The sequence below is a fragment of the Asparagus officinalis genome, chromosome 1 (genome assembly GCF_001876935.1).
Source record: "Asparagus officinalis chromosome 1, Aspof.V1, whole genome shotgun sequence".
In the NCBI taxonomy this organism is placed as follows: Eukaryota; Viridiplantae; Streptophyta; class Magnoliopsida; order Asparagales; family Asparagaceae; genus Asparagus; species Asparagus officinalis.
The window spans coordinates 54,321,372-54,393,460 of NC_033794.1; the positions used below are offsets into that span (position 1 = coordinate 54,321,372).

At 36.9% G+C, this 72,089-nt stretch overlaps 3 protein-coding genes across 4 annotated transcripts in view; 1 reads left to right on the forward strand and 2 right to left on the reverse strand.

Moving 5' to 3' along the window:
- LOC109834365 (probable protein phosphatase 2C 25) lies at nt 12,008–29,889 on the reverse strand. Its single transcript, XM_020402373.1, is given in 6 exon segments — nt 12,008–12,388; nt 13,562–13,807; nt 28,491–28,667; nt 28,750–28,944; nt 29,543–29,832; nt 29,835–29,889. Coding segments are annotated over 6 exon segments (1,344 nt in total).
- LOC109824356 (chaperone protein dnaJ 49-like) lies at nt 42,207–52,390 on the reverse strand. Of its 2 annotated transcripts, none has more exons than XM_020390938.1 (3): nt 52,287–52,390; nt 51,053–52,208; nt 42,207–42,656 (listed from the first exon to the last, which is right to left on the reverse strand). In XM_020390938.1, exon 2 carries the CDS (start codon nt 52,156–52,158, stop codon nt 51,067–51,069), a length of 1,092 nt encoding a protein of 363 aa, XP_020246527.1. In that variant the 5' UTR covers nt 52,159–52,208; nt 52,287–52,390; the 3' UTR covers nt 42,207–42,656; nt 51,053–51,066. The 2 variants fall into 2 exon arrangements, with proteins under 2 accessions (XP_020246527.1, XP_020246536.1); XM_020390947.1 differs by lacking the exon at nt 42,207–42,656 and adding an exon at nt 42,718–43,124.
- Nucleotides 67,666–72,089, forward strand: part of LOC109824371 (ribosome biogenesis regulatory protein homolog) — a 6,872-nt gene continuing 2,448 nt past the window's right edge. Inside the window, exons 1-3 of the mRNA XM_020390956.1 lie at nt 67,666–67,847; nt 67,953–68,103; nt 72,007–72,058. Coding sequence (XP_020246545.1) covers nt 67,762–67,847; nt 67,953–68,103; nt 72,007–72,058 — 289 coding nt within the window. The 5' untranslated portion in view covers nt 67,666–67,761. The remainder of the gene's footprint in view (nt 67,848–67,952; nt 68,104–72,006; nt 72,059–72,089) is intronic.

Consider the following 72,089-nt stretch of genomic DNA (forward strand, 5'->3'; position numbering starts at 1 on the left):
AATCGGTAAAGGCACATCAAACCCGTTGATGGCTGGGGGTTTGCCAAAAATCCCAAAGCCTATGTCTAACACGCATTGCCGGTTAGTCCTTGACCGTAAAAAGGACAAAAGACCACATATTCAACATTGTGGCAGGTTGTTATTAATAACACCATAATCCGTGCCTCACACGCACGGGGAATTTTATCCTGAATCCTAAGTAAGGATAAGTCAGCGCCTAACACGCGTTGCCGGGTAGTCTATTCCCGTGAGAAAGACGAAGTCTACGTATTCAATATCGTAGCACTAAAAGGGTTAACTCTTTTAGCTTAAACGTCACATAGGAGCGGACTTAAACAATCCGCATGCTAGCCCGACTCAAACGGTAGTCGGTAAAGGCTAATCAAATCCGTTGAAGGCTGGGGATTAGCCAAAAATCCTAAAGTCAACGCCTAACACGCGTCGCCGGGTAGTCTATTCCCGTGAGAAAGACGAAGTCTACGTATTCAATATCGTAGCACTAAGAGCGTTAACTCTCTTAGCACAGCGTCACATGCGGAACGGACTTAAACAATCCGCATGCTAGCCCGACTCAAACGGTAGTCGGTAAAGGCTCATCAAATCCGTTGATGGCTGAGGATTTGCCAAAAATTCTATAACTGCGAGTCATTGACGCATCAACTCCACTAGTTGGTCTCGTGACTTGAGCACCCAACAAATTCAGGATAAAATCCACACATGCAGATGAATCAACTTTAACAGTTGGTCCTGCAACCCCAACATTCGGGACCGCGATGCTCCAATACCTTAAGAGCTTAAACTGTGTATACTCCAGCAAACGTACGAGTATAAACTGTGTTAATGGCGATTCGAAACCCTAGGGTCAACGCCGGTCAACGCGTAACCCTAGGTCAATGCCAGTCAACGCGTTGCAATCAGAGTCAACGTTCAACGATCCGTAAACCCTAGGGTCAATGCCGGTCAACGCGTAACCCTAGGTCAATGCCAGTCAATGCGTTGCAATCAGAGTCAACGTTCAATGATCCAAAACCCTAAGGGTCAACGCCGGTCACCGCGTAACCCTAGGTCAACGCCAGTCAACGCGTTGCAATCAAAGTCAACGTTCGACGATTCGAAACCCTAGGGTGGACGCCTGTCAACGCGTAACCTTAGGTCAACGCCAGTCAACGCGTTGCAAGCAAAAATCAACGTTCGACGATTCAAAACCCTAGGGTCAACGCCGGTCAACGCGTAACCCTAGGCCAACGTCGGTCAACGCGTTGCGACAAAAAGCCAACACACGGGGATCCGAAACCCTAAGCCAGCACAATGTGGCAGAGGTAATTCAAAGTCAACTCAATGACACGAGCCAAACTCAATTCATCAGCTGCAGACTCGAGACTCCGACGACGGCCAGACGATAAACGCAGCGCCGGAAGAACCTCGGCTATTCGTCAAAGCATCGGATAGATCGAAAATCGAAAGAGTCAAGAGTTGAAGCTAACTACGCCGACTGAAGGCCAGATCAATCACATCCAAAGTATTCCAGCCTCTTCTATAAAAGAAACGAGTCAGGAACACTTTGGAGGGGGTATCTGTAGGCATCGAAAATTGCCTATAGTTCTCCACAACCGGTTCAGTGTTAACGAGCGACGATGAACGTCACCATCCAATCCACATGAGCCTAATCGACGTCGACGAACGAATGAAGTGAGTCGGCGAGCTACGTGAGCTTATAGGATTTCGGAACAACCAAGACCCGGACCAATCGGGAACCCGGCACTGTTCACAAAAAGGACAATGCCCCTCGTGCCTCGACCACTCTACAGATAATCCAATCACTAGAACGGATCGAATTCTTCGTCAAGCATCCAACGCACCCGGAATCACTCAAATCCGAATCCGGACGAAGAATATACAGGGAAACCAACAAAACACCTCAAATGGAGTCTCGGCAAGCTCGAAACACCCGAGGGGTGTCTTGGCAAAACCAAGACACCCCAGGGGTGTCTCGGCCAAGCCGAGACACCCATAAATAGACCCCTTGGGTCCTCATTCAAAGGGCTGGAATTCTTTTGTCTTGGAGCAAGGCTAGAGAGAGAGGGGGAGGATTTTTGGAGAGCTTGGCGAAGCCCTGCTGCAGTGAAGAGTGCCCGTGTGCTTCAACAAGAGGAGGAGAGGTCTTGATCAGAGCCTTCATCACCCGTCCGAGCCTTAGTATTAGCCTTTAGCGTTAATACTAAGAAGAGCTATTACCTCGCTTTAGCCGAGGTATACGCTTATAGCTTCTAGATCTCACGCGGATCGACGAAGTTCTGCTTCTATATCCCTCCGCGGATAGACGAAGCTCTGCCCGATTTTCTCGGAACAGATCTGATTGCCCCGGTGGTCCACGGATATCAACGTCCCCGTCATAGGCCAAAGACCCACGCAAGCAAGAGATGCCAAACAGCTCTTGCGTTTGTTTGAAAGGAGTTGCATTTCTTTTGTTTTCATTGTGTACCGGTCTTATAAAAAGACTATCTTTTTATTTCATTGTAACGATCAAAGTTGTAATGAATGCAGCAATGAATACAGCGACTTTTTCCGCAAACAGATCTCGGCAGCGAGATCGGTGGCTCCCACTGTGGTCGCCAGATTGTTCGCGGGAAAAATTGTTTTTTTCGTTGAATTCATTGTACTCTCAAGTAATCGTTTATCGGTTACAAAAAGGTCCGGTCTTTTTATAAGATCCGGTTACAATGTAATAAAAAAGAAATGAAAATTATAACTTTCTCCTTTTATGTCGAACGAATCGCGAGCTCCTGTTTTGCGGTCACTCGCTTTTGTGGGTTCTTTGCCTGCGCCGGGGTTAATTCATGGACCACCGCGCGATCTAGATCCGGTCGGATCTACACGGTATGTCGGGTGTTATTTCACGAAGGAAATAGCAGCCGGAGGTATTACTTCACCAAGGAAATAATAGCTCGAAGTTATCGAAATCGACCAAGCGAAATCGAGACTCTTCTCGGGATCAAAGGCCAAGCTTTGATCCGGAGGGAAACCGTGTAGATCTCAGATCTGATCTCTCTCGAACTCCTGCCTTATTTGGTGTGAACGATCACTAAGAACCAGATCTGGAAGTCGAGTCTTCAAAGCTTCGAAAATTCAAGTCCAATTCTCAATCCGGCAGAGTTTCGGCTCCAAAAGTTCCAACCTCTCAAAAATGAGCCCCCCTAGCCTATTTATAGGCACTCAGACCTCTTATTTCCCCTTAGTCTAACACATCGTAGGCTTACTCGCGTCCCGATTCCCTGGTATTTTGAGCCACCAATTGGTGGCTCGGCCACCGAGCCACCTTTTGGTGGCTCGGTTTTGGCCAAGTCCTCCAAATGTTGGTTTTCGACGTTTTTTGGTTTCGCTGTTGATTTGGACTCTGATTTGTTGATCTGAATCCTGATTTGGCAGTAAACCCGCTTTGGTGTTTGAGTTCATATCCGTTCTATGGTTGGATGACTCGTTGACTCACCGAACCGTTAGCTTGACTCCGTACGCGAGTGGATGTATTCCATTGTTTGCGTGCGGTTCGTTAGCCTCGTCGCCTTGTTAATCCGCTTCGTCGTGTGTCATTTGGCTTCGGTATTGTGGACTAACGATCGTGTTTGGATACGTCGCCCGATGGTTCGTTGGTTTGTCGAATCACCATGCCGAGCTGTGTTTATTTCAGCCTCGTTCTTTTATAGAAGAGTCTGGAATACTTTGGATCTGTTGTCCCAACCTTCAGTCGGTGTAACGGGACCTTGGAATGGCTTCTGTTCTTGATTCCTTCAATCCTTCAGGCTATTCGGTGCTTCGTCGAATGTCTGTAGGGTTTTCGATGCTGCATTCATTGTCTGACCGTTGTCGGAATTTCGAACTTGAAGTCGATTCCTGATTTTCTGATCTTTAGCTCGTGTTTGTTGGTTCAACATAGAACTGACCATCGATTGTTGGCGTTGAGTTCTCATTTGCGACGCGTTGTCCGGCGAAGTGTTGTTGAGTTATCCTTAAGAATATTTTTAGAAAAATATTCTCCAGAAACTTCTCAACCAAAAATAGGGAATAGTTTATACTCGTATACCTTATTGGAGTAATTTTCGTGCCCGAATGAGCTGAACCGGCCTGATAATGACCCAAAAATGGCAGTAATTAGGCTCAAAAAATCTTCAGACCCTTCCGAATGTGTGGGAGAGGAAAGAATAGACAAGGGGCTGAACCCTCGGTCGATTTGAAGTCGTTTCGATACTCGATTCAGCTTCAATTTGAATTCGGGTTCAAATCCGGTTCAAACTGGTTCAATCTGGTTCAAGACTGGTTCAACCTGGTTCAAGGCTGGTTTAGGACTGGTTCAAGACTGGTTCAGACTGGTTCATCCTGGTCTGGTCTGGTTCAGTCTGGTTTGGCCTGGTTCAGTCTGGTTTGGCCTGGTTCAGCCTCCTTTGACCTGGTTTAGCCTGGTTTGGTCGGGTTCAACCTGGTTCAGTCTGGTTCAAGGCTGGTTCAACTATAAAAAGACCTCTTTTTCTCTTCTCTAGGGCCGGCCCCCCCTTGTCCCTATTTTTTGGATTTCTCTTCCCTCGTGCATCCTTTCTCCCTTAAATCTTCATATTTGTCTTAGATCCATCCTTCCTTTTGATCTTAGACTGAAAAATCCCTCAAAAATCCCCATATAAAAATTTCTCTCAGACCCCTCTAGCACGTGGTTCGAGCCTCTTTCAAGATCTATTTTTTTGTCGGATCCTCGAGCTTTTCCTCAGGTAAATCCTCCATAATTTTGGGATATTTCATGTTTAATTTAGTACATGAATTTGTGGGATTGCATATGAGGGTTAGGGTTTATGATTTGGCGCCTCGAGCTTATCTTTCAGGGGGGTAGAATTGTAATAAAGAGGGGAAATTTTTTCTGGATCTGATCCCATGATTTATTTTGCAGATCACCATGTCGTATACCCCGAGAGGTCAATCCCCTGCTGCGTCGGCTGATGGCGTGCCTCCCTCGTACGCTGGTGAGCTATTTTTGGCATATTTGAAAATTTGTAAATTATTTTATCCCCATTTTGTTCTCCTTGGTGAGACAATCGGGAAGAGCCTTGATTCTCCTTGGTGAGGATCGACGCTTTAAAGATGGGTTTTGCTTGGTCAAAACCATATCTCAAAATAAATAAAGGGGGCGTTTTGACGCTGCATTGTGCCTTATAAGGCAGGGATATGTTTTTGATATATCCTACCTTATAAGTACATAATGTGGCCGAATCGTCTCACCCTTTATAAGGCAGTGACTCTATCTTATCCGTTCGTAGGATGAGTTCAACTTCCTTTTATAACTGAGACTAACAAACACTTAATTGCTTGTTTTCAGTGGAATATCCCTCTAGAGCCTTCTCATCTCATGCAGTGGACGGACGTCGTGACGAGTATTATTCAACCTCCGATGATTTTTCACCTATTCCGCTTACTCTTCAGTTTGTTCCGGGCACGTCGACAGAGGTTGCCCAAGTGGTGAAGGAAGGTGGACATCGAGCTCTTCGACAGTTGATTACAGATGCGCCTTTCGTGAAGGATGCCAGCTCTATTCAGTCTCTCAGGAAGACTGACTTTTTATTTGGCGACTCTGTCAGAAATCCTGATGCAGTGTTTATTGACGCCGAGCAGTGGCTTCATAAAAATAGCGGTGGTTTCCTATATTTGCCGAAGATTCCTCGACACCGCTCGTTGACTGAGCTCAGGCGTCAGGCTGTGACACGGGAAATGTCGTGGCGCTTGACGGAGGAGCATGAGAGCGTTCACTGTGGCTATTATAGGCGTATAAAAATGCCTATAGGTCCCTTAGCATAGCTCAGCATGGTGATTCAACAAACCAACGAACCATCGGGCAACGTATCTAAACACGAGCGTTAGTCCGCAACACCGAAGCCAAGTGACACGCAACGAAGCGGATTAACGAGGCGACGATTTTAACGAATCACACGCAAGCAACGGAATGCATCCATTTGCGTGCGGAATCAAACCAACGGCTCGGGGAGTCAACGAGTCATCCAACCATAGAACGGATTCGAACTCAAACACCAAGGCGGATTTACTGCCAAATCAGGATCCGGACACCAAATCAGAGTCCAGATCAACAATAAAACTTGGATAAACCGCAGAACCGGACAACGGACACAACGGCGCCACACCCGGGTGACTCGGACAAAGCCGAACCACCCAGGTGGCTCGGCTAAAGCCGAGCCACCAAGGGGTGGCTCGGCCAAAGCCGAGCCACCCCATGGGGTGGCCGAGCCACCCCAGGGGTTCTTGGCGAGCATCCACATCACAAAAGGTAGGAGTTCGAGAGAGAAAATCAGATCTGAGATCTACACGAGGTAATACTCCGGATCAAAGCTTGGCCTTTGATCCCGAGAACTAAAGGCTACTATTTCCTTGGTGAAATAGTACCCCCCGGCTGTTATTTCCTTCGTGAAATAGCACCCGTCAAATCATGTAGATCTGACCGGATTTAGATCTCACGGTGGTCCACGGATTAACCCCGGCGCAGGCGAAGAACCCACACAGCGAGCGACCGCAAAACAGGAGCTCGCGATTTGTTGGACAAAAGAGAAAAGTTGTAATTTTTATTTCTTTTTGTGATCTCGTTGTAACCGGATCTTATAAAAAGACCGGATCTTTGTAATCGATAAACTATTACAAGAGTGTGCAATGGAATCAATGAAGAAAGCTACGATTTTTCCCGCGAATAATCTGGCGACCACAGTGGGAGCCACCGATCTCGCTGCCGAGATCGTTACGACGCAGCCGCGGATCTCGATCCCGGTCGAGGAGGAGGTCGAGTATGAATTCGACCAGCAAAAGTTCGAGGAGTATCTGTCATCCTCGTCCGGATCGACCTCCCCCCGCAAGTCCAAGAAATCCCAGAAGTTCTCCTCCAGGAGAAAGGTACGTTGGTACGAAGAAGTCGAGAATACCAACGAGGATCTTACCCCGATTGACGCCAAAGTTGCGTCGGGTGAAGTCCCACCAGTTTCCAACCAGGTCAGATCTGTTCTGGCCAAGTCCTCCGTCGCAGAAGGCGTAGTGACTCTCTCGAAGAGAGCCCGCCAGAGGCGACGTCAACGCCTTGCGCGGCAATTCGCAAAGGCGATGGAGTGGATCTGAAGAACAAGAGAGGCAAGCAGCCTCAACAATTGATGAATGGCAGTTCTTCCAAGCCGCCAACGAACGAATGGATCCGTGTCAAACGGAATCGATTAACGCTTGAAGAGCGTATTCGCAAGCGCCATGCACTTTTAGCGCAGGCTCGGGCTCAAGTCCAAGAAGCCCATAGAAGACTGCAGAAGGAAGTGGCGAAGAAGCCGCCACCAACCCGCCAAGTATGGAAGCCGAAGTCTGAAGCGGCGATTCAGGCTAAGGCATAACCTTTGCAGCCTTCGAAGCGAGTTCAACCTCCGGCGAACCGACCGAAGTCGCCGATAATTCCAGTAGCTACTCCGGGAGATCCCGCGGAATCATCCCGAAGAAAGAAGCCAGTTTTGGAGCGCCTCGGTCCACTTCCCGACGGACGAGGCAAAACTCCAGTTCAAGAGCGTTTGGGCCCGATGAAGAAGCCCCGAACGACTCAACATGCTGGGGGTCGCCGCCACCTTCAGCATGACAAGGAGTTCAAGGCAGTTGCGCACGCTAATTTGCGCATTGAAGTCTAAGAGCCCGCTGAGAACTCACGCCCACAAAGGCATGTTTTGAGGCGCGTAACTTTTGAAAGGCCAAAGAAGGTAGTTCACCCTCAGAAGGAAACATTGTTGTCTGATAACGACGTTATACCTGAGAAGTCGTGCCAACACACGATAGGTTACTCCGACCGTCAAGCCGATGAGTTGTACTATCGTGATGGGAGCACGAGGAAAACCAGGAAGAGGAGTCCTCAAAGACTAGAGACTCAATGCCCCTGCTCCAAACTCATTCGGGCGGTATTGTCTGAGTGTAACTGCATCAAGGCGGCCCCCGAAAGAGTTTCGGTTTTTGAGAGGCTCAGCATCCAAACGCCAAAACCGAGGCCTAGGCGTTTCCGACGAAAAAGAACGGTGGTTGAAGACGGAGAATTTCCGAGGGTCACCACTAACATGACCAGCAAAGGGACATCGACATGAAGACGGAGAATTTCCGAGGGTCACCACTAACATGACCAGCAAAGGGACATCGACACAGGATAATCCTAGGTCGATTCCTGAGGCATCCCGGCCTATGACCCGTCTACAGTCTGGGGCCATCAAACGAGGAACCTACGGTAGGGTTCGGACAAGGGTACCTTCAGAAGATGAAGAATCGGATGCCGGCTCTGCGGTTGCATCAGATAATACGGTATCCAGCGAGGGACAACCCCGCGAAGCACTTATGATAAGTGCGGAACAAGTGGCTAAAATGCTCGAAGAAGCCATGAGTAAACAACAGGAGAGCTTCAGGTTCGAAATGCAGATGGCCATGTAAAATATGAGAGAAATGCATGACCAACAAATTCAAGCATTGACGAACCTGCAAGGCGAACCAAGTCGTCGTAATCAGGTTCATCAGGAAGATGAAGACACAAATGCAAATGAAGCTCATAATCCTCCCGTCAATGCAGGGGGTGTTCGCGGGGAAAATCGTTGCTTTCTTCATTAATGATTCCATTGTCATCTTGAGTTACAACTTTTTGAGTTACAAAAGATCCGGTCTTTTTATAAGATCCGGTTACAACGAAAATCAAATAAAGATAAACAAAGATTACAACTTTTTTTCCTTTTGTGTCGAACGAATTGCGAGCTCCTGTTTTGCGGTCGCTCGCTTTGTGGGTTCTTTGCCTGCGCCGGGGTTGTTTGCCGTGGACCACCGCGCGATCTAGATCCGGTCAGATCTACGCAGTACAACGGGTATTATTTCACCAAGGAAATAATAGCCGGGGAGGATTGTTTCACCAAGGAAACAATCGTCCAAGTCTCGGGATCTAAGACCAAGCTTAGATCCGGAGTGTAGCGACGTAGATCTGAGATCCGGTCCTCTCGAACTCCTGCCTTATTTGGCGTTGATGATCGTCGAGCACCAGATCTGGATGTGCAAGTCCTCGAAGTCCTAAAGCTTGAATCTTGTTAAGTTCTGAGTCTTGAGTTCGGCAGGGCTTCGCCTCTCCAAAATTTCCCAACCCTTCAAAATGAACAACCCCCTCTCCTATTTATAGCCAAGCGTCACTGTGCCCGTGTGCACGTGTGGCCGACACTCAAGGTGGCCGGGCCCCTCAAGGTGGCTCGGCTCATGCCGAGCCACCCTGAGGTGGCTCGGCCACCCCAAGGGGTGGCTCGGCCTTGGCCGAGCCACCTCAGGGTGGCTCGGCTTGGGCCGAGCCACCTTGAGGTGGCTCGGTTTCGGCCGAGCCCCTCCGGGTGTTGTTCGTTCCGTCATTTTCCGTTGTCCGGTTCTGTGCTTCGTTGTTGATCTGGACTTGATTCGGTTGTGTTTCTGTTGTGTGGTTGATTGACCTGGAAACGACTCGTTGACTTGATTCCAGATTTGGCAGTAAGTCGGGTTCCGGAATTGATCTTGATTCGATCGTGATCCATCCGAGTTCGCTCTTGTTTGGATGACTCGGTGATTCCCCGAAACCGTTGGTTGGATTCCGCATGCGAGTGGATGCATTCCGATACTTGAGTGCGATTTGTTGACTTCGTCGCCTCGTTAACCTGCTCCATCGCGTATAGCTTGGCTTCGGCGTTTGCGGGCTAAAGGTCTTGCTTGGATACGTCGCCCGATGGTCCTTTTGTTGAATCGGCGTCGTCGAGCTACTCAAGGGACCTATAGGCAATTTTATACGCCTACAGATACCCCCTCCAAAGTATTTCAGTCTCGTTCTTTTATAGAAGAGTCTGGAATACTTTGGATGTGATTGTCCCAACCTTCAGTCGGTGTAACGGGACTTTGGAATGGCTTCTGTTCTGGATTCCTTCAATTCCTTCATGCTATTCGGTGCTTTGTCGAACGTCTGTAAGGAATTCGGTGCTGCATTTATTGTCTGACCGTTGTCGGAATTTTGAACTCGAAGTCGATTCTTGATTTCCTGACTTTTTAGCTCGAGTTTGCTGCTTCAACACAGAACTAATCATCAGTCATAGGCGTTGAATCTTTGTTTATAACGCGTTGTCCGGCGTTTGAGCTTCCTGGTGACGCGTTGTCCGGCGTCCAGGCTTCATTACAACGCGTTGTCCGGCGTTTGACATAGTTTATACTCGTACGTCTGCTGGAGTATACACAGTTTAAGCTCTTAAGGGATTGGAGCGTGGCAGACACTTGAGTCACGAGACCAATCTATAAAATTGATGCGTCGATGACTCGTATCTATAGAATTTTGCTTGTTTCTCCCATATTATCGATCTAATTCTTCAAATAGGAATTCTTCAGCGAATCCTTCGAACAAGATCCCAAGTCCAACCCGGATCTCTGATACCACTTGTTGTGCGCAGCGGAAATTTCGGCAGCACTTCGGTAGCACAACAAGAGAGATTAGATCGATAAGAATTCCCGTCTCACCAAGGAAACAAGAATCTGAAGCGGATATCTCAACCAAGTGAGATATCGGCTCTTCCTCTCATCAGTTCTAGGACTGACCTGTCGAGGGATGCTACAAGCTATTACAAATCACGACAAGAACACAACTTTTTACGTGGTTCGGCAAATAGCCTACGTCCACGGGGCAAGGAGGGGGAGATCTACTATTAGAGGGAGAGATACAACTGAGGTTTACAATCTCACAATCTAAACACTCTCAAACAAACTCTCAAATCCCTCTTACAAATATTCTCTCAAAGGGTACAAAAGTCTGCACAAAAACTCCTCTGCTGGAAAAATATTCACTTGCTTGCACTACCGCTCCTTTACTCCCTTGAGCAGCCGCCAATCAAGAGAAAAACAAAACTCCAGCCTTGCACTTGCTCCTGTTTTTCGTACGCCCTTTGCACAAGTCCAGCCGCAAACCTCCTTACCACCTCTTCGCTCGCACACCTAGGGCACAAGAAAGAGTTATATATAGAGTTGTTCGGGTCGTGGGCCTCAGGATCCGATTTTCACAAGGCTGATTCGGCTCAAGTCCTTACATCAATTGAGAACATCATTCACGTGGGTAGGTCCCACATTCTCCACCTCATTCACGTGGGCTATCTTCTCACGCGCAAAAAACGGAAAGGTAAACACCGTGGCCCCCACTCACAAAATCTTAGCGAAATTTTCTCTGCTACTACCACTCAAACATAGGGTCTCAACTCTCTAGATATGATTGCAAAAACTCAAAATTATAGTAGAATATGTAAGGACTCTTATGTTAGGAATCGAATCTACCTACAATAATTGGAAAAGACACATATTTCTATGCGGTTAATTTGGGAAGATGTTTACATCCATGGTTACACTAGGATTTTTTTTTCTACATACCTGATGAGGGTGCTCTTTTATACACACACGCACATATGTGTGTGTATGTATGTGTTATATAGATCAAGGGTACAAGCTACATGTAGAATTACTAATTTATTTTTTGACGCAGACGTAGAAACGGGGAGGCCGATCGGATATCATTTCGATGTCGACGAACCCTGACAATAACAGGTAGATAACAAGCTTGAATCCACAAGCCCTAATTTTCCCAAGTTTAGGGAAGAAAACAATGGAGAAATTTCTCTTGATTCAATAATTGAAAAGTTAATTCTCGATTTACAAAAGGAACTAATATTTATAGCCAACTAACTCTATCCTAACCCTAATCAAAAAGAAAATCCGAATTTAAAAGGAAATAACCAAAAATATAAAACTTTTCTAATTTGTTTCCTAGTCGACATGAGGCGTGTCGAGTAGTAACGCCTCTCGTGTCGACTGGCATGTGTCGACTAACACGGCCCTTCGTGTCGACTGGGGTATGTCGTCTCGTCTTGTCGCCTCGGCTCAAGTTGAGACGTCGAGTCGTCGTCAGCTAATGTGTCTCGGCTGCTTTCTTCTTGTCTCATCCAAAACTTGATCGGCTGTTTTTTCTCCTCGTCTCGTCCAATATTTGATCTCCTATATCAGTCCCTCCTTCGGAAAAACTCGAATACAACTTGATTGAAGGATGATAATCAGAAATATTCGTCATGTTAAATGTTGCCGACATAGCCATTCCTTCTGGAAGATCCACTACATATGCATTATCATTGATCTTCTTGAGAATCTTGAACGGGCCATATCGTTTCGGCTTAAGCTTGCTATAAGTTCCAACCGGTATCCGTTCTTTCCGCAAGTAAACCATCACCATGTCTCTTTCATTAAACACCTTGAGTCGCCTCTTCTTGTCTGCTCGCGCCTTGAACTTTGCATTAGCCTTCTCGAGCTTTGTACGTACTTCATCCTGAACGTTGAAAGCATTCTATGCCAATGAACTTGTTGCCTCGCTGAACTTGCTACTTGTCGGCAACTTCAACAAATCTTGGAGATGTCGAGGTATTTTCTTGTAAACAATGGAAAAAGGAAACATATCTGTGGAACTATGAACAATCAAGTTATAGGCAAATTCAGCTTGAGGTATAACTTGATCCCACATCTTTGGCTTCTCTCCACATATGCATCGAATCAAGTTCCCCAAAGTCCAATTGACCAATTTTGTTTGTCCATCCGTCTGAGGATTGGCTGTACTAGAATACTTTAATGAAGTGTCAAATCATCACCATAAAGTAGTCCAAAAAGTCGCCAAGAACCTAGTATCCCTATCTGAAACAATCAACTAGGAACACCATCTAGCCGAACCACTTCTTGAAAGAACAGCAGTGCAACATGTGGTGCATCCGAAGTCTTGTGGCACGGGATGAAGTGAGACATCTTAGAAAAATGATCCACTACCGCAAAGACCGAATCCACGCCTCTTTGTGTTTAGTGAAGTCCCAACACAAAGTCCATAGTCAAATCTTCTCATATATCCTTAGGCACAGGTAGAGGAGTATACAAACCAGTATTCTGTACTTGTCCCTTTACAACTTAGCACACTTGACAGCTCCTCACAAGTGTTGTCACATCCTTCCTCAAACTTGGCTAATAGTATCGCTCTCCAAGACTCAAAACAGTCTTGTCTCGTCCAAACTGTCCGCCAAGCCCGCCACCATGTAAGTCTCGAACTATCTTTTCCCTCAATGACGTCTTTAGAATACAAAGCTGATTTCCTTTAAACAGAAAGTCGTTCATAATAATAAAGTCTGTTGTGGGTTGTCTTGTCAAACAATTTGCCAAAACCTCCTGAAAGTCTTCATCGTCAACATAAAGCTCTTTCAAACTATCAAAAGCAATAACTTCACCTTGCAATATGCTTAACAAAGATACTCGCCGACTCAAAGCATCGGGCACCTTATTGTCGACTCATGACTTATGTCGCAAAGTGAAATTGACCTGTTCAAAGTATGAAACCCAACGTTCATGCATTTTGTTAATATGTTTCTGATTTTTTGAAGTGTTGAAGAGACTAATGATCTGAGTAAATCACGAAGTCGTTAGCAATGAGGTAGCTCTCCTAAGTCTTCAAAGAACAAAAAACAACATACAACTCCTGCTCGTAAGTACTCCACTTCTGTCGAGCTTCATTCAACTTCTTACTCAAGAAAGCAATGAGCCACTTCTCTTGAGAAAATACTGCTCCAATACCTACACCACACGTGTCACACTCAAGCTTAAAGAGCTTGTCGAAATCCGGAAACGCCAAGATAGGTGCAGTGGTAATCTTCTCCTTAATAAGGGCAAAAGTTGCATTTGCTTCATCCGTCCACTCGAAAACACCATTCTTCTTCAAACAATCAGTCATAGGAGCAACTATAGAACTAAAATTACGAATGAAACGCCGATAAAAAGATGCTAACCCATGAAAACTCCTTACTTCAGTAACACTTTTCAGAGTCGGCCAATCCTTGATTGCCTTGACCTTATCTTCGTCGACTTGGATTCCCTACGAGCTCACCACAAATCTCAAGAACACAAGTTGAGTCGTTAAGAACACACACTTCTTAAGGTTGATGTAAAGTTCATTCTCCTTTAGCACTTGAAGGACTTCTCGGAGATGCAACATATGCTCCTGTTCATCTCGGTTATATATGAGAATGTCATCAAAGTAGACGACTACAAATCTTCCCAAGAAAGGCTTCAAATTTTGGTTCATCAAACGCATAAATATGCTTGGAGCGTTCGACAACCCAAAAAGCATCACCAACCATTCGTAGAGGCCCTCACTACTCTTGAATGCAGTCTTCCACTCGTCGTGGGGTTGGATTCGGAACTGATGATAGTCACTACTCAAGTAGATCTTCGAAAAGATGCTCGCGCCTTCCAACTGATCCAACATGTCGTCCAGACGTGGGATTGGGAATCTGTAGCAAATTGTAATCTTATTAATGGCTCTACTATCTACACACATCCGCCAACTCCCATCCTTCTTTGGTGTCAACAGGGTTAAAACTACGCATGGACTCATACTCTCTCAGATATGGCCTTTCTTAATAAGGTCCTTAATGGTGTCTTGTAAAATATTCTTCTCTTGCGGGTTCATATGATAGTAAGGAAGATTAGGAAGCACTGAACCCAAGATGAAATCAATGTGGTGCTAAATATTCCTTATGGGAGGAAGGCCCGTTGGCAACTCTTCAGGAATCAACACTTTGAACTCCTTAAATAGCAATTTCTTCTTCTCTGGGACCTTGATGGGTGTCTTTACTTCTTCCTTCACAACTAAAGCAAACCTCTATTTCAACTCCTTTGACTCGGTCAGAAACTCTCCCTTGTTGCAAAGAGAAATACATTTGGATTTTTGATCCTTTGTGTTCTTTGGGGAGGGTGGAATTGGTGGTAAAATAATCTTCTTGTTCATCCATACGAAAGAGTATTCCTTCTTCTTGTCGTCATGCTTAGCATCGACATCATACAGCCACGGTCATCCTAACAATATATGGCACGCGTCCATATCCACAACATCACAAGCAACAGAATCACTATAAGTCTTGTCTAGTGATAGTGACACGCGGCATACTTCGGTCACCTTCATGAAGGGACCCTTCTTGATCCATCCGATGGTATAAGGAACGGACTTTGCTTCAGTCGGTAGTTTCAAGTGGTCCACCAAGGCCTTTGACACTATATTTTCACAACTTCCATTATCAATGATGAGGATGCATACCTTGTTGTTGATTGAGCATCTAGAAAAGAAAATTTGGTATCATTGTGATGAATATGGTGTCTTCTAAGTGCATAGGAGTCTTTGAACAATACACGACACATTGTCGCCCTCAATCTCGGCAACCTCTTCCTTGTACTCTTCTTCAGATATTGTGCGTCCATCCTCAACTTCCTCATAATTCGTAAGATTAACCTTCCGCCGTTGTGGTCACTCGTTGGACTTATGCCCTGGTTGGAGACATCGGAAACACTTCCCTACAGTCGGTTTGGCATACGGACTTGCTTGAGTCATCGGGGGTTGTGGTTGAGTTGTCGACCGCTCGGCCAACCATAGAAGAACAGGCTGATCAATCATCCTTTACCCGGTCGACTCTCCTCTCGCCTTCTTGACCAAACCTCCATGTTCGGTTCTTCTGAAAGGTAATGCTTTGGAGGACAATCTTTCTGCCTTGAGAGCCATATTATGGGTTTCGTCCACAAAGTACACGTTATGGATGGTCACCTTCTCTTGAATTGAATACTTCAAACCTCCGATATATTTGGCAGCGAGTTGCTCTTTGCTCATAGACAAATCACAATGAGAAGTAAGATGGAAGAACTCTTCGGTATATGCACTTACTGATCTGATTCCTTGACGGTATTGCTCGAACTAGTTGTAGAGAATTTGTTGGTAGTCGGGTGGTAGGAACCTAGCTTGTAGTAACTGATTCATGCGTCACCAAACCCGAACTGGTTGCTTGCCTTGCCATCGCCTAGTGTTTTGAGTCTAGTCCCACCATGCCGCGGATCCTCCTTTGAGACGATATGTCACAAACTTCACCTAGTTTGCTTCTGGAATATTAGCCATCTCAAAAATCTTCTCCACTTCGTAGAGCCAATCTAGGAAAGCCTCTATGTCCAGATTTCCTCCAAATGAAGGAAGCTCTACTTTGGTCTGATATTCTTGTTCTTGATGATGTCGGCCTTGTCGGTGGTAGTTGTTACGACGGTTGAAGCCTCTACCCCGACCTCTGCCATGAGGTCGATCTCCCTCTTCTTCGCTCGACACGTTATCATACCATGGTCCTTCAAATTGGTTACCATAGTCCACTCCGTCGTTATTGTAATCATCATGGGGAAGGGTTTGATTGGGAAGTCATCAATGATGTAGAGGGGTTGATATTGAGGAGGTTGATATGGAAGGGGTTGATATGGAGGTGGTTGGTTTGGACGTGGTTGATTTAGAGGGGGATGAACTGGAGGGGTTTGAGGATTGTACAGGGGTGGATGTCAGGGTAGCCTAACTCTGGGTCCGTTTAGGTGAAGACCATCGGCGAAGTTATTCTCATTGTTGAGGTGAAGGGTAAGTCCATCAATGGTTTGTTGAAGGTTCTGAAGAGACGCCTCCAACATGCCAAATCTTCCATCCAAGAATCCATCTTTGTAGAAAGATCCTATAGAGAAAGCTCCTTCTCACCGTCACCTGCCATTGTCTAGGATGTTGAACCCGAAGCTCTGATACCACTTGACGCAGATGTAGAAATGGGGAGGCCGATCGGATAACGTTCTGATGCCGACGAACCCTGACAATAACAGGTAGATAACAAGCTTGAATTCACAAGCCCTAATCAAAAAGAAAGTTCGAATTTAAAAGGAAATAACCAAAAATATGAAACTTTCCTGATCTATTTCCGAGTCGACACGAGGCGTGTCGAGTAGTAACACTTTTCGTGTCGACTGGCATGTGTTGACTAACACCGCCCTTCGTGTCGACTGGCATATATCGACTAACATCGCCCTTCGTGTCGACTGGGGTGTGTCGTCTCCTTCTGTTGTCTCGACTGTCGACTAGGGTATGTCGTCTCGTCTTGTCGCCTCGACTCAAGTTGAGATGCCGAGTCGTCGTCCGCTAATGTCATCTCGGTTGCTTTCTTCTCGTCTCGTCCAACACTTGATCGGCTGTTTTTTCTCCTCGTCCCGTCCAATACTTGATCTCCTGTATCAATTTTTTCTACATAACTTATAATTTTTGGAGGTTAACCCGAATAGTCCAATTAGACATTACAACTCTAATTAACATCCGGCCTATTGATAATTATAAGGGGTTTTTGCTTTTAGTAAATTTCTACTTAGTTAACCAGCCTCATTGTTGCATTTGATCATAAATATTTGTCCTCTCTTTAGAAACATTAGTGAGATCGGTTTAAACAGCAATACAATCAAACCTTGAAATTACATATTAATTAACAAATCTTTTAAGTTTACCAAATCTTCTTTAGCTAGATCATAGAAAACACACAAAAAACAACTTTCATCCGTTACTTCAACCATAATTGACACAGGACAAAGTATCCGTAATCTTCATTTATTTATTGTACTATTGCAACGTATAAATGTTTATTGTTGCGTTAATGGAGTTTGCGATTACTATAATGATTCTAGTATAGATATTTTAATGTTTGCATCATTAATACAACGAATGGGAAATTTCATTTCTGAAAGAACAATAAACTGGCTTTCGACCAAGACAGTTACGTAACATTAGAGAATTTGGGAGTATCGATAAACATTTTCTAAACAATAGAAAGTGTAATTAATGTTGGGGAATTTTAGTTCCCCCACATACTACGATCTTCACAACTCGAAAGCCAACCTACAATCAACAAGATATAAAATAATCAGAATTAAGAAGAAAGAACACCAAGATTTATGTGGTTCAGTCGATCAATTTTGACCTACATCCACGGGACAACAATACGAGAAATTCACTATGTATCAGAAAGAGCTGCAAGAGGAACCACTCAACTCTTATATCACAATCTCTCAACCTCACATCATAATCAACTATCATTTTCTCTCAAAAACTCACTCGTTACAATCTTTTGAATGGAGAGTGTGAAACCCTCTTCTAGTGTTGTAATCTTTTGTACGGACAAAGACTACGATATCATCGTCTCTCGTATAATATTCTTGAATCAGCCTATGTCTTCTGCTTACCCTAAATCATAAGAATATTTGCTCTCTATCATCTCATTGAATTTTCCTCCAACAATAGAAGAATATATATAGGGAAATCAAAACATTATCTTTAGTCTAACTTCCTGATTAGAATAGGACTCAAACTCTGTATCATGATGAGACTCTATCTTTTAATCATGATAGATCTCTAACACTATTTAATTCTTATGAAGTTATATAAAGAATCAAGTACACAATCCCAATAATTAACTCTAAAAAATTATATTATTGTTAAATGGGCATGTAGCAAGTGTGTTGCATATGCTCTTTTGATTATTGAAATATTGAAGGGAGTACCTCTTACACTCGGACAAGTTATTACAAATTAAACAAATCATGTGATCACCAAAAGCAATCATTGATTTGGACTCGAACAATTGTCCATGAATCCGATATTCCTAGAGAGGGATGTGTACTGTGATTTTATGGTTAGAGCATCGGGCTCTTAGATTGAATTTTAATTTTTGTGAGTAGAATTCTTAAACTTTTGGTTTGGACTCTTAGACACTTACTTTGGATTCGTAGATTGAGGGTCAGATTCTCAAACTAAATTTTAGATTCGTACATAATATGCATTAAGAGTTTCAAATTAAATTATTACGCTAAATAATAATCATGAACAAAAATAAATGTTACTTTGAAAAATCATCCTCATTTCGATTAATGGATGACAACAATAAAACTGAATAAATCTTCTAATGCATTTAAACAGTTCAAAAGAAATGTATGTAATATAATATTAAATGTTTAACATATTATATATTTAAGAAATGTAAAATCATAAACATGTCTAATTTAATATTAAATATTAAATATATTAACTGATTAATTTCATTTTAAATAAATTAATAAAATTATAGAAGTTGATTAAAAACATTTTAAAATTATATACATTCAATGTTAATATATAAATATATGTAAAGAATATTATTAATGTATTTAAAATTTAATTGTACAATATGAAATATGTTAAATAACTAAAAATAATCAAGTCATTTAATATTTATTATTTTCTTAGTTAATTTTAAATATTACTTACATTTAACATCTATGTATTCACTATATTTCTTATCTAATTTTTAAATAAAAAATTATTTACATTTAATATTAATTATTAAATCTATTTTATCTTATGTATGAAATATATTTAAATATTTAATTAAAAATAGTTAAAACAAAATATTTATTTAATATTTTATTAACTAACAAGGTAAAGTTAAATATTAATATTTAATACTAACTAGTAAATATTATTATTTAATACTAACTATAAATGTTTTGTAAATATTAAGTAGTGTATTTTTCTGTTAATATGGACTTGTTAAAGGAAGGGGGAAAGAAAATATAAGGAGGAAGGTCACAATCCGCTAATTTTATTTGGACATGTTTTTAAACTTTTCTTACTAGAAAGTATGGAATAGGATAGGGATTTGGAATTTGAAATCCTAGTCCTAATCATAATCTTAAATAACCAATAACAACATACAATTAGACCCAAATCTCTAGCCTTAAATCAATAACACTTTAAAGTTAAAATCCAAATTCTAGTCAAAAACCAATAATAAAGTTAAATCCTAAAAAAAGTCCTAGTCCAAGTAAAAAATCCTCAACCAATACCCCCCCACCCCCAAAAAAAAAGGAAAAAAAGACCAGCATCTTGTCTTAAACTATTAAAATTAAAGTTGCTAATTAATTCCTAAACCAACAACAATGTACATCAATAAGTAGCATAGACACTTTGTTTTGCATGAGCTAACCAAATGTCAAGACTCAAGCCAAACATGTTTCCTAAAGCTCACGCTAGCTTGGGGTGAGGGGGGGCTTATTGGTTGAGGATTGTTGATTCGGGCTTAGATTTTTTTATTGAATTTTAATTTATGGTGTTATTCGTTTCGGGCTAGAATTTAATTTTACTTTAAGGTGTTATTGGTTTAGAACTGAGACTTGGATTTGAATTTAATGAGTTAATGGTTTAAGACTTGATTTTGGATTAGAATTTAATGTGTTATTGGTTTAGGATTAGAATTAGAATTTAAATTTGAGTGTTATTGACTGTCTAGAATTGTTATCAGGACTAGGATTTTAAAAATCACACTTCACTCCAACTCTATAGTTTTTAATGGAAAATTTTAAGAGAAAGTCTTAGTTAAAGTTGATGGATTGTGGTTTTACTATGTGGATTTTCTCTTTCCTCTTCTTTTTATTTATTTAAACATTTAATATATTTTATTAATATATTTAAACTTAAAATATTTCATATTTAAAATTTATTTATTAAATTTTTAAAATTATAAATTTTTAATATTTTATATTATTTTATCGTTTGTAGCTTTAATATTTACTACTATACATTTAAAGACTATCTAATATATATTTGATATTAAACATGTTAATTATTTATCACATTAAAAATAATTTATTAAATATTAAATATCAAATATCTACTTAATATTCATCTCAATTTTTATATTTAATATTTTATTTACATATTAGATAAGAAATACAGTAAATAAGGACTACTACATTTATTAATATTCCCGAAATTAAATAATAAAAATATTGAATAATTTTATATTTATAGTGAACATTAGATAAAATTTATTATTATATTTAAATGTTTATATATTTAAATTTACCAATTAATAGTAAAAATCTGATTTTAAATTGTAATAATATTAAATTAAAATAAAGTTTATTAATAATTCTAGAAAAATATTATTTGAATAATAGTTATATTCTTTTGACAAAAGAACAAGTATGCTTGTTAATGGCTATTTAACATTTATTGTGTGTTTGGATAGGAGGGTAGGAGAGGGTAGAGAAAGAAAATTTGGGAGTTTTCATTCCCTTCACTAAACTCCTAAATAAGATATTACATTTTCTCTTCCCTTCTCTATCTTCCCCTTTCCTATTTTATCTTCTCTTCCCTCTCTCTAGTAAATTCCTAAACACACTCCTAGTCCAAGAATCCATTCAAAACCCTTCCAAAAAGTTCAGAATTCTGACTAAAATATCCTACCACTAATCCAAGTCCTATAATAAAAGATTTTGCGACAACAATCCAAGTCATACCAAACAATCCCAAATGAATAACATCCCCCTAATATTGGTTCTCTGATCAAGTTTCTTAAAGTCAATTTGGCCATGTTAAGATCTGTTTAGCTGTAGAATTAGAGGTGAAGGCTACGAAGCTCAGGAAAATTAAAGCAAAAAAACGTTTTGGATGTTGCACGGTCGACCGCGAGTGGAGATGCGGTCGACCGCGGACGTGCACGAACATAGGAAAATTTCTGGACTTTTTAAGATCAACTTCGAGTGGTGTGGTGATCGACCGTGAGACCTTGTAATGGTTTTTTATTCTCTGTTGTTTGCCACGGTCGACCGAGACTGGCGCGGCGGTCGACCGCGATGCGGTTTTGGGCCTGGGCTTGGTTTCCTGCACTGATTGGGTTTGCTGTTTGATATAAATAGTAACAACGTTTTTTAGGATTTTCTATCGATTGATTAGGTAGCTTGAAGGTGATTTTGAGCACAGAAAAGAGATATCTTTCTGAGCAATTTGTTTGAGGGTTTAGTTTGAGAGATTTGAGAGATTTGTTTGAGAGGTTAGTTGAGTGATCTTGTAATCTCTACTTTATACCCTCTTTCTCTATAGTGGAAACTCATCCCTTCTTGCCCCGTGGACGTAGGCAATTTTCCGAACCACGTTAAACTTTTGTGTTTGAGTTGGTGCCGTTATTTTTGAATTGTTTGTGGCCTTCTCTCTCGGCGATTGGTTTGGTTTCTCGAAGCACATCGGTTGTTTGGCTTCCGCCGCACACAACAAGTTGTATCAAAGCTCAACAAGTGGTATCAGAGCTCGGGCTGCGCTAGGGCTATTTGGAGAAGTAGATCACTTTGGAAGTTCGGCTAGGGCTTCGTTTGGAGTTAAATGTAGGATCTTTTTGGTAAGGACTCTATCTTTTTCAGTTTTTGGATCTATTCTTCGTTTGTTCCGCTTTGGCTATTGGTGCTTAGAGGAATTATGGCCGGGAAAGAAGGAGTTGTGGAAGGTACTTTAGGTGTGAAGACCGTCCAAAGTTTGAATATCCACTCTATGAAGATAGACATGGAGAAGTTTAATGGTATTAACAATTTTAAACTTTAGCGATGTAAAGTCTTGAATGCGCTCAACGCGCAAAATTTGGAAGATACGTTGAAGTTGGACGGGAAACCGGACGACATTGAGGAGAAGGTTTAGAAAAAGATGAATAGAATGGCATGTGATGTGATTAGATCTTATTTAACTCAAGATTTAAAATATAATATGATCAATGAGACTTCAGCTAAGAAGATTTGAGAGATCCTAGAGGGCAAGTATTTGACCAAGAGTATGGAAAATCGCTTGCATTTGAAGAGAAGGCTTTATCGCTTCCAATTGAAGAAGAGTGCCTCCATTGGTGCTCACATGAACCACTACACGAAGCTTCTTACGGATTTGGCGAATGTAGATGTAATGATTGAATATGAGGATAAGACATTGTTATTATTGAGTTCCTTGCCCGACGAGGAATATGAGACATTCGTTCTTACTCTTATTAATGGGAATGCATCTCTTTCGTATAGTGAGGTCATCGCTGCACTTGTAAATTATCAGCTTCGAAAGAAGGATAAGGAGACTTCAATTAAGACAGTAGCGGAGGCATTAGTCACAAGAGGGAAGAATCCAAACCGGAAGAATTAGAAGTCATAGTCTAGAGTAGGACATCCTACAATTAGAAAAGATCAGTGTGCTTGGTGCAAGGAGACTGGTAGTAGGACATCCTACAATTAGAAAAGATCAGTGTGCTTGGTGCAAGGAGACTGGTCATTGGAAGAAAGATTGTCCAAAGCAGTGTGCTTGGTGCAAGGAGACTGGTCATTGGAAGAAAGATTGTCCAAAGCTCGACGAATGGATGAAGGAAGAATAAGCAGAAGGGAAAAGGGAAGTAACCATCATCAGTAGCAAACATCGTTATATCGGATGGTAATATTTCTGATACTTCTATTTATTTGCTTTCTATTAGTCCTACAGGTAGCTATTCGGAGGAATCCGAGTGGATGTTGGATAGAGGTGCGACCTATCATGTATAGCCTGAAAGGGAATGGTTCTCCAGTTTTGAGAAGCTGGATAGTGGTGTGGTGTACATGGGAGACAAGCCTGTATGCTAGATCCTTGGGATAAGAAGAATTCGCATCAAGATGTTTGACGGGACAGTTAGAGAGTTATATGGTATGAGATATGTTTCTTCCTTGAGGAAGAACTTGATCTCAATTGAAGCTTTGGTTAGAGAGGGTCTGAAGGTTCGTGTTGAGGACATGGTTCTCAAGATCTTGAAAGACTCTTTGATTGTGATGAAGGACGTCAGGAGGAATAACCTGTACTATTTGATTGGAAGTTTGGTGATAGGTGGAGAGATGGCAACTTCTGTTGATTCGACTAGACTACGGTATTTGGAGTTTTATCATTCCAATATTAATTTGGAGATGGGTGCATAGACCTGCAATTTGAAATCCAGTGGACACTTTGATGTGAGCAAGAAAACCGAGGTGAAGTTTGGCACCTCTATTCACCACACTAAGGGTCTTTTAGGTGGAGTTCACACGGATGTTTGGACCTTCTAAGGAGGCATCATTGGGAGGTAATAGATGTTTGGTTTTCTTTGTTGGTGACTGTTCTAGGCATGCTTGGGTTGCAACCAAATCCTGATTGGATAAATTCCTAGTAGTCTCCAACAGATTGAAGAAGTGTGAGATTGGCAGAAAGGTGAAGGTACTTCATTCTGATTTTTATGGGAGGTACAAGAGAAACCTGTTTCTGCATTTGAGCCGAGCTCATTAAATTTTGAGACGCTTTGGTGGAAAGGAAATCTTGGGACAACGAGATGAGATGGAAGATTTGGTGAGCTGTTCCTTACTGGAGGAGCACTGCGTTTGATGTCGAGCATTGATTCTGGTGTTGAGGCTTCGACATATTTAGGTCATCTTGGTCATAGGTTGTTGACTGCTGTGATTGGAGGTAAAACTCTATTGGATATTTGGTCTGGTAGTGTCACTTCGGTTGAGGCTTCGATGAGGGAGCTAATTGACTCTCATCAGGTGAAGAGTTTTGGACAGACCTTAGATGTATCACAGCAGGTGGAGAGTGATGCTACTCCATATTAGGTAGAGATTACTCCACTTACTCCAGATCATACTGCATCATTTGGGATTCCAGCTGAGGTGACACAGTTAGGGGATCATTTAGATTTGGGTGCAGATGATGAGTTGGTTGATTCGAATGCAGCTGGTGGATATGATTTGGATACAGCCATTGGTTCACCTCGGGTGGATGTGTTTAATTTGTTTCACTTTAGGACTATTTGGAGAGCTATCAGCCGCATATTTATTGGTGAAGAGTTGAGAACTTTTCTATTTGATTGAGAGCCTTTGGAGGTCATTTTGGGGAACTACGTGAAGGATTGATTCCTTTGGCAAGAGGATACGTAGACAGTCATTTATGATGCAATCGATTTGATGGGTTGATACCGACGTTTTGGAGTTTGTTCGCATTCTCATTTGGGTTCCCGACTTGTTACGGATTGAGTCTGTTGTCGTGAATTATTTCACTTCGTACTGGATGCAACAAGTGGGGCATTTGATTTGGTTGGTGTCGGCTCAGTTTTGAAAAAAACTTCACCGATGTGAAGAATTGTAGAATTGGAGGTGAAAGCGACGAAGCTCAGGAAAATTAAAGGAAAAAACATTTTGGATGTTGCACGGTCAACCGCGAGTGGAGATGCGGTCGACCGCAGACGTGCACGAACACAGAAAAGTTTTTGGACTTTTTACGGTCGACTGCGAGTGGTGCGATGGTCAACCGCGAGACCCTGTAGTGGTTTTTTGTTCTCTGTTGTTTGCCACGGTCAACCGCAACTGGCGCGGCGGTTGACCGCGATGGGGAGTGGTTTTTTGTTCTCTGTTGTTTGCCACGGTCAACCGCAACTGGCGCGGCGGTTGACCGCGATGGGGTTTTGGGCCTGAGCTTGGTTTCCTGCACTGATTGGGTTTGTTGTTTGATATAAATAGCAACCGCGTTTTTTAGGGTTTTCTATCGATTGATTGGATAGCTTGAAGGTGATTTTGAGCACAAAAAAGAAAGATCTTTCTGAGCAATTCATTTGAGGGTTTAGTTTGAGAGATGTAAGAGATTTGTTTGAGAAATTAGTTGAGTAATCTTGTAATCACTACTTTGTACTCTCTTTCTCTATAGTGGAAATTCATCCTTCTTACCCCGTAGACGTAGGCAATCTCCTGAACCACATTAAACTTTTGTGTTTGAGTTGGTGTCGTTATTTTCGAATTGTTTGTGGTCTTCTCTCTAGACGATTGGTTTGGTTTATCGAAGCACATCGGTTGTTTGGCTTCTGCCACGCGCAACAAGTGGTATCAGAGCTCAACATTAGCAACATCATAGAAATTAGGATGGATCCTGGTCCAATTTTGGAAAGAACTTTGTTTAGAAAAAAAAACTAGACCAATGTTCGTTGTTTTTTCTTGGTGAAGAAAGCCCCTAAAGCTACTTCCGTTTTGATTCACCCCTTCACTAATCAAAACAAGACCATAAGATCGGTCTTGATCCAATTCTGAGGAGTTTCGCAGATTCTTAATCGTACGGTTACATGTAGGCCACGTTACTAACAATTTGGCATGAATACTTTTTTTTGGATGAAGTAATGGCGTTTATAAACTATAGTTCACGTAGACCGGACCGGTCCTGAGCATTAGGGGGCCCTAGGCAAAAACTTGAACAAAAATACTAAAGGGGCCCTCCTATATTCAAGATTTTTTTTTAAATAAAGTGTTGCACCCAAGTAACTTTAGGGCTGCCTACATACTAAGGGATGATATAACTAACCCTTTAAATAAAGTGTTGCACCCAAGTAACTTTAGGGCTGCCTACATACTAAGGGATGATATAACTAACCCCAAGGATTAAACACAATGTAGTTCTCCTAAGCTACCCACCCTGGCCAATTTTTGTTTCTTTTTCCTTTTTTCATATCTAGAACTATACTTTCTAGGAAGCATGATGAACGCTGAAAAAATATGATCAATCAACAACGCAAATTTCAGATCAACAAAAACTTATATACAAATACTAAAATACATAAGATCAACAAAAATTATAATTTATAAAGTTATAAAATTACCTTGAAATTTGAATAGTTTCACTTCAAACAAATTTCAGATCAACACGACAACACGCTTGCACACATCCGGATGGTACTGCAAATAAATCAGATAATAGTTCAGTAAAAAGAAGAGATTTTAGAGTAATAAATGCTTTTAAACTAACTATAACCCAGCAACTAAAAATGATAGCAGCATGAGCAAAATCATTCCTTTTCGGCATTAACTCAAACACGTTGTGGGCATAATCTAGGCATCCACATTTCAAGTAAAACTTATTTATCTTGCAACAAGATTGAAAGCATGATTATTTATGATATGGATGTTGAATATGTCTGTTTTGGTAATAGACAGCGATCATAAATATTAGTTTCGCCTGGAAGACCATTTTTTCCTTTATATTTTTCTTAATGAGACATAGTTTCTTTGTCCAAAGGCAACGAAATTGAGTATCAGGAACTATGAATACAAATTCCAGGAACCATGAAAATAAACTACACCACTCTTCCAAAGCTACACAAGCCTTAATAACAATGTAAAAACCCATAAAGATGCCACCTTTCTCCAAAAAAAACCCATCAAGGAAACGAAAACCACAAATAAAAAGAACAAAACAAAATTACCAAAATCCCATTAATCTCTCCTCACTTCTAACAAAATCCCTCTTTTCCATAACCAAAAACAATTAAGAATTGATTAAATCGCATCAAAATCCACCATTTGAGAATTGAAGTCAGAGAGAGAGAGACTTACCGTTTTTTCTTATGTGAGAGGGTCTGAGGGAGAGCGGCAGGTAGGAAGTGAGGAAGAGGATGGGACCCCTGTTTTTGGGGGCCCTAGGCAACCGCCTGTCCCGCCTACCCCTTGGGCCGGGTCTGGATCAGAGGGTATGTAGGCAGAGTAGATTGTGTTATGTTGTTCCATGGAAAAATCCGGGAGAACAATCTGAGTCTTGATGAAAAAGAGCATTGCTATTTGGCTCGCGGTTGGTCCGCGAGCCAAATAGTTTTTTTTTTAAATAATCTGAACGAAAACGAGGTAGTACAGAGGGTTTCATGGGCCCGGCCCGGCCCGGCCTCGGCCCGGAAACCCGGGCCAAGTCCGGGCTCCGGGCCGGGCCCGGGCCGGCTCTTTTGTGCCCGGCCCGGGCCCGGCCCGGCCCGGAATAGTAGTTTTTTTATTTTTTTATTTTTTATGTATTATATTATATATGTATATATAAATATATATAATATGTATAATATATGAATATATGTATATATATAATATATGTATATATAACATATTTCTATATATGTATAATATGTCATATGTGTGTATATATATACTCTCTCTTAGTATATAAGTATATATAAGTATACTCTCTTATATAAGTATATATATGTATAAGTATATATAAGTATATTTTCTCTTATATAAGTATATATAAGAATACTCTCTCTTATATATGTACTAGTTGGATTGCACGTGAAATGCACGTGGTAAATTTTTATTATTTGTTTAAAATTTATAATTTTATTTAGTTAAAGATTTGTTATTAAATTATGGAATGTAAACAATGGGTCAAACATATAGACATAATCTAAACATTCAACATTTAAACAATGAAATTACATTTATTGATTGATTGGGAGATAGTACACTGGTTGCATCTATTACGTGATTGATCAATCAAATACAGTCACAATGATATACCTAATAGTAATGTTTGATGCTGTGGATGTAACTCCAAGCTCATGGCATTCAAAGCTTGACTAAGCCTTTGCAATATTTAATGTGTGGGTATATATATTCACGCATGAAAATTTCACAATCTCATATACATTGCAAAACACTTATTAAACTTTGTATGATCAAACATTATTAATAAGGTCGATGAGTAACTTTCTAAGGGCATGGGATATGAAATATAAACAATAGATGAATATTCCCGAGGATTATGGGAGAACAATCATCAAATAATCAAAGAATGTCAACACATCCAAACACAAATAGGTGAACACCCTTGGCTGCAAATCTCGAAATACTATTGGATACTCAAAACATATGCAAACACAGAAAGCAAATGAAATCAACACATTCAAACTGGAGTATGTACACAATAAGTGAAAACTAACCCCTTCAAACGACCTTAAAACGAAACGCTTCAACTGAATTATCATCATACTAATATCATCAACAGTGCCTCGATTAGCAAAGGGATCAGCAAGCTTTTTACAAGCAGAGAGTGGTGATGAACAATGAGTGCCTGTGTAGAAGGGTCGAGCTATATCTAAAGCCTCCTTATTGCTAACCTATAAAGTTAAAGAATAAACAATGTCATATCTCTGATCGCTGCCTATATAGAGGATAACACAACAATAAGACAAGTTAAACCTGAAACTCACCTTCCTTATCCCACAACCCATCACAGGCGAGAATCAAAAACTCGAATTCGGGTTTAATTGGAAGCATTCTTGTTTCTGGGTCCTGTATGACAAATTGTTTCAAATGAGAGTCTTCAATTCCCCTTGAAACGGCTAGTGTGCCTTGCAATCTCCATAATCCTTGGCAAAAATCAATATAGCCACTCTGCATAGAGGACATATAGCTTTAATAACCATCAAGTTTACATCAGAAAATGATACATAACCCATATTGTAATTATATTTACTCTTTCCTCTTTTTGAACTTTTACAGAGTTAAACCAACCGAACGCAAATGTCCTATTCAAACAAATTTTCTATTTCAATAAAGCATGCACATTAACAGATAAACTCATCAAATTTAATAAAAAGTGATACTAAACCTACGGTGAAAATTATTGGTGATGTTTTCAATTTCTAAACTTCTAAAAAACCAAAACCAAAGGCACACAAACATGTAACAAATAGTTTTGTTGCCACAAGCATTCACATTAGCAAATAGACTCGTCAAATTAAACAAAAAAACTTATACGTAATTCAAATTACATACTAAGTTTTTATTCCTTCTCAACTATCAAAAAATTCAAAACTAAGAAAAACACACGTTTAACAAGAAGCTTTTCTATTTCAACAAGGAATGAAATATGTAGACTTAAAGAACTGACCTACTTATTTCTCATTTACCAAAAACAATTATGTTCAATGAAAAAACATACGCATTACAGAAAAAATTATTTTCAATGTGCAATGAGTAAGTTACTTACGAGGTTCTCAATTCTCTCCCTTTCATCCTCCCTCGATGGCCGATGATCCGAAGTAAGTGCCTCAGCGGCACCCGAAATGCTCAAGACAGCCCGACAATCACCAGCATTTGACATAATAAGATCACCCTTATTAATGAGAGCAGTGACACAGCAAGATCCACTTACAGCTTCTTCTTTAAGGAACTCTGCATCAGCCTCCATATACCCATTAGCAACCGTCTTTTCTATGTCTTCATCTTTTCTCTTCATTTCAGTTATAATGTTTTTCCCTAAATTGTTAGCAACAATATAGCAGCTTTGGTACCACTATGACCATCGAAAAGATGACACATCAACTGAGATGTCATTACAACCCTTCTAATCACAAATTTGATTCTTTTTGAAGATGAAGGTCATCTACGTAATACATAACATGTGATATAAAACAGGAAGACTCTCCGCTAACACATCAAATGTGATATATAACATGTGTTGCCTACACCTCTACACATGAGATCATGCATGCCATTGAAAAATCATGTACAAAAAAGATCAATAAGATACAAAAAAGGAATGGTAATGGTTATGAAATTATTAAAAATTTGGTTACAGTAGCCGATTTGGGGCATCATGTATATACGACAGTTTGTCATGATATGATATTGTGATTAGGACTTTAGGAAAGACTCGTCTGAGTAATTTTATTCTATGGACTGATTTCTCTTTTAGGCACTTGGTGTGGGCTATCCTGAAGTACCAGAAGGTCAACCCTTATTTAAAAGAGCCAAGAAACAAAAAAAAAGTGGAAATGAGGTATTAGTTCCATTTTTTTGGATACTTAGTAATTTTTGTGTGTCCCATGCAGGTGATTTTAGCCTACATGGGAGTTGTATCTTATTTTTTGGAATGTACCTGATGTCATGTGATAATTATCAATATACAAGTGATGAGACATGCATCTACCAACTGTAAACTTACAATTGTGAACAATACTTTCCAAAACGATACAACCCCAAAGAGGTGGAATGGAGCCATAATAGGTTTTTAGTTAATGATAACACTTCATTTCACACGGAGAATTTAACAAAGAACAAGTCGTACGTAAAATATCAATCCCTTGAATATCATTGAAGAATTTTAATTTTCACTAACATGAAACAAGCAAAAGCAACCAATATGATGATTCTAATTCATACAAAAATATACAAATCTGTGAAGACTATATTTAGAAACCTATTATTTCAACCTTGAATATTTCTTAGGTAATGCAAATTGAACGTTATTTTACAGCAGAGGAAAGAAATTGATGTATCTCAAATAGACCATGTGAATTAAAGATTCTTGATTTTACAAACCTTGGAGGAAAACAATGAACGACATAGTCATAAATATCTCCAAGCTCATTAGTGATCTAGAACAAGATTCAATAATATTACAATGGATAGAAATATCCTGCATTCTGCCTGACATTTCAAAGCTTAAAAAGTACAATTAAAACTTGAAAATAATTTAGATCACCAATAATATAACCACAAACAAAAGAAATCCTTTAGACGTATGCAACCGGTCCTCAACAGGAATCCAAAATCCCATAAAGTTTTACCATGTTAAGCATAAGCGCCATCAAGAATGTAATTGCAGTTCAACCAACCAAAGAAAATGTTATTGAGAAAGGAGCCCCATGTTCAGAATACAAAATTGTCTGTCACAAATTTTTATGCAACCATATTGGTTCATAAAAAGGCTCTTCAAAAGAGGTCAGACACTCAAATTATTTCAATTGAACGGTTGCCAGAAGCTGATATCAAGCTGCATAAACTTTGAAAAATACTAAGTAGTAGTATAAAGATTAAATTGATCTAGGCAAAATATACACTCTGGTTAGAATTAGACCCTCAAGGCCTCAGGTTATTATGGTTTGTGGAATGTCAAATTCCTACCTCTCTGGAATGGAATGTGGTTCGATGTATCAGATTTAGATGAATATTACAATACCATATTGGTATGATCTGAAAAGGGTGAGTGTTGGCTCAATGGTAAGGTAGCTGCCTCGTGACCGGGAGGTCACCAGTTCAAGTATTGGAAACAGCCTCTATGCAGTTGGGTCAATGAATGGGAGTCATCAAGAACAATATTTGGATAGGCACACCTCATCCATAAAGTCTATCTACCATGTCCATGTCTACCATTTGCAGTTAAGAAATACACGTTGTATCCAAAGCATGATATTTTACACTTTGTTCATTTGGAAAATTTCTTAGAGATTCAGGCAAGTAAAAATAATGGATGTGGGAATAACAAACCAGGTTAATTTTAACGGTAAAAAGAAAATAAAAAGAAAACAAGATTGCATACCTCTCTAGCTTCTTATAGAGCAGTTTTTAGATCATCAAACACAAACTGCATGAATAAATTTATAGAGAGGAAAATAATAAATGAACTGGGAAACATAAAGGAACATATATCCAGGTTAATAAGAAGTTGAATAGAATATAAAAAGCTGACTTCTCCCAAAGGAGAGGGAAAGTTAGAACCTATTCTAGAAGACAGGATAAGTACCTCCTTAATTTAGCAACTTGTCAAAATGTGCCTCAACAGTTTTCCTGATATACTCATAGCTCATATATTTAAAACATTTGCCCTGGCCCTTTAACTTTTCTTGAACAACAGTCTTGTAAGTCGCTAGATATAGCTTTATTATTATTTTTCGCTAGATGACTTTAATCCAATATTGTTTCATGTATCTGATTCATCTTCTAATTCCTATATTTCTCCAAGAAGACCATTTATTGATTACAAGAAACATATTGACAATGGTAGCACAAATCTGAAATCATTTTAAGAGAAAGCCACTTCTAATATTTATCACAAGAAGCACAAGGTTGGTGCAAATAACATTCTTGTTCCTGAGATTGTCAGCATTTAAGAGTTTAATTTGAGAAGCAGCATTCTTTGAAAAATTGTATTCTGAGGAGTATAAACTCAACATCATTCACAAATTTATAAAAAAGGAATCTTCAAAAAAAACTCCTAGAAGCTTTAGACCACCAACAAGAATTAGGGGGGGGATATGCAATCTCTAGCACATCTATAGTGTAACCGAGAAACCTCTAAAGCAGGTTGGTCCTTGGACAACTCATGGAAAAAGGGAAAGCCACGGCTAGATTATAGGTCCTCCAAAATAATACATTTCTACCTTCACCACAACAAATTTGGACGAAGCATGCACTAAAATCCCTAAGCAACTTAAAATAATACATTTCTACCTTCACCACAACAAATTTGGACGAAGCATGCACTAAAATCCCTAAGCAACTTTCCAAACAGCTGAAGCACCAACAAAATAACAAATTTGGACGAAGCATGCACTAAAATCCCTAAGCAACTTTCCAAACAGCTGAAGCACCAACAAAATAATGGTCATGAGATAATTTGAGACTTGTCCTCAGGGGCAAACTCGTATTGGTCCAAGTGTGAAAAAACACCAGCAATGAATTCTACAAGAAATTGAAAGTGTGTTCCAATCCTTTCAGGTCATATTCCTTAGCTTGCGTGGTCAAACAAAATGGTGGTAAACAAGATAATTTGATCTTAGTTCTGAGGGACAGACCTATGGTGGTTCATGCGTGCCAATATTTTAAATGCAATTGTTCAGTATTGAGAATTCCAATTTTAAAGGTATGATTGGTAATTAATTTTCCAATATTTTAAATGCAATTGTTCAGTATTGAGAATTCCAATTTTAAAGGTATGATTGGTAATTAATTTTACTTTTACCAATCAAATAGTAAACAAATCATGTGGAATCTTTCACATGAATCTGTGGAAAAAAATATTTTAAAATCTTCTAACGTGCACATCTCATGTGTCATGATGGGTATTTGAGTAGTCAAGAAAGATGAAAGGTCTTTTTAATATTGTGTGAAATGCTTGAGGAGTATGGCACACATTTAGTTGAAGCTGCTTGGACCCATCAGGTTGATTTCCATGTTGTAAACTTCAGATTCAAGCATTTCTTTATTAGATTGGCAGGAAAATACTGTATTTATGAGTTCCGCCATCAGTTCAATTTTTAATTATCCAGGCATGATGATATTTTGTTTCCTACAGTTCGGCGAGTAACAGTTATAGTTATATATGCTAAGACTTCTCTTGTTCCTCTCCATTTTCTTTGAAGAAAAATATTATATCACTCTATATTCTGGCTAGTTAAAGGCAAACCCCTTATCTAAGCTTATAACTTTGTCTTTTTTCTATTTATATGTCTTCTTTTTTGAAAGGAAAATGAACCCCTTATCTAAGCTTATAACTTTGTCTTTTTTCTATTTATATGTCTTCTTTTTTGAAAGGAAAATGAACATGAAATGTTTTTCATAAAACATAATCAATTATCAACTAGTTAATCATCTCTTTTGTAGCGATAATAAATTTCGCACTAATATGTCAAAAAAGATTAGACTACTGAAATAAATTTTAAATAAATTAGAGTTGTTCTTTCAATTTATTTTTTAGATTCATTATATATAGGATTCAACTTTTTCAAAAAATGAATAGAGTTTGCCACAAAATTTATAAATATTCATAGATTTAAGAAAATAAATACCTTAGGTGCTAAGCTTCAATCAACTGAAGTCTCTACTGCCCATAAATCTCTACTTAAAAACTTCAAATAAAAAAAAGTTACATAACAGGGAATCAGTTAGAATAATTTCTATAAATCTAAGAAGGTAAATACTTGAAAGATCAGCGCATGGATCTCCGTAAATAAATTCTTCTCTCTAACAGAAAGAAGAAAAAATCAGAAAAAATAAGGAAAAGGAAAAGATAAAGATAGGTAAGAAGCTGAGATAAATACCAGAGATAATATCACCCTCAGATGACAGTCTCTTTCCCATGGATAACTTGTAATTCTTCTCGCTTTCAAGAAAAATAACAAAAATATGATTAAAAAAGAAAAAAAATAAGCTAGATAACAAAAAATCATATCAACTGAATATTTATAATCTTCACAGACCAAAACTTATCAAAGATAGCAAGTCTCTATCGCCAAAAACTCTAGAAACCATTGAAAAGTCACAGAGGAGGAGTTCCATCTCCCGATCACTTCGAGTTATAGGTCAACGGGTTCGCCTGTATTGAAAAGTCACAGAGGAGGAGTTCCATCTCCCGATCACTTCGAGTTATAGGTCAACGGGTTCGCCTGTCGTCGATCTACTTCTCTTGAAGTTTTTATCTCCCGATCACTTCGAGTTATAGGTCAACGGGTTCGCCTGTCGTCGATCTACTTCTCTTGAAGTTTTTATTTTTATCTGATTTCTTCCGATTTTTTATGATTTTTCTTCTGCTTTTTTCTTTCTCCGCTTATGGAGAGGGGGTTAAAGATTTTTGAAGGAGATGAATGAACAAAGGCGATAGATACAGTAACAAATTGAGAAACATAAACTCAAAGATAGTCAAATTGACACAAACGTAACCAGTAACATGAAGGATTTATAATGAAAATTATCTCTAAAATAATTTCTCAAATCAGAGATTGTTTAAAAGTCTAAAGCTACTTTTGACTATCAGAACTCATGAACATTTGTTACCATATGCCAAATGTACACGGCCATGAATCTCTATCCCAAATGAAATTGAAGGGATTATTATTCTAGCCGTATAAATAAGGATTTAAGGTGCATACTCCACCCATAAGTTATATATTTGTAAAAATATGGAGAAACATTAGAAAGCTTAGTTGCTGACCAGCCGGCAAAGTGCACATGATAAACTCAATCTAACAAATCTTGCAAGATTCCTCTTTTAATAAAAAAGACAAAAGAATAAACAATTTCATGGAAGATCTATTTACAACAGAGTAAATTTTACCCAAAAGATGGGGGAAAAACTAACTGACAATATAGGATCTATAGATTAGGGTTTTATACCTTTCAAAAAGAGATCTTTGAACAAGATATAGTTCAAGAAGGAAATCTAAACAGATGAGACCATATTGAGCCAGAGAGTATAAATTAAAACCTCAATCCACAACCGTATGTAGAGATCGAGATAAAAGAAACACTAACCCATGATTTCTCTACGGTTCTTCATGAAGACCCGTGATTTTTTTTTTTGGTTGATTTGTGGTTTTTTTTTTTTTTAGAGAATCAAAGTTAGGGTTTTTCTAGAATCAGGTAAGTAATGACATTTTTAAGAGAGAAAGAGAGGGGTAGGTGAGTTATGAAGGCGGTAACAATAGCTTCCCAATAAATTCCCGCGAGAAACCCAAAAGACCCACTAATCTTTTGATTTTTGATTTTAGGATAACGTATAAAACAAAAGGTTAATTTTGTTAAATTTATGATAGATGAGGGGTATTTTGGGTAGAAAAAGTTTTTCTCATACTCCCTCTTTTAAAGGGAGAATGATAATGTGTGTGTATACTCTCGCTCTTAGTATATATGTATATATAAGTATACTCTCTCTTATATATGTATACTCTCTCTTATATAAGTATATATAAGTATAACTCTCTTATATATGTATAATATATGTGTGTGTGTATATATACTCTCTCCCTTAGTATATATGTATATATAAGTATACTTTCTCTTATATATGTATACACCCTCTTATATAAGTATACTCTCTCTTATATATGTATAATGTATGTGTGTATACTCTCTCTCTCTTAGTATATAAGTATATACTCCCTCTTATATAAGTATACTCTCTCTTATATATGTATAATATGTGCATGTGTGTGTATACTCTCTCTCTCTCTTAGTATATAAGTATATATAAGTATAGTATATTACAACGGCTACTTCTTCCCCATTGGCCCAACGGGCAATGGCTATTTATGCGATTCTCTCTCTCTCTCTCGTCGCTCTCTCGTGTGCAATCCGTCCTTCGATGCTCGTCAGTCATCGTCTCTCTTGCTCTCAATGCCTCAAGTTATAACTTATAAATATATACAATATATTTACATATAATATATGTATATATAATATAATAGTTAACATAATAATTTGTAAGTATATACTAATACATAATTATATAAAATATAATAATTTTAAACCTAATTTTTAGCATTTTTTATCAAAAAAAAGAAAAGGAAAAAATTTAAAAAAACTAGGCCGGCGCCCGGTTAGCGCCCGGTGTCCCGGGCTCGGCGCGCGGGGGTACCGCGGAGTCAGGGCGCCGGCTCACGCTGATTTTGGCCCGGCGGCTGCGGGCACGTCGGATTTCCAAGCCGGGCGCAGGGCCGGGTCGGGCCGGATTTTCGAGCCGGGCCGGGGCCGGATTTTGCGATGCCGGGCCGGGAGCCGGATTTCCGAGGGCCGGGGCCCCTGGGCCGGGCCGGCCCGGATGGGACAGAGTCTAGGAGTAGGCCACAAATGGATGAGAGGTGGATATTTTCTCCATTCTTATTGTATTTGAAATGGTAGAATTGTAATTTTATAGAACTTTTTTCATTTCTTTTCTTTTCTCTTTCTTTTTTGGGAAAAATGCATCTAGGCCCCCAAAAAATAAAGGGGATGTGACCCAGCCCCTCAATGTTTTTCCCTTACTCTTTAACCCCAAAAACCCAAAAAAAATTGTTCAGCCCCCTTTTCACACTCTCCCAGGAATTCATCTCAAAAGCTTCCGAAAATACTCATTCCCCTTTTCTTCTTCTTCTTCTCCTCCTCTTTGTCTTTCTCCTCCTCCTCTCCCCTAATTGCTCATTTCTCCTCTTCTTCTCTCCTCCTCCTCTCACCTCTCTCTTCTCTTGTAAGAGTTAAAGAGGAGACGTCCTGCCCGGACTCAGGGCTTACAACAAGATTGCGGCCATCGCAAAGAAAGTAGGGTTTGAGGTCTTGGAGGAGGAGGACCCGGCGAAACCCCCGGCTGGTACGTGGTGGACGAGGCTGAAGATGAGGAAGATTGCTTACTGGAGGAACCATGTGCTTGTTAACATCATGACCTTCCTGAGGATTGCGTTGAAAGGAGTTGTGGAGGTCTACGAGATGTATGAGACCGCGATTCATCTCGCCAATGGAGGGGATAAGGGGATTTTTACCCCCCATGCACCCCCATGCTGCTCTTATTTTTGTTTTTTTTTTACCTGGTTTTGGGGTTCCCTGGTTTCGAGTTAGTTGGTTTCTGGTTTTCTTGATGGGCATGAATGCCATGAGTTTTGGATTTCTACTAGTTTGTTTTGGCCACTAGGTAAGGTGCTAGAAATGGCAGTAGTACAAGAAATTCACTGTATAAGGGCCTATTTCATGCTGTTGATATGGGCGATTCACCTTGATAATTATTACTGTAGCAGAAGGTTTTTTCGGCTATTCTTGGTTTTTGGCTTGACTACTCAGGCTGAAATGAAAAATGTGATTATGAATGATGGCATGGTGGCCGATTATCATGTTGGACTCGGGGTTTATGCTCTCCTTTTGTGGATGTTTCACGTGCAACTGGGGGTTCATATGGTTTTGTTTTCTCATTGGTGGAACCTAGATCCAAGATGTTTTGTTGTGGTGGCGGAGAAGATTGGTCTTATAGACTATATTTTGTATGTTGTAATTTTGTTCAGGAGCTACATGTTCATAAGCTCATAAGTCTTTTGAAATAGCATTTTGGTTCTTAGTTTTTGTAAGAGTGAAGGATGTCTTACTTATGATCTGATCGCTCTCTCAATGAGAGACAAAACCATGCAATTGCTTTCAGTTAATGATATCTTTTTTTGTTAAAAATATAAAAAAAGAGAAGAATTGAGGGAGGGTTGATTTCATTGTTAGCGAGTTGGGTTGGGTTTTGGGGATTTGTTATGATCTCATTCTTATGTTTCTTAGTTGTAGCTTCATTTTATTAGTGTATGTTTACTTTCTGCTATTGACGGCGATAATGATGATGATGATGTTATGTTTGACAAATCACCGATGGGGTTAATTGTGACAGTGAATTAATGGGAATTAGAAGCTAAAGAAATATTACTAGAAAGAGTATCATTCTCTACTCGTTAGAGTATGTGGATCCCGTGAAAAGGGGAGAGGGAGGGGAGACATCCCTCCGTGGCTCTGCACTACGCTGAACTAACAAATCGTAAATATTAGCTTTCTAGGTTACATGTTAACTCTTCCTGTCGTGTGTTAAGTATCATAGCTATATGTTAACTTTTACCAAAACATGTTAACTATAATAGTTATATATTGACTTTTAACTGAACGTGTTAACTTTCCTCCTAGTATGTTAACTTTTCATACTGAATGTTAAATTTCGCTGCTTTATGTTAACTTTCATCCAAACCTGTTAACTTTCACTGTTTTATTTTCATTGAAGCGTTTAGAAAAAGCTATGATCAAGTCTTTTATCTCATCCCAGATTATGAGAAGCGAAGTATGTCAAGAGATAAAATTGAGAGATTGTCACCAATTACTACTAAAAAGAAGAGAAAAAATAGAACAATACGTGTAAACAACTAACTTTACTGTGATATATACTACGTAATAACTCTTTCACAGTTACATGTTAACTTTCATAATAATATGTTAACTTTCTTCGTAACATGTTAACTTTCAGCTGAACAAGTTAACTTTCATCATAATATGTTAACTTTTACTATTGCATGTTAACTTTCAACATAATATGTTAACTTTCTTCGTTACATGTTAACTTTCAACTGAACATATTAACGCTCACCATAATAAAATTCTTACATTCTTACAGCTGATATTACTTGAATACACGATATGATTAGATTTACAATCTCAAAACTTTTTTATTTTTTACATGTTACCATTTCAGTTAGAACTTTTTATTTTTTTTAAAAAAATAGAACTCTTTATATTAACAACAGCTTGCATATGAAGCTCCATACAACCACTATTTCGAGTGCCTCTTAGATTTATATATGAAAGATAAATCATCTTGAGGGACTTTTAGTCTTTCAAACACATCGAATTTTAGTTCAAAAAAACTTGTTATGAAGAAAGCTAACATATTATTATAAAAGTTAACATATTATGATGAAAGTTAACATGTTCAGCTGAAAGTTAACATGTTACGAGGAGAGTTAACATATAATGAGATTTAATAGTGTATCGTAACTTGGAGATTATGTACATAATCTGTATATATTATGTACACAATAACCTCAAGATTATGTACATATTATGTACCATAATATTCAGGTTTTGATACACAACATTTTGATGTAATATTTAGTTTATTATGCAGATCAAGTTCTATTTGAATAAACTTGTACATATTCACATGACAGCCACAATACATTTCACATACAATCGTAATAAATTACACCAAAATTGATCACTAAATAGACAATACATTTCATTAAATTTTGATCTAAGTACAACCAAATCACGGTTCTCTTTCCTCCCCGGTAACCTTTCATCCTATAGAACAATAAATAAAATAACATCATACGAAAGTACGAAAGAAGAGAGAACTTCCACAGCTGTGCCCCATCAGGTTAATGCTAACATCGTTTCATAAGAAGCATCAAGGAACAAAATCATTGCATAACTTTAAATTAGACCATCCTATCCAACTGCAAACACGACATCTTGAGCCTGTGTAATTTTACAATGCCATGGACATCTTAGATTTGCAAGTCATGTTGTAACCAAGTGAGTCTGTTATAACTGATCATCATCTGGGAACGACTATATTAATTGTAACGATCTAGCTTTAATTATTTGGGCATCAAACCGATCAGCATCAAAACTCCATTAAACAAACTGCAATAGTTTAACGATCTTGCCTTAGTTATTTGGGCATTCAGAACCCGGTGCCTAGATTTTCTACAGTTGAAGCATGCACCTCCAAAGCCTCTGTGAAACCAACCAATAAGCAGCATCTAGTTACTTGTGAAGGCAAAGCTTTAACGGGCTAAAAGTACGAAAATATTGAGAATTCTAGCATAGTTCAAGGATTCCCTCTAGATGTTTGTCCAACCTAACACTCAGCCTTCAATATGAAGGAGAATTGAGAAAATTAAATACTAAGGCAATACACGTTGATAACTAAGTAAAAAAAGAAATGCAGTTTATGATATGAATAAGCTTCACTTAATGCTGGTGGATGTCATCTTCTTATTGGCAGACCAACCAAACTAAAATTATACATACAAGTCATAGTAAAGATCATCCGAAAGCCACTGGAATCTCGTCGAAAAACTTGTTTCCCACGAGATTCAAGCGAACGAGATGATGCAACGAGGCTAAAGACGTCGGGATCTCACCGGTTAACTTGTTCCCCTGCAGGTAGAGGTTCCGGAGCACGGCCATGGAGGAGAGATCGGAGGGGAGAGGACCTGAAAGTGCGTTGAAGCGGAGGGATATGGTGTGGAGGGCAGTGAGGTTACCGAGAGCTAGCGATGGAATTTTTCCGATGAGACCGGATCTGGGGAGGCGGAGGACAGTAACACACTCATAAAAGAAGAAGAAGAAAAGGGAAAGGGGTATTTTCGGAAGCTTTTGGAATGAATTTCTGGGAGAGTGTGAAAAGGGGGCTGAACAAATTTTTTTGGGTTTTTGGGGTTAAAGAGTAAGGGGAAAACATTGAGGGACTGGGTCACATCCCCTTTATTTTTTGGGGCCTAGATGCATTTTTCCCTTCTTTTTTTCAGAACTTTTTAAAAGGTTGACATGAGCTTATTATTAAAGCTGCTTAATAACATACCCATTACATTGACATAAATAGGAAAATGATAAAGTTTTTTTTCCAAAAAAATGCACATAAACAAATACAATGAAAATAACAATTATAATTTCAATATGTTCCAATATATTGACATAAATAGGAAATGATAAAGTTTTTTTCCCAAAAATGCACATAAACAAACACAATGAAAATAACAATTATAATTTCAATATGTTCCTATATAAATATTATCAAAAGTGTATATCTAGATACTTGGGCTAAAAATAATTAAAATAATAACTTGAATGACATATGAAAAATAGAGTTTTCTAAAAACGTTATCTAAGAAAATTATATCTTCGCTTAAATTGAAATATTTATGATAGCTAATTCCGAATAAGATAAATAAAATATAATTTATTAAATGAACAAACACCACAAAAAGCTCTTGGAAAAAGTGATGACCCCTTAGGAGAAGTGACCCATTTTATGTAGAAGTTATAATTTTAAGTTCTGATTTCGGTTACACATGCATCTGCACATATGTGCAATAGTGCTAGTGTTATGTACACGCAAAAATGCACGTCCTCTAAAAGGGTTGGGTTAATCTTGTCCTCTACTCCCTCAATAGCGTCGAAAAAGTGACTTTAATCTGATTAGCCCACATAACATCTGCTTAGTCTGCGGTGCAAGCAGTGAAAAATCAATTGATACTAGAGTCTAATAAGCAGGGATATAGCAGTGCCGGAGTTTGAAAGCCTGAGGAAGCGAATAATTTTGCCTTCGTGGGTAATCCTCCAGAGTTAGGAGCTGGCTGAAATATCTATAGGGGACTAATTCAAAACACTTCAGATTTGAGAGGCCAAAATCAAAAGACACAAAAACTGATGATTTTGGAAATACTGTTGCGTCCATAACTATCGAGAGATCGGCTGATGACGAACAATGGAAGTGATCGCTTATGTCGGTCGGTAACCCAGTGATGTGTTACAGTGTTTGATCCAATCTCATAATATAAGGCGTAGCTGCATAATTGTTAGAATCCTGGGCATACAAGACATTTCCTGATGAATTTTATATTTACCCCCCCCACAAATATATACTGTGAATAGCATAGTACAAAAAGAAGTCATTTCTTCACCAGTCAAATAGCATCGATCCAAGAAGCAAATTAAGCTGAGGCACCATGTACGAATACTGCTATTATTATCAACAAAAAGGAGGCCATCAAACTTATCGCTACAAAAGTATAAAATGAGGAAGATAAGAAAATCAGCCCAAGCACAATCAGGTACTGACGTAATATGATTTGCAGCAATAATACTTCTAAGTCGATGTTGTGAACGAACCAGAGGAGAGGATAGACTGAAGATACAATGAGATGTCAAGAAGTAGAATCCTATCAGTAGAGAACCACTCCCGTCTCTTTTCTCCAGTCAAATTCTTTGCAAGAGCCTAAGCAAAAGGCAGGACCAGCTCTGTAGTATCTTACTGATATATTCTCCACTACCTGCAAAAGGAAAACCACCAGAAACTAGACACATCAGAAGTCAGAATAAGTGGCCAAACTTTTCTTACGAGAAAAAACAAAAGATAAATTTGCAGTCTTTTCAGTTTAGACTTATAATAGATAGAAATTTCATTATTGCATGAGTATTCATCTAGTACAATGAGGGTGCAAATCCTACACGTGAAGAATGAGATGTGGGCAACAGCACTCCCCAGAGAATATAAGCCAAGAAAAATACAGGTGGAATCAGTCTTTCACTTTTGCAACTTGCAAGGAATAATGTGCATCACATTCATGTGGTACTTTAATGCCCTTCTCCATAACATAATTTCCAAACTTGCAGTCCCCTTTCAGCTGTGAGATTGCCCAGTTGCCCCACATAAGATTCTCTTTCGGAGAAGTGTTTGCTTTCTAATAGCCTCTTCCAGGGACCTTTACTTCATCCCTGCAGTCGTCGTCCTTTGCTCACTGTAGTCAGATCAGGACAGATAATACCAATTAGATCATGTTCAAACTTTAAAGATCTGGCAATGTACAGCCTGATGCTAGAACCAAAGCCACCTGATGGATGATACTAGTAACCACATGTTTCTTTCTCTCTTTTTTCTCTTTTTTTTCCCAGTAATAATTGAAGCTAACAGGGACCATCAACCCATTGCCCACTATGTCAACTCTAAACAACATTTTTCTCCAAATCTCTAGGGGTACAAATTATCATGCAAGAAGCTGCTTCATGGATGAGATTTATCTATTTTTGCCTATCCAGTAACCAACACTTTGACAATCATTTCTTTGATAGCACTCTAGGTTCTTCTTCAGGAGGGTACTTAATTCTAAATTGTTAACGCAAGTTTTCTACTCCCGAACAGCCTGAACCCAACTAGAATTACTAACCCCTTTGAAAGACCAAGTGCATTTTTGCCCTTTGATGAGTATCAAACATTAAGGCCAATTACTTCCAAACTCCTGTTTCTACTACTTCCAGCTTCTGTTATTTTTACTTCCTTATATCCCTGAGCTCCCTTTTTTTTCTTGCTCTTTCTGCGCTCAAACCACAATTTTCCTTAGGATTCAGTCCTTGCTTGGACTCGATTGTTCGCAACAAGCCACAAGGACATAAAAGAGGTCTTAAATACGTAAAAAGTTGTACACAATTTGGTTGATTGTCTTTGCTTTCTACAAACCATATAACTCAAATCAAAAGAAAAGTAAATAAAGGAGGGATTGAACAAAAAAAATAATTTATCCTAATGCTGCGCAACAAATAAAATATTAAACAGTGCCAAGCAGACAATAAATAAAGATGAGGAAGAAGAAAAGAGAAAACATTAGTATTGTTGACACCATAAAGCTTCAGGCAGCATGTTTCCCCTCCTCTTTATGACTCACTATATTCAACCTACATGCTATCAAGTTGGATATTACATATTAAAACAACATTTGTACGCCTAAATCAAGTTATACTCTATATGTTAAAATCCTATCACAACGTGTAAAAGGGCATGGGTTTACCCATCAAATATACCTTCTTATACCAAAACTTAAACAGATTTAAGTGCTTGCTATATGATAAATTAGAACTTCTTTAGCAAAAATTAGTTCATGAAAACATATAGGTAAGAACTTATCCTATCAAGTTGGAATGTTGGATATATTTCTGAAGATCATTAACAGCAACTAACGTGGCACACTTTTTTAGGCAATAGTAATTTATGCATTGTTGCTTCAAAACTAATTTGCATTGCTATTTTCCAAACTGGCTAAAATTAAAATGTCACACAGGAAACAAAACGAAAACAGGAGAAAGCTCTCAAAAGCACTGCAATAAATAATTCCCAAGATGTCACACAGGAAAGAAGCTTGCACTGCTCCTCTCAAAACTCGCTAAATTGAAATGGCATACAGGACAAAGACAAAATAGAAGAAAGTTCTCAGGCGCAATAAATAGTTTCACAGATCCAAGGTTTGTTTTACAGTTTATTGATTTTCTGTATCTTATATATAATGTTCCATAAGCTTGAAGATAAGAAGATCAAGTCGCAGCCAAAATTTCAATGATCAAATGAACCACCTGAAAAATGCCAATTTTAGTTGCCATCATAACCACAAATTTCACTTGGCTATCCTTCTCTAGAAGCAATAACTCGAACATTTTCACTATTGATCCTTACATCTATCTGAACCATTTTGGCAAACCCCTTCAATTTTTAGGAAATTTGCTCTCAGCTTAGTTAACTAAAGAAATTTAGTTAGTAATTCTCCAATCACTAACCACTGTTCCACATCTCAAACACCATGTATGAAAGTATTGGACAACACATACATTAAAAGAAGTGTCTATTGCATTTAAGCATGACATAACCAATATTTTAACCTATAACTATAAGATACCATTTCGAGAAACATGAAAAAACACAAAATACCGGCCATTATTTCAAAAAAAATGGTTTGAAGGTGGTATATGGTGCCACATAAATCTGTTTGTGGAATCTAAGATCCAATTTGGCATAAAACACCTCAGACTTTCAAGAAATACAAATCATTTTCCCTTATTTCATAGGAATGTTGTTCCCTCCAAGTAGGTGGGCATAATAATTTCCATAATATCCCAGCTCTTCCTCCTAATAATGCACAAACGAAATAATGCACAAATGAAAACGCAGAAGATTGTCATAAAATCACTGATGTATTTTTTACAGAATAAAAAAAATGAACCTCTCAAAAAACAAAGCAAAAGGAGCCACAAAGATGGCTCCAATAGCATGGCAATAGATAATATTTTATTACAGGGCACGGCTTTTTTGTTCCTAGGGCTAGTTATACCCTATGAAAAATTACTCTATTTACCCTCTGTTTAAAGTAGAGTAAGGTAAGTATGGTCTTTTGTAACGGAGGACAGTTCACTCCATCCAATGATTTAAACGCATGAGATAATTATTCAAATCCTCATCTCTTTTCTTGGAACTCACAAGAACCAGCACGATTAATATCCTTTTTTGTGTTGTCTTCATTTCCCTCGAAAAGAAAATGCATTTTAAGCATCCATTAGTAAAATAATTGGCTCTCTAGACTTTTTTGAAGATCCCACTGGTGATTGAGAGTGTCATTTCCTTCATCTACAACCACCAGATTTGTCATTTGAAAATCCATAATGTGTCTCTCCTTAATTTGCTTCTTGGAATTAGCTTCCACCACTTCTTTCACCCTCTCCCTATCTTTTCACGCCTTATGTATAGCCTTTTACGTCCTCAAACCTTAGTACTTCTACAAGAATGGTGTGGCCAAGAACTATAAAGAGGCAAAGGACGGTTCTAGATATGGAGTTATTCCATTCCGACGTGGATCAACAAGTTAAGCTCTTTGAGAAGTACGAGGAGTATAGAGCATGAAAGGGTTTATTTAATGGGCGGCATATAGAAGGTATGGTAGAAAAGTAAACGTAACCCAGATAAAATTGATTTTATAAATTAAATCACTGATAAGTTATTTGATGTAATGGTGAATTCAACTAATGAACTGTGTTTTGTAACTGGTTAATGGGACTTGCATATGGTGGTAATTGTTGTTTTATACAAAACTGGCGATGAAACTTTTTAATCTCACAGGTATTTCGAATGCGATAGTAGCTGGAGCATATTTAAGGAATAAACTAAGATCTAAAATTGCTCACAAGACGTAGATCTAGTTCTTATTTTAGTTTACTAAATTTTTTTTCCTTTGAGATCATACAAAGAAGAGAAACAGATTAAAGTCAAAGAAATAGGAGGACTTTGTGCATGTGAAGTTCAACATCAAGCTCAAGCCAAAAAAGAGAGAAGACAAGGACGTGCTACTATCACACGTCGTACTAAGGAACAAGCATAGATCCTAGAAGGATATGCCTCCAATGATGATGAATAGATTCATCAGGGATCAGACCTTCCATGGACGATGATAAAGGCTACATATAGAGTGGATGAGACTGCAGATAACCATAAGAGTGAGAGACTAACAACAGGGCCTCCGACGAGTGCCGACAAAGAAGAGCTTATTGCCTCCCATGACGATGTGACGGATGAGGAGGGACGAGGACTGTAGTGACATTTACTCCTTCGAGGATAATCATGATGCATTGAAGGAGTACCATGATGTGGTGATTAGATTAAATGATTATGCATATTAAACTATTCGTTTTTGTTTGTTTTTTCGCCAATATCTTGAGCCTTGGACTTCTAAATTTGAGATATTAAATGTCATTGACATTGAGTTATTATTCTGGTGTTTCTAAGTATATATTACTTAGCCTATTTATGCATAGCTGATTATGAACCTAATTGTCATGTTTTTATTTTATTTTTTGTAATTTTCTATGAGTTTTGTATTTATTATCAACTATCGTAACTAAAAAAAGATCAACAAAGGAAAATCGCTTAGGTCCCGCCTAGGGGCAGAGTTTGGTGCCTAACGCTTTCTACAACCTTGATATACATCAGATATAGATATATCATATTGTCACGCTCTTTTACATCCTCTTTTGCGTCCTCATACTATTAATACATGCTTGCATGTGCGTGGTTGGTTCCATTTTTATTATTGTTACATGCTTCTTTTCCTCATTTTACCACTTGCTAGTCCGTGTTTTAACAAAACTAGGGTTGTTTCCCCATATCCAAAGCAACATACCACAGTTTAAGATCAACTTTACTATCAGGAGCAGGCGAAGAAGCTCTGAGACAGCACGTAAGGTCCTAGTACTATATAAGTTATAACCTTTTGACATCCTATTATTTGTTAGTTGTGACTATGTATCATGGCTATTGAGCCCTATACTTCATTGAACATGTGGAGATTATGTAGCTTTATGTATCCATTGCACATTTTCATTTCTCTTCATAAATGTATATGTACACTATGTACTCTAAGATCTATATTTGATGTATTTAGGTTGCATGGATTAAGGCTTCGATATATACACAAGGTTGAGTAAGGTTCTTATGTATGTATTGTCAACCAAGTTATGTGACTCATCGTATCATGGGTGTGGGGCAAGACAAATGTTTCATCATCATTATTATTGATATCACTAATATTGTCTGGAAGTCACCTCAACTTCTAACAATTCAACTAAAATCTAAGAAATGTCTTTAGGGTATTATCACATTTCTAGGAGTTTTACCAACCAATTTAACACAAGAAAACTACAATCTCCAAAATGATAAAACCATGTCAAGTATGATGCTAAAATATTCTAAGAATTTGTTTTCACGATTCACATTTCTATAAAAAGAAGTTTCTCCAAATGTGAATGTTTTATTCCCAAAATGAAATGTAACTGAACATTTCAATGCAAAACTAGTCAAAATCCTTGTAATTTAAATTATCCAAATATTACCCTTTGAAAAATCTATCTTCTTACATTACATGCCGCTTATGAGAACACCATCTCCCTCTTTTGTCAGCTCTTTCATGTCACCAAATACATCCAACATTGCTACCCACATGCTATAGAATAGCAAGATTAACAACCTAACATTGCACACATATTATTCTTCGTTTTGATGTCTCTTCTTTTAGTTTTAGTTTTAAGTTTTAGAGCATAAGTTTGGTTGTTAATTTTGACAGTCTCTTCATGAAGCATGGCTCAAGGTTGATAACATTTTAATTAGAAACGTCTTAGCTTCTTAGGAGATGATAAAGTGTTATGTTTTTTATTGCTGGGGCATTTCTAATTGTGTTCCTTTAGATTTTTGTTTGTTAAATTTCAATTCCAACAATGTGGACCTTGGCATGTCTAATTTTTCTTCTAACTTAACTAGTTTGGGCTTTGGATTTCAAGTTTTTTTCTAAGTTTTCTAAGGTAGACTAACGAGTAATCCCTTTTTTTTAATATTTTCTTCATCACATTGGTGCTCTATTCAACATGTAAAATCAATTGTCTTTCAACAAGAATTAATGAAATTAGTTTATTCTGAAACTAGTTTATTTCTAGAAGAGGATAATTAGAAGCCAGAAGGGAATAATTACATTTTTAAGGGTATAAACTGACAGTCTTCCTTCTCATCTCTCACTAGAAATATCATAATGTAGATTAACATGTTCGTAAGACTGACTGAAAAGTTACTTCCTCAACTCAAATTAGATAACAATATATTTGTTCCCATAAGGACATAGTTTAAATGTGCAATTACTATTAAGAGTGTCGATAAGGTCAGTTTTATTCGAATAAATCATCGTGAAGTAAATTTGTGGAACTCAGCCAGGCAAGACCAAAAATAATTTCCAATTAGACAATTTTTTTAGTAAAAACGTGCACAACTAAAACCATCTAATTAAAATCAAACCTGACTCATACCTGCTAGATAATTTATAAACAATCAGGCATATATAAATATACATGTATATTCTCAGTTGTATATACAAATATACACGTCTATTTTCAAGTCATTTAATAAGATGAAAGTTTGAGATATGTCCAAACTATCTTATATATCAATTTGAGAGGGGAAGGGACAACAATCGGGCACCTCAGCATCTCCTCTCCCCGTCCCTCCCTCAAATCTAGGCACACCCTTCCTGACTATGTCAATCTCTCTTCTTGCTCACTCTACAATCCCCTAGCCAGAACTAATTGTCCTGCAAGGTGTTGATTTTTGCCTCTCGTAATGTATCAATGCTCATCAACTCTATTTATTACCACCTATAACTTATTCCAATTTGTGAGTCAGTGCTTTTTCTTGGCTCATGGATCCTTCTGGATAAAGGTTTCCTAGCATAGATGTCAAACATGTAGCTTGTAATTCTATAAGAATGCAATTTGTTTTGTAATTTATCAATTTCAATGAAATTAATCAATAACAAAACCTATTTACCTTAAATTTTATATGATACAGATAAAGTTATAAACTCAACTTTCCATGAGCACACCTTCACAGAAATCTTTCTTATCATCAATTTTGGTTTCTTTTTTGAGATGAAAATGTATATCCAAATAAATCTACCCATCAACAGAACATGCCTTAAAAAGTCCAAATTTAATCCAAATTCAACCCACCTGAACATACCTGAATATACCTTAAAAAGCCCAAATTCAATCCAAAATCATGTGGCAATCGAAACCAATCAGTTTCAGGTGGGTTAGGAGTTGAGGATTTGCATATCATGTCAGTAAAATGTTCAAAAACTCACCCGGCCTAACTCAGAAAATTTGCACCCTTATTTACTAGGTAGCTTTAGGATGAATAAATCATGTTATATCAGAAGATTGTCTTATCAAAACTTAGCATGGTCTATTTTATAGACGGATTACAAAAAATCTCCGCTACTTAAACTTTTATGTATAAAGTTAGTATGCTGCCATTTTATATTTGAAGCTAGTAGCTACTTCAGTTACTGATTCATCAAGCCATTTTTTTTTTACTTTTAGACAACAAATATGATATAAGGATTAAGGAATTTAATTGTTCCCAAAAATAGCTAAAACAACATCAAATGGTAAGAATTATCAACAAATCAGGTATTGTACAAACAATAAATAAACACAGGCCTAATAACATTAGAGAGGAAACAGTATAGAGCGGAACATTCCTTCTAACCTAGTTAAAATAGGAGTTGCATGATGATAATCATCATCATCACTATAATTAGGTTTTCCTAAATATGGAATTTTAATATAGGCATTTTTCTTCTACTAATATACTGTGCAAGAAGAATAGTAGCCAACTACAAACCAATTGCTTCCTATAACAAAATGTAAATTGCTTAAACAAGCTGATAGAACCTGAATGGTTCGTAGTTTGAGGAAAAGGGTTTAAGCCAAAACAAGCCCAAAAACTTGTAAATTTTTTAGGCCAAACTGATGCTCAAAACATTATATCAACCAAATAAAACGGAAATAAATCAAGATTGAGTTAGATTGATCACGACATCTGTCCATATAACCTGACTATGATCTAATGTAAAGGTTGTTACCAACTTTGGCAACCTAGTCTACATATCATCATGATAACTTCTACTTTTGGTTCATCACAGAGTCACAATCTAACATTCATGAATTTGATACATCCAAGCATCATTTTCAGAACTCATGTACAAAACACCTTTTGTAAAAAAACAAGTGAAATAGTGAAGCTAAGAATGAAGGCATCGAATCAGAAGAATTTTAATTATCAAAGGTTGAGAAAAATTGCCGCATTCTACTTAAAATTACTAACATCTAATTGATACATTTAATGATTTCAACCCTTGATACTCACTAGTCGATAAAGTAATTATAGACTGATAAATTATCTCATAAGAAACCCTAAGTGAGTTATCACATCTTAGAAGCTACCATTACCGATTGAACTAAATAATAATGTAATAATATAGGAAATCACATATAACAAAAGGGAAAAGAAACATGCGAAGAAGGCAAATACCTGTGCAGATGAAACTACGCCGTTGCATGATACTTCTCAAGCAAGTCACAATGAGGCATCTCCTTTACTAAGCCCCAATGTCGTCGCTGCACCTCAACTCGACAATTCTGTGAAATAATATCAACATATTCCCTCTCAACATGACGCTCCAAATTCTTGCGTTCGGAACTATTGTAAGGGTAATCCTGTTCAAACTTAGACAAAGACTTAACAAAATAAGCCACACCCTTTTTTGTCTCAAGCTTATGTTCATACGGGTGACTACGAGACAGTGAGTATATCGGATCCGATGAAGGAATCAAGTTTACCAGGACCAATAGAATAATGGGCAGCATCTGAATAATCATCCGGAGATTCCCATTACCCGATCCATGCGTACCATTACCATTTGGCATGCCCATGCCACCAGTTCTAAAGTGGAACGTCCCAAAAGGAGTAGTTGCTTGAGGTCCTCCACCAAAGAAATTCCTAAAGATCTCATCTGGATCAAAGTCATCACCATAGAACCCATTGAATCCATGAGAATGTTGCCTAGTCGGGGCCCTTCCATAGTTCGGCTCCTCTGACCCAACAAGATCGTACCTTTTCTTCGTTTCCTCGTTGCTAAGGCACTGGAAAGCCTTGGAGACCGCCTTAAAGGCTTCCTCAGCACCGGGCGCCTTGTTCTTATCAGGATGAACCTTCAGCGAAAGCTTTCGATACGCCTTCCGAACATCTTCCACGGTGCAACTGCGCTCCAACCCAAGAATCTGATAATAATCCTTCTGCTTCTTGATCTGGTGAACAATAGTCAGCTGCTCCTCCGTGTAATCTTTCGAAGACCCCTTAGAAGAAACCCTAGCCCTAGCCGAACTGGACGACGGCGACGAGTAAGAAGACGACGCGCCAACAGTTGCACTCTCAGGTTCAGGCTCATTTCTAGGGTTGTGATTAGACTCAGAGGATTCTTTGGCAGTGGATAAGAGATCGTCAATGGGGAGAGAGGGATCGAGGCGACGAGCTTTGTTGAGGAATTTTAGGGCGCGAGTGCGATCTCCTGATTCTAGGGCTTCTTTCCCAATTCGGATGCATTTCAAGGCGTCGTCTTTGTTTCCACCCATCGACATGATTTCAGGCTTAGGGTTAGGGTTTGGGATCAACTAATCGAAACCAGATCCTAATCACAAGGGGTAAAATTAGGTAATTTTATGGAAAATATTTCGAAACAAAATTAAGTTATCGAAAAATGACTTACTTGATTGAATTTGGGGACGAAGTTGATGGCTCCCTCCTGAAAAGAGCCGGGGGAGATCGGAGGAGGAACGAGCGGAGACTTCGAGCATAATTTAAAGTGCCAAATATCTACCGAGAGTGGAAATTGGAAGCCACGTGGCACTGAGCGGCCCAATGAATGATTATCAGGCGATCTCGACCGTTGGTTGTTTTGAGGAATGGCTCGTCGCGGTCTAGACTGATGGCTGCCTTTGATCTTTGACCTTCTGATCATTTCTAGGCCCCCGGTCAAAATAAAACTTGCTGAATGCTGACCACCGGCAAAAAGTTTTATTTACTTATTATTTATTGCATTTATACTCCTCAAACTTTTCGTATTTGCAAACTTATTCTTGATATTTGTAACATTGCCCTCCAATTCTCTCACATTGTTTTTTCCTACCCTTCCCCTTGATAATTTTAGTTTTTAAATGAGAAATAGTTGCAAATCTATTGCAAATTATTGTGATTTTTAACATTGCCTTGTTTAAAAAAATGAGTAGTGATAACTGTATATTAGAGTGGTGTTACTTTTGTAGTGTCACACACACAAAAGAAAAGCCTTTTCTTATAAATTGCAAAGAGAAATTATGAGTTTCTACAGACCCTACTTTCTTATGTCTAGTAGTTTAAGAATAGTGCAACTCTATTAGTACACTTAATATTTTTCTTGAAAAATAGTATTCTTAAATTGAAGCGGTAGGAAAACCTAATATGCTAGTTTTGAGGGGTGATTTTCGCAAAAGCCGATATTTGAGGGCAATTTTAATTAAGCACGACAAAACTAAAAATGTATAAATAGTTAACCACTTTAGCATTTAGAAACTTTAGAAATCATTTTATGTCTATGTTGTATGAGTTGTCTTTGTTCATTAATCTGCAGTATGTGGGTGCGTACGTGCTTTTTATATTGTTTGCATGTAGGAATTTCAAAAAATACTTCTACCCCTGATTTAGGGTATAACCCGAAATAGAGGGCAGGGTTTTTTTTTTTTTTTTGACGTGGTATGCTTATTCTTTTAAAGAAAGACAATTTAAGGCTCCTTGTTGCTTAATGTGGCCAAGACTTGCAATGAATACAAATTAGTGATTTTAATAACATAGCCCGAAAATCAAACCTAAAACCGTAGGAGCCATATTAAAACTTCACAACCGCCGGGATACCTTGCAGTGGGTAATTTAGTGGTAGTCTTTTGACATACAAATTAATGGTGGTCTTTACTAAAAGAAATTACATGGTCAAATGGTTGTTATTTCAACCAAGATGCTCACATAACTATCCCGCATATGAGGAGATCAAGGAGGTCAATATATAGCATCACGTAAGAAGAGGGAAAAAGAGAATCGATGAGATTGCATGCAATGAGATAATATCAACATGAGTACGCATGTGAAGGAGAACACGATATGCACACGAGAATAGATTTGAAAGACTATGCATAATAAGAGGATACTGACATGACTGTGTGAGAAGAGGGGGATGGAGTAATAATTGTTGGACTTAATCGATCTAAATATAGATCTAATAACCATGATTAATTCAAAGAGATTTAATACAACAAGAGCGGAAGCTATACCTGAATCTACACGGATCTGAATTAGAGTTTTGATGATCTTCTAATCTTGAGGGTCTCTCCTTAAGAATCTTAGATGAGGATAAGAGAATAGAGAATGTTAACCCTAGATTAGGGACCATAACCCCTTGTTTATAGGTGTTGCACTTTTATAATTGGTCTCTCATCAAATTATAATTACAACATAGTATCTGCATATTTTAGCCCATGATTTATTTAAACACCCATTAACCCAAATTGATTTATCACTTTATGCGGGTTATCCTTAAGAATAGCAATACACACTGATTAATCATATGTGCCCACAAATTAGATTTAATTAGATTTAAATCCAACAATCTCCCACTTGGGCATCATATGATTCATTAAAGTATGTATAACCTTATGAGCTCAAATATTGCTAACACTGAAAAGGGTATTTCTAAACAATCTCGCCCATTGACTATATCAATATAGAATCAAAGTAGCCTTCGTCATATTTATCGTGACTTGACCCATTAATGATCACATGTACCAATACAATAAACAACATAGATCAATCATGGATGTGTAGCATGAAAATTACATGCAATGTGATCAGTAAATATCTATTTTTAACTAGTCATACCTTAAACTTTAGTGGGGTCATCCTCAAACATAAAGTACCAGAGTGTATGAACTAAAAACTTTATTCTGATCAGACAATACAACCTAACTTAAAGCACCATAATCACAAACTCTCACTAAATCATGATATCCTCAAATAATATCACACTCATATGAGCAATGTGCTCATAAAAGACCTTAGGTGGCAATCCTTTAGTAAGAGGATCAGCTATCATGGAGTTTGTCCCAATGTGCTCTACGAATATATGTCCACTCTGTACCATTTCTTTCACAACTAGGAATTTAATGTTAATATGTTTTGACTTAGTTAGGTTTCTGTTGTTATTGGAATACATAACTACTGATTTATTATCACAAAATAACTTTAGTGGTATTTCAACATTTTCCAGTTGTGAAGGATGCTATTATTGCGAAAGTTGGTGAATACAAACCAACTATCATTAAGAATTTCATCTTTGGACCAAAAACAAGAAAGAAGTGGAATACCACAAAGAGAAGTCGTAACAAGGTAGCCGTACTGGAAGGGGCGGCTAGATCACCTCCTTTTTAGGGAGAGCTAATGCTTATGCTTGTTGGGTATTTTGGTTTGACACTGCTTCACACCCAAAAGAAGCGTATAGAGCCATCGAACCGGCCTAACCAGAAACTAGAGCCGTATGCATTATATGGACGGAAAGCAATCAACCGGGATCATTCAATACGACAGTATGAACACGATACCAAAGCAAACCTATGGAAATACCCCTTTATAAAAAAAATAGACACTATGTAACTTTATCACATTGGAATATACTATGTTTTTTTTAGTAGATTCTGTATGAGAAAAGGTTACTAAGTGACAATATTTCGCAACCATATTTTATGATTGGATGCCTCATAGCAAGCTACAAATTCAGCTGTCATAGTGGAGGAAGCTACGAGTGTCTGTTGGACACTTTTTCATGATATAGCTCCTCATGCTAACATATAAATATAGCCTGATGTAGACTTTCTGCTATCTTAACATCTAGCAAAATCAGAATCAGAGTACTCAATGACCTCTAGCTGTTCTGATTTTTTTTATGTAAGCCTTATAACCCTTTTGACTGCTATCCAATGATCCATACCAGGGTTGCTTAAGTATCTGCCTAACATACCAACAATATACACAACATCTGGGCGTGTACATACATGAGCATACATTAGACTTCCTATAGCTGATGCATAGAGAATCTTATGTATTTCCTGAAATTTAAGATTACCTTTAGGGCACTGATTGAGACTGAACTTGTCTCCTTTAGCAACAGGAGTGTCACCTGGTCTACAATATTGCATGCCAAAACTTTTGAGTACTTTACTGATATAGCTCTTTTGTGATAATTCAAGTATATCTCGAGAACGATCTCGATGTATTTGGATTCCTAATGTAAAAGAGGCGTCCCTAAGATCTTTCATCTCAAAATTCTTTGATAGAAATCTTTTAGTTTTGTGCAACATGCCTATATTATTAGTGGCAAGCAATATGTCATCGACATACAGAACCACTCCCACTGAACTTGTGATATACACAGTCATCAACAATATTCATCTCAAAACTGAATGAGATAATTATTTGTTGAAACTTGTAATACCATTGACGAGGAGCTTGTTTGAGTCCATAGATGGATTTTATTAATTTGCAAATCATATTCTTCGGGTCTCCTGACACAAAGTTTTCTGGTTGCACCATATAAATTATCTCATCAATGTCGCCATTGAGAAATATAGTCTTAACATCCATCTGATGTAACTCAAGATCAAAATGTGCAACAAGCGTCGTGATTGTTCTAAAAGAGTCTTTCGACGAAACCGGAGAGGAAGTCTCTGTATAATCAATGCCTTCTTTTTGAGTAAAGCATTTAGCTACAAGACGTACCTTGTACCTTTCCACATTACCATTTGCATCCCGCTTGGTTTTAAATATTCATTTACAACTAATTAGTTTTGTACCTTCTAGCAATGGGACAAGTTCCCAAACCTTATTGTTTTGCATAGACTTGTACTCTTCATTCATGACATCAATCCACTTTTAAGAGTTAGAACTTTTCATGGCCTGAAGGAAGTTGATTGGATCATCTTCCAACATTCGATTATTTTCCTTATGTTTTTGGAGAAATACAATATAATCATTCGAAATAACATTTCTCCTTTCTCTCGTGGATCTCCTTAATGGCACTAGTTCTTGAGGTTGTTGAGTTTGTTCTTCTAGAACAGGGAGTTATTCAACATTGTCATATTGAGATTCTAGATTTACTTCTTGATCAATAACAGGTATAGGAACCTGAATATTATCAAAATTAACTGTATGGATTGGGTCTTAAGTCAATTCCTCCTCAAAAGCAATGTTTCTAACCTTATTTCTCCCCCCAAACTCAATATCCTCAAAGAATGTTGTTGTTCCCGTCTCAAAAATATTCCTGAATGTGGGATCATAAAACTTATAGCCCCTAGAGTGTTCAGAATACCCAATAAAGTAGCTGCTAATTGTTTTGGAGTCCAATTTTTTTCATTTGGCCTAGAAGGCATTGTCTCAACTGGACATTTCCAAATATGTAAATGATTTAAACTGGATTTTCGACCAACTTAAAGCTTATAAGGTATTTTAGCAACTACTTTACTCAGTACTCTGTTCAGAATGTAAGTTGATGTCTTTAATGCTTCTCCCCAGAGTGACTCTGGTAAAGAAGAATGAGCAATCATACTTCTTATTATATTCTTAAGAGTCCTATTTCATCTTTCAGCTACATCATTCATACTAGGTGACCCTGTTATGGTGTACTGTGGAACAATACCGTACTCCTCTAGGTATTTAGCAAATGGTCCGGAACGTTGTTCATCTGAACCATCATATCTACCGTAGTACTCACCACCACGATCAGATCAAACGATTTTAATCCTTTTATTTAGTTGATTCTCAACTTCAGCTTTAAAAGCTTTGAACATGTCCAGAGACACAAATTTTTTATGAGTGAGATATAGGTACCCATAACGTGAGTAATCGTCTATGAATGATATAAAATATTATTGACCATTCTAAGATATCGTAGGGAATGACCCACAAATATCTGTATGTATCAATTCTAAGACTTCTGAAGATCTGTTGGTACCTAATCTCTTAACTTTGGTTTGTTTTCTATTGATACATTTAACACATATGTCAAAATCTAAAAAATTAAGGGAATCTAAAATGACATCAGACACAAGACATTCAAATCTACCTTTTGAGATATGACCCAAGCGCTTATGCTATAATATCGCTGAATTTTTCTTATTTAATTTACGTTTAGTACCACGTGATTCCGCATTCAATGATTCATTATAATTAGCAATTATATCAAGCAAATATAGATTGTCATAAGTACTCAAGTAACAAGTTCCCACAATATTTGAATTAAAAGATAAACTGAATTGATTGTTTTTAAATGAACAAGAATAACCTAATTTGTCCAATACAAAAACAGAAATTAAATTCCGTCTAAAAGACGGTACAACAAAAGTATCTTTTAAATCCAAATATGAACACAGTTCCTAATAGCAACCTAAAGTGCTCAATTGCTTCCACGTCTACCGATTTTTTTTTTCCACAAAGATGTGTCTTTCAACATCACTTGACTTTTGGTAGCTCAGGCAACATACATAGAAACACTTATGTGAGTAGTAGCACTAGAGTCTAACCACCAAGTGTTTCTAGGTACTGAAGCTAAATTACCTCGGAACGGACCAAAGTAAGGAACATACACTTCTTAGCATGCCAGGCGTGATATTTGGTACAATCCTTTTTTACGTGTCCAGACTTGTTGTAGAAGAAACAACCCTGATCATCCTTATGTTGTTTCTTCTGAACAGAACCCTTAGCAACTTCATTATCTTTCTTTCTTTTCTTGCCCTTATCCTTAGAGGCATAAGGCAAATAAGCACTTTTTGTCTTATCTTGCTTCAACATGTCTTCTTCTTGTACTCAATATGAAATGAGCTTATTTAGAGTCTATTTCTTCTTTTGACGGTTGTATCTGGCCTTGAACTGATTAAACTATGTAGGAAGAGACAACATAACCAGATGCACCAATAACTCATCACAATGATCGAGTTTAAGTACCTTAAGTTTTGAAGCAATATGAAACATTTTCATAATATACTCCCTAATATTCTCTTTGCCTTTATACTTCATTGAAATCAAGCGAGCTAAAAGCGTGCTTGTTTTTACCTTATCGTTTTTTTCGCAAAACGCTTCAATTTTGGCAAGGAAATATTTAGCTTTAGTCCCTTCGGATTCTATGTCCCTGAAGGCTTTCGGAACGCCGCGCTTAATAATCATAAGGCTCATGCGATTTGAACGCTCCTATTTCTCATACTCCTTCTTTGCATCAGGAGTGCTATCCGCATTGAGAGGGTGTGGTTGTTCAGTTCTTAATGCAAGGTCTAGATCCATAAAGCCAAGAATAATTAAAATGTTCTCTTTCCAAGCCTTAAAAGTTATTCTATTTAGCATGAGAATTGAGTTGATGTTAGAAGAAATTAATGCAGCAGATGCATTAGATGAAATAAACAAAAGATTTTCACATTATTTACCATAATTAGTAATCAATAAAATTCAGATAATGACAAATCACATCTCAAGATATCTGGCACAACATTAATATCAAGTCTTTGGATAGTAATATTAATTATAAGTGATATCTTATTGCAATGATCAGACACTGACAATAACTCATGTCAAAAAATAAAGCTATCTTTGGATCGATTCATTATTCACATGTAAACATTATAATTGTCACAAGTTTATCATCGCAGATGTGTATGCAGTCTAAATAAATATTAACCTTCCTTTAGGCCGATTAAATATTTACACGAAAATATACACTCAACCATCTAACATCCCTCATGAACAGTCTACACAAGAGAGGTTACTTTGGTAACTTCTTGTTTTAATTAATCATTTGGAATGAGAGACAAAAATTGATACCTTAGTGTCATAATATTTAAATTAAATAATTGATTAACTACCGAATTTAATTCAAATTAAACAATATAATTCAAATTAAATTAATTTTCGAAATTTATTTGAGCAAATAAATTCAATTAAACTCAGGCTCAAATAAAACAGAAGTAGCTTAAGATGGGCTTCCGCCTAAATCAAATAAGTACAGGCCCAGAACCAAAATGAGTTTTGGCCTAACTTAAAATAGATTTTAACAAAATTAATTACAGGCCCATTAGATATATTAAGTGGGCTTTAGCCATGTGCCCTAGTTTTCATTCCCAAACGCAAGCAAGAAACGATTGCCTTCAATTAGAAATCAAATTGAAGCTCGTTTTCAAAGCTCGCATGAAATAGGGCTCTTCGAGCTTGCTTGTGACCCTAATCGAGCCCGCCTGCAATGAAGCTCCGAGTTCGCCAGAAGTTGAGGGTCGAGCTCACCTGTAGCGAACACGAAGTTCGCTTGACTTCGAATCGAGGTTCGCCTGAATCGAACACGAGGTTCGTCTGAAATCGAACACGAGGTTTGTCTGAAATTTCGAACACGAGGTTTGTCTGAAATTTCAAACACGAGGTTTGTCTGAAATTTCAAACACGAGGTTCGACTAAAGCAACATCGAGGTTCGCCTGATGTTCGAACCGAAGTTCATCTAGATCGAACACGAGGTTCGTCTGAAGCAAACTCAAAGTTTGTTGAATCGAACTGAAGATCGCCTGAGGTCAGGTAAGTCCTCAAGCCCTTATTTCCACCTTAGGGTTTCGAAAAATCTGAACCACCGCCGCCGCTGCTTGGGCTCCCGCACCTAGAGTTTCGAAAACCCTAGGATTCCTGATTGTCTCCGCTGTTGTCTTCATTTAACAGCGGGGCCGCCAGCAACAGATCGCCGACGAAGAGCACATCGAAGGACGACCAAAAGACCAAAAATTTGGTGTTCTTAATCCATAAATTAGGTCCAACAAACCGAAATAAAGATGATAATCTTTCATGCAATCTAGATCAAGAGTTTGATCCAGATTCAACATGAAGAAATTAAACAAAAAAAATTGGCCGAGTGAAGAAATCAAGCCAAAAAACATGAACTTTTACTGTTCATACGAGAACAGTTCTCAAAATCACTGATTTAGATCAAAAAAATCCCGATTTTAATCTTAAATCCCTAAGAACTAATCACGATAGCTCTGATACTACTTGTTGGACTTAATCGATCTAAATATAGATCTAATAACCATGATTAATTTAAGGAGATTTAATACAACAAGAGCGAAAGCTATACCTGAATCCATTACACGGATCTGAATTAGGGTTTTGATGATATTCTAATCTTGAGGGTCTCTCCTTAAGAATCTCTTTAGATGGAGGTAATAGAATAGAGAATGGTAACCCTAGATTAGAGACCATAACCCCTTATTTATAGGTGCTGTACTTTTATAATTTGGCCATCGTTAAATTATAATTACAACCTGGTATCTGCACATTTTAGCCCATGATTTATTTAAACACTCATTAACCCAAATTGATTTATCACTTTATGCCCTTAAGCATAGCAATACACATTGATTAAACATTTGTGCCCATAAATTACATTTAATTAGATTTAAATCCAACAATAACATAAGCAAGGGAGGCCAGTAAAACTGCGTGCAAGAAAATACATCCAGCGAAACCACAAACAAAGAAAGAAGCCCCATAGAGTTGTGTGTGTTTGTAAAGTTTCTAAGGGGGAGATCACAAGCTTTGCATGGGAGTCTCAAGATTAGGAGAAAGTAGAGTTCTTAATTTGTAGTAAAAGTTTACCGCGATTTAAAAGATCAAAGTGTCATGAGGTTTAACTTCTTTCCCCCCCCCAAAGCTCAGTCAAATTTTCCTGAATATCACAAGATTACAGAAGGTTCTGATTTTAATAATTTTTATTAACTCTATATAGATTTATCATATATATATATATATCATATTATAATATATATATATATATATAATATATTATATATATGATATATATATATATAATATTATAATATATATTATATATATATAATATTATATAATATATATATATATACACACACACAACACACACACTGTTATAACTATAACTTATATAACTCTACATTGATTTATCATATATTTTTTACATATAATACGTGCATTTTATGAACCTAGTATTTACCCACATATTTTTATTATTAAAAAGAATAAGTTAAATCATACTCATTTTAAAAGTACGAGTTGGGGAAAATCTTTTCACGGTCAATATTACCCTTAATTTTTTAATATTATATTGTTATCCTAATCTATTCTAATTTTCCTATCTTCTTTAAATTTATAATTAAATAATTTATCCTATCCATAATGAATTTATAATTAAATGATTTATCCTAATATATTCTAATTTTTCTATCTTTTACTTATTTTATTTTGCAGAGAAATCTAAAAAATATATGTTAGCCAGCACCTAAAAGTTTTTAGAACTCGTAAAGAATATCCTCCAAGTTTTTAAAATTATAAAAACACCTCTATAAATTCAAATTTTATTAAAACATCTTGAAAATTATAAATTTTATTTATTTCAATTCAGTGAGGAATCTAAAAATATATGCTAGCTAAAAAATAAAAGTTTTTGACATTGGAGAAAGTATCTTGTAAGTTTTGAAAAATGCAAAAATATATGCTAGCTAAAAAATAAAAGTTTTTAACATTGGAGAAAGTATCTTGTAAGTTCTAAAAAATGCAAAAACACTCCTAAAAATTCAAACTTTTTAAAAAATATTTTGAAAATTCCTAACCTATAAACACACTAAAAACCTACAAATAACACAAACAACCCCCAAAAATTTATGGAATCTGTAATAAACACTAAACTTTTTACAAATTGCAAGATAAAACCCTCAAGATTATAAAATTTATAAAAATCGTAATATATTTTAACCTAACAGTATATTGAAAACATAGGAGTTACAAATATCTCCTACATAATTTATAATTTATAGAAAACACCCTTAAAGTTTTAAAAATTATAAATAAACACTCAAAAATCAAAATTTAAAAAAAATCCCTGAGAATTTCAAACTCATTAGTAAATTGAAAATATAGGAATTATAAATAGTCTATAAACAATTTACAATATGTAGAAAATGCCTATAAGTTTAAAAAATTATAAAAAACCCTTAATATTCATAATTTACAAAAAAACACCATGAGAATTTTTAACCTATAGACACTAAAATGAATATACAAAATTACTAGCAACTCCTAGAAAATAAAAAAATTATATCAAATATCATACTCCCTTTAAAAGTATAGGTTTAGGGAAAAAATTTCATGATCGATATTACTCATAACTTTTTTTTAAAAAGAACATAACTAATTGAAAATCTATTAGATTTGAAATTTACAAAAAAACTAACTTAAAGTTTAGTACATTGCAAATTACACCTCCAAAGTTTAAAAATTTTTAATGATTTTTGTAGTTTCTTAGTCTTAATGTAATTTTTAATAGTTTTGTGTATTTGTAAATTATAAAAGTTTAGGGTGTTTGTTTTTACAATTTTAAAATTTTTTGAGGGTGTATCTTTTGTAGTTTTCTAAATTTTCATTGCGTTTTTAGTATAATACATAGATACATCAATTAATGATGATATTGAAGAGTAAGCTGTTCTTAAGATGTATTAGGCTATAGTTAAGTGCGCACATCACTATTCGTAGGTAGTATAGTTTATACATGCAAAAAATTTTAAACAATCTATACAGTGGTTAAAATGTTATTAATTTTAATGTACTATTTTTTATAAATTATATTTAATATGAACCTACCATATAATTTTGACTGTGGTCATTATAATTTTAATACATTTAATCGATTGACTATATAGGTTTATAGACCATAGATTACTTTACTTTATCGCATGAACTAATATTAAGCACTTAATAATTTACGTTATTGCTTTTAAATTTAATATAAATATGAGCTTTGATAACACTTATTTATTTACCTACAAGATAATACAATTTCAATTCCTATTTTTTACTTGAGATTTATTTTATAGTTACACGTATCAAATTAGTAACTAAAATAATAATTAAATTCCTATTTTTTACTTGAGATTTATTTTATAGTTACACGTATCAAATTAGTAACTAAAATAATAATTATTTATGCTTAAATTATGATGATTGTAATTTATAGTTACACGTATCAAATTAGTAACTAAAATAATAATTATTTATGCTTAAATTATGATGATTGTAATTAGTCACTCATAATAAAATTTTTATGAAGATATATACCTTATTTTCTATAGTTATCTACATTGCCCATGTATATTTTATAAATTAGTTATTAATTTGACATATTAAATTACTTTTTCTTTGTAGAAATTTTTTCTTTGACTTTCGAATTGTGCAATCACTATGTCACCATTCTAGCATAGAAAGGACATCATTCTAAATGGTTTCAAGCCAATGTTTAAGTTGAACTGAAGTATATACTATTGCTACTATGTGTATATATTTTTAAGAAAATAATGTCGATACTTTTTAAACAGAAAATAATACTCTAACATCTGATATTATAAAAATAAAATATAGACAATTGAGTGACTAGCAAAAAAAATTTTCATTAGAAAAGTGTGAATAATAAGATAAAGAGGAAATGTAATGATATTGCCAACAATATTACGAATAGCAAACTACAATGTATAGTTAACCTATTTTGTGGAGCCTAATTACTGGCTATAAGCATCGATGTTTCCATATATATAATTTATTAAAAATGGTATATAATCTTATATAATAAAATTGATTAAATACTAAATAGTAATATCATTATAAATGAGCAATTACAAAGATGTTAGGGACTAACATGTATGTATTTAAGATTTCAGTAGTAATATCATTATAAATGAGCAATTACAAAGATGTTAGGGACTAACATGTATGTATTTAAGATTTCAGGACGAATATCTTAAACAAAGATGTTAGGGACTAACATGTATGTATTTAAGATTTCAGGACGAATATCTTAATAACCTATTTATGTAAGCACGCCCACTTTGTCACCTATTATATTCACTTTTCTCTTTGCACATTCTCCACCAATTTTGTTGTCACGCTTGGAGAGAAATAGAATTCATGTCGGTGAGGTCTTCTCTCCCTCTATCCCTCAATCTCATATTTTTAAAAAATTAGTTTCTTTAATTTTTTTTAATAATTTCTTAGATCCATTTTATGCTTCATTCTGTGAAGTGTCTTGTTAGATTCAATTTAAATATACTTTTAATTTAATTATTATTTTCCCTATTTATGAGTTAATTAATCACTAGAATGTTTAGGTCTTTTCGCTCATTTCATATTTTGAATTAATAGTTTATTTTATAGAATTTTTAAAAAGATTACTTTTTAAAAATATTAGAAAATCGACTGTTTTACATAATAATTAACAAAATTGACCTCTTTATTCCACACCATCAAGACTACAAAAAAGAGATCGATTTTATAAAAAAATCATCTTAAAAATACACGGGATTAATAGTCCCGTGCATTTAGAGAACATTAATTACAAAAGTAATTAAAGTTAGAAAATATACGGACTACCACTCTTGCATATTTTATAGTTAGAACCAGGAAATACATGAGACTATTGTATATTTCATATATACAATATAATTGCTCCATGCAAGTGAGTTATAATAGCATTTTCCATTCACATTGCTTGGGGTAAGATTTGATAGAAACATTGCATCAAAGAAATTTTTTATATTTAAAGTACATGACAAAATATATCATAACCTCCCTGCTCTAATTCGTAAGAAAATAAATCTTCATACATTTAGTTTTACTTATATGATACGGAGAATGAGCTATAAAATTGAATGAGAATAGTAGATAATGTAAATAGGAGTGAAACCACAACTAAAAGTTAATGTGAATATGAGTAAAACCATAACTAAAAGTTTAACGAACATATTGCAAGTAAATTCATATGCAAAATTCCTTTGCAAATTGAATGATCACCCATATTTTAAAGATTTCAAGATACTAATAAACAAAGATATAATACTAGATCAATGTGTTTATAACTCACAAATAGTAGATCACGTGGAGAAAATCTGGGTTGAAGAAAACAATGATAATATTTCATTTGAAAGAGAGATTGTTTAGTTGATGATCAATCCCGCAAAAAACTTTATTTTCTCTTTTTTATTCTATTCTTATCAATCCACGTGCATTGCACGTGCAATCCAACTAGTATTACAAAATGTGCAGATATACTCTAATTTTAGATATTTCTTCCTGGCCTTTTTTCATTGAGATGAATCATTTATATATTTCTATGTATCAAATCATAAACATGACGCCCAAAGATTTTATCTTTGGAGGCAAATAATTCAAGATACATAGAACAGGGTTTTTGGTATCAGTCCGTAAATCTTTAATTTTGAAACTTGTTCGTCAAGCCATTGAAAATTTTGTTAGATTCATAAGTTCTTAAGTTATTTCAAAAGTTGTTCCTCAAATGATTGAAATGTTATTAGATCCCTCGATATTCTCATGATTAATTTGGTACTTCTCATGCGAACTTAGCAACCTAGTACCAATCTCAATGATTTGGAGGACTAATTTAAGAAAAAACTTAAGAATTTGATAATCTAATAGCAATTCCACTAAGGGCCTGTTCGTTTGTTTTCTAAAAACCAAGAAATGGAAATGGAAATGGTGAAAATCTCAAAACTCACCATTTCCTCCATTTCCATCCCTAAAACTCACCCACAACATCCAATAAAATATTATTTCCATCCAACAACTCATCCACATCATCTAATAAAATATGATTTTCATCTAACCACTCATCCATCACATCTAATAAAATATTATTTTCATCTAACAACTCATCCATCACATCTAATAAAATATTATTTTCATCCAAACATCACTCAACTCATCTCTTCTCATCATTTCAAATCACTCACATCATCCAATAAAATATTATAACAATTCACCTCATCTCATTAACATTTCATTTCTTCATTTTCATCCCAAAAAGTTATGAAAACACTTTTCTTAATCTTTCTTCACATCACCCAATAATACAATGACAACTCATCTCATCTCATTTCATTTCTTATTTTTAATTGTTTGCATGCAAGTAAAAGATGAAAGTGAGAAAGTTACTTTCATTTAACAATTAAGATGTTTGTTTTTATGTAAGTGATTATAAAAGTGAGATGCAAGAAAGTTGCAACATATCATTTAATGCAATTTTGACTTCCCCTAAAAAAGTGGTGAAGTCACATGAAAGTGACAAAAAGGTAACTAATTTAATTAATTAATTTTAATTATACTTTCTAATTAATCTTATTTTGCCACGTCATCTTCACATTGCACTTTCGATAATAATTTAATTTTTTAAACAAACACTGTATTTCACTTGCATGCTGACATGGATGTAAAAGTTATTTGCAAAAAAAAGTAACTTACATATTTTAAATTCACTTTCAGATTACCAAACACCCCCTAAGTGAGGAGGTAGTTTCAAAATACTAAAGAGTAAAAGGGACAAATATGGACTATATATATACGGCTCGTCCCCTATGTCAATAGATGAGTTTTAATTCTCTAAAATTTGTTTTAGAGAATTAAAACAAATTTGTTTTAGAGAATTAAAATTCAAGTTTGGTAAATTTTTTTTTTCAACCTCCCTAAACCTTGGAAATTTTACCATTAAACCACTTAGATTTTTCCCCCATCTCCTGTGAACTTTGGAGTGTCTTACAAAAATACTGCACCCTAAAAATTCACACGGACCTGTAACCGAATTTATAGATTAACAAATACTTATCTTCTATGCGATCAAAATATATGTTTGACAACAATATTAAAACCATAAGGCCATAGACGTTCATGGAAAATATGAATGTTTACGAGGGACACCCAAACGTTCAGGTGTTTGGCATGTGACAGTTTTGCAGGATATCATGAGAAGTTGTTCAAATTTTGTGGGGTGTATTTTTTTGGGTCAAATTCACCTTATAAAATATCTACAAAATTTGTCAGGATGGCCCATAAATGGGGCTCTTTATAAAATTGAAAGTATAGGCGGCTTACATTATAAGTTGTTGGGGTTGTTTATAAACAATTGACAAACAGGGGACCTTCAGAATATTTTCCCATGACCCACTTTTCTAGTGTCCGCCTCCTTTGAAGTAATCAAAACCCTAGCACAGCATCGTTCTCTCTCTCATCTCTCCCAAAAAAATCCGGACAAAAATTCTAGGGTTTTGGGGCAATGGAGGCCGCAAATTACCAAGTCGATCTGGGGAATCTAATGGCCTACGATCCAACCCACCATTTCCAATCCATCCCTTCTTCAAGGTTCTCCTCTCCTCTTTCTCTCAATCAAATCAAATTCTAGGGTTTTGTTAGGGTTTTAGGCCTTTTTATTAAAAAGTTTGTTCTTTTTTTTTTTTGGAATTTCAGGGAAGAGTTGACGAAGGAGTGCTTGCAAAAGGGGACTGAGCTGGTTCAGGCCATTGCTAATGCTCTCTTCAGCTTGCCGTCCACTGAAGACCCAGATGGGCCTCTCGTTCGTCTCCCTCAGCCCACTACTAAGTTGCCCAGAGAGAAGCATGTAAGATGCTTGTGCTGTTGATTCATTGAATTGTTTGATTATTTTGATGGGTATCTTGGGCTGTTCGTTTCTGTGTTAGCATTTTATTGATGTTTGATATTGCTTTTTAATGGTACCCTTTATGAATGCATAAAGAGCAGCTATTGATAAATAAGTTTATGCTTTGTATCTAATGTAGCCAAATCAAAAGCAACAAACCCAGCAACCCAGACCAGCAGCATGAAATCTCATAATAGGACCAAGTTAGGGGCTCAGATATAGGTATTAAAATTGAATACATGGATTGCCTCATCTAACAATGGTGTTGCAATGTAGGTTGCAATCAAATGAATGGATTGCCTCACCGACGTTGTGGATGCAATGTAGGTTGCAATCACATGAATGGGTTGCAATCAAATGAATGGATTGCCTCACCGACGTTGTGGATGCAATGTAGGTTGCAATCACATGAATGCTTTGTATCTACAGCTTCGTAGTCTGTAGCCGTTGTTATTTGGAGGAGAGATGCTCTTCAAACTTATCGTTAGTAGTTCTTTAGAAACAACAGAATTCAGTTTTATTATTTTGATAGGGATCTTGTATTGTTCCTCTCTGTGTTGGCATTATCCCCCCCCCCCCCCCCCACACCAAAAAAAAAACCCAACCAAAAAAAACATGAATCCACATGAATTGATAAATCATTCTTTCTCGTTTTAGCTATTCATATTTGATTAGAAAAATGGTGCCCTAAGCACTTAGGGTTTGATTGATAAACTATTTGTGGCATACATTCCTACATTCTGAGAGAAACTGTTTATAGATATGTTTGTACTTTTTAACCCACAGATTCTTAGACCGTATCTCACAATGGTTATTTGGAAAAATATCCCTTTCGAACTTATTGCCATTGTTTTTAGGTTTTTGCTCTCAGGTGTTAATTTTAGACTGACTTAGAAACTATCACAATTTTGGTGAAAATATATGATTAGTCTTGTACAAATCTGTTGTATGTATGGAATAAACAAAATAATCACTTTGAATTATTTTATTTGTGGCTCCTAGTGGCTAATGTTTAGAAGAAATATGGAATTCAATTTCATTATTTGACATGGATCTTACATTGTCCTTTCTATGTTGGAGTTACATTATGGCTTGGTTTTGCTTTTTACCCCCTTTATGAATCGTCAATCCATTCTTTCTCGTTTTTGTATTCATATTTGATAAGAAAAATGTGACCAAAAGCATATTAGGTTTGATCGATAAACTGTTTGCGGGAATGCATGTCTACATTCTGAGATTGATAAATAGGTTTGTGGTTTGGACCTACATATTCTTAGACTGAATCTCACTATAGTTATCGGGAAGATCCCAAGAGATATGCCCTTCAAACTTATTGTCACTATTTTTAGGTTGTTGCTCAGGTATTAAATTTTAGTCTGAGTCACTGACTTAGAAACTATCACAATTTCAATCAAAATGTGTGATTTAGTCTTATAGAAATCTATCGTGTATATAGAATAAACAGAGTAATCACTCTGAGTTATTCTATTTCCGGCACTTAATGCTCAGAAGGAGTATGTAATCCATTCCAATCATTAGTTGTATGTTCTTTTGGCTATGTTTTTATTTAGCATGAGAATATGTGCAAAACTAAGGAGTGAAACTTGAATTTATCTAGCCAAGTGTAATTTAGAATATTTTGGATGTCTCATCTGTTTGAGTGTCAAAACTTTGAAGTAGGCAGCTCAGTAAAGCTTGGCATTTAGTATTTTTGAAGTTAATCCTTTCCTCTTGATATTTTCACTTCTACCTAGGAACCTTCCTCATACTTGTTGCTTTCCATGATCTTTATGGGAAACATCTAATGGGATGCCTTCAACACATTACCCTTATCTTGCTATTTGATGTTTGGGAAGGCCTACACAAGAATTACATGCCAACTTATAATTGTTTGTCAACCTAGCATTTTTGTAGTTTGTACATTTATGTTGCTTCCATCATCTGTTCTTCAGGAGCCATGAGGTTATTCATGATGATTCATTTACATTTTGATTTGCTTAAGATAAGTATAGCCATTGAGAACTTTGAATTTGGTGAAGAAAATTTTCGTTGCAAAAGTGATGAGCTTAGAAGTTGTAAAAACTCATGCAATTCACATGGTCGCCTGTTATTTCTTGCTCCATTAAAAGCAGTGTTTCTTTCAGAGAAGAAACATCTTGAATGTTGGAGTTTATCTCAATATCAGAATGTATTATTCTTTCATTCCAAAGGTTCACTTATCAATTAGCTTCCCAACTCCTCCTATTGATGCTTTCTATTCAAGTGTTATTTTGCTCCCTTTGCTATATTTCCCCTTTAATATCTTGCATGGGTATCATCTGGACACCATCTTCTGCCCATCATTCTATACAATGATATCTTCCCTGATTGTACTTCTATGTCACAATTATTATATAAATTACTGTGCTGTTTAAGTCCTTTGTTTTCCTTACTTTTTTTTATGTGTGTGTGTGTGTGTATTTTTTTTTTTTGCTATTAGGGTGACATGTTAACTCATGCATATACTCATGTTTGCTTAATTCCTCTTTTCTATCTGTATTCCCATTACTGTGGTGTTTGTCTTCAAAAGAAAACACTGTTGGATTTCTGAAGTATGATGTTATGCTACTGTTGCGTTTGTCTGGTTAAACCCAAGGAAAAGCTAACCACAACTAGCTATTACTAGATATGATGCTTTTATCAAATAAGTATAGGGGGGGATTTGCTCAGGCTGGAAGACTAGTCAAAGCTGGAAGGCGCAAAATGAGTTTTGTTTTTTTCCCCTTCTGCATAACTGATGTAAACTGAGCGTGTTGTAGCTTTATTTGTTATTATGGAGACCTAGACATTGAAACATTGATGGCGATTGCCATTTTCCTTTATGACTGATGTTGCTTAAAAGAGAAAAAAAGAGATGCAATAAGTTTATGATGCTCAGATATGATTAACACTATGCTTTCTATTGTTACGATATAGATGCTGCACTTGTCTTGAGAACATTCTTGTGTAGTTTATCTTGTTTTGGTGATCCATATGCCAGGCATGGTCTATGAGTACTGTTGTTATTAATTGTCTTAGTCTCTTAACCTTTGGATGTTACTGATTTATAATACATACAAACTTACTCGAATTGATAGGGTAGATACAACGATGGTTTCCCATGCGAACAAGTTTCAGTTTTTAACGCCTCCAGTTGTTACTGTTGTATGCTTGTGCTATGTCCTATCATGATTTGAGGATTTGCAATTGATTGGATATCATAACCATGCTCTATTGACTCTAATAGGGTACAAGTATAACCCTAAACACTTACCAGAATTTTGGAGTTTTAGTGTAGTGGAAGAGACATGTTCAATTCACATCGAGCACGCATGATACTGAATTATTAGGAAAAAGAAGGCATTGTTGTATAATAGCCCTTGTTTCAGCCCATGAATAAGGGTGCTCAATGCGAGGACATATTGAATATGGAATTATAAACCTCAACCCCAACTTGTTTTTGAGGTAGTGGCAGGGACATTAAGAGATCACATGTTTCCAATTTATGTTTACAAGTTTTATTTTAAGGGAATTACATTTAATTCTGTGCACAATATGGAGTCAAAGATCCAAGTAGAGAACATTATCAATACTATATCCTCGTGGTGCCATCCAGTTATTTGATCATGGTTATTACTTTATAATAGAAATTATAGACTGCAAGCATTTTCCCCCCCTATCAGAGTTCCAAATCTCTAATCTGCTTCCCTTTCTTTTCTCCCATTTATTCTGCAATGAACTTTTAGATGTAAAAAGATTTCTTTGTGTAATTGTAAATTTGTAATCCTGTTGTTTTTGCTCATGCAACAAAACTAGCTTATCTTTGTTATCTTTTGTCCTTTTCAGTTTCCCAAGCCTAAGCCTCCAACAAAATGGGAACAGTTTGCCAAAATGAAAGGTCAGATCTTACTAAATTTTTATAGTGAGTC

What these genes read in the sequence shown, in the direction of transcription:
- LOC109824356 (XM_020390938.1), bottom strand. Translation starts at nt 52,158, where the DNA reads ATGTCGATGGGTGGAAACAAAGACGACGCCTTGAAATGCATCCGAATT.